Source organism: Gossypium raimondii, chromosome 9 (assembly GCF_025698545.1).
Source record: "Gossypium raimondii isolate GPD5lz chromosome 9, ASM2569854v1, whole genome shotgun sequence".
NCBI lineage: Eukaryota > Viridiplantae > Streptophyta > Magnoliopsida > Malvales > Malvaceae > Gossypium > Gossypium raimondii.
The window spans coordinates 45,816,047-45,888,135 of record NC_068573.1 but is presented as its reverse complement, the minus strand read 5'-3'; the positions used below and the strand labels follow the sequence as shown (position 1 = coordinate 45,888,135).

Here is a 72,089-nt window from a genome sequence, read left to right as displayed (position 1 = left end):
TTTTATATGATGGTTTTGATTTAAGACTTAAAAAAGGTTTCATTTCTGAATTAACCATTTAAATCTAGTCATTTACAAGCTTAGTCTGTTACATTTAAAAAGATTAGAATTAAAAATAGATCACATGGTTTATGTGTAGAGCTAATTATGAGTCGAGTCGAAGTAAAATTTTAGGTCCGTTTTTTAGATCTGGGTTTGGTTCAACCCGAAGAATGGACTTAAAATTTTGTCCAAGCTCGGTTCGACTCGCCCGTATTAAATTTTTTAATATTATTTTTATATAAAAACAAATTTTAAAAAATATAATGCACCAAATATACTAAAAACATTAAAATAAATGTTTCCCACTAAATTGAAAATAAAATTAAAAAGTTTTTTTTACTTAAATAACACTAAATTATATGCAACTTAGTACGCAAATGTCTCTAAAATAGTAGTAGAATTAACAATAAAACAAGAGTTATATAATATCTAAACAATAACAACAAAATAGTAGCCATAAAATAACGAAATGGTAGCAAAAGAGTGGCAAAACAACAACATTTGTTTTTTGCAAATTCGTGTCGAGAGCTCACAGTAAAAGAACTTGCTCAAGGCCTGACCCATTTTCTAAACGTTCTTTATTTTTTTTTATCCAAGCCCATTTCGGACATATATTTTACTCAAATCCTCTCACTTTTTAGACAATCCTTCAAGTCGGACTAAATGTATTTACATGCATGAACGGAGTTATGTGACCAAAAGGTTAATACATTGCTTGCCCTTTTGTAGATACACAAACACAAGTGGTGATTATTGAGTTTGAACTTTAAAGATTAAGATATTGAAAGGTCTGTCAATCACAATGTACACTTAGGTTGTTGCTAAGTATTTATTAAAAGAATATTATGCATTTAACAATGATAATAATCCACTTGATATTAAATATAAAAATAGAAAGAACATAATATAAGTAAGTAGGATACAGGGAATGAAGTTTTGCTTTCTTCTATACGAAGTTTTGATGTATTGGTATGTTTTTATAGTAGAAGGTAGAAAGTAGGTGCAAAGTTTCAATAACTTAATCATGTAAACCAACAAGAGAAAATGAATCTACTTTTCATTATTTCTTCTTCTTTTTTCTTATAATTAATGGAATAAAATTTAGTTATAATATAAATATTAAAAATTTCGACATTGAGTAAATTGGTTGTTGTTTAAAAAAGTAATTTAATCTCATTAATTTCAAAAGTGAGCATATAAAGACAATTATCTAAAACCGAACTTTGTGATATTTATAATAATAAAGCATTGTTCCCGAATAAGCTAATATTTGCTTTTATTTTGTTTTGTGTGCACAAATTGTTGAGAACATTACGCAAAAGATATTAATTAGTGTGATGGAATTTTATTCAATCAATTTATTCGAAAAATCACAAATAAATTTGACAATATCACTACATTAAGAACACTAAATCCCAATAAAAAGACCTCTCCAGTCCCTTTCAATTTTGAAATTGAGCAAATCAATCATTCTTGAAAAAATCAAAGTAATTTAATCCTTGGCAAATTTAAAAGTGAGCTATGAGGATAATTATCACAGCATTAATGTCTTTCGCCAATTGTACATAATTTTAATCGATAAAATAACAAAATTAGCCCTTAATGTTTATATGTTTTATTAATTTGGTCTTAATTCTAAAAAAAGTTACAAGTTTTTTTTTTTAAAAATTCTCATTGTAAAATCTATAAATTCCATTAAAATAATACACATATGAGAAAAGGAAAAGAAGATAGAAAGTTGTGTTGAGTCCTGAATTTCACAAGTTTGGCAAATTTGCTTATACATTGTATTCACATCATTCTCAAAAAGCAAAGCAAGTACAGACGGCGTTAATAGCTGAACATGACTTTCGCTACGTGGACGGTTCATATCTAATTCCTTAATGCTTTCACCCAAACGTGGCGACATTCTATTTGATCCTCCACTTTAAGCTCTTGGAGAGAATAATAAATAAATAAAATACACACCACTTGGTGCTTGCTTATGTCCCCATTAATTTATTTTTTTTATGGGAATTAATAGATATTTCTTTTTATGGATGTACAAAAATAGTATTAATTAAAAATTATGTTATAAAAGAAAAAATAGAAAAAGAATAGATATGATCAAAACCTATAATATGATTGTTAAAAAATGTATATTATATAGCCAATTGAGTCTTAGCTCGACTGGCATCAACATTGTTGCCAGTGCAGGAAGATGTAGGTTCAAGTGCACTAAAATACATTATTATCCTATTTAAGGACTGAGTAGTTTTAGGCATTCAGATAGGATAAGAACCTATAATCAATGAAATATGTTTAAAGATATTCAATATAATATTTTTATTAAATAAAAATAAGTGTAAATTTCGTTGCAACTTCTCATAAAAGGAAGAGATTCATTTATATTGACTTAAAACTTAATTGATTTTACATTCTTTCGTAATATTTTATCGATTAATATTTTAATAATCTAACCATTGTATTTGTCATGCATATTAATTTTTGAATTAGTCCAATATCTCTATCATAACAAACTAGAATATTATCTATATTAATATATAGTTAATGGGTGAAAGTTTTTACATAAAACAATTAGTTAGAAATTTTAATCTAGGTCAAACTTGACATGCATAACTTACATGAGCGGAGCATCAAATATGACGATTAGGTTATTAAAAATTACGAAAAGATGTAAAACCTCTTACATCGGTGTAAGTGGAACCTTCCTTTCATAAATATTACTTTAACTAGTAATAACTAGAGATGTTTATGGACAAAATTTAAGTTAATACTTAGACTAATATATGGTATGAATACCATACATAATTACCTAAGCCAAGCTTGACTTAAAATATGGATTCTAAATCGGCATAATGATTTTTTGGCCCCAATTTTATAAAAGGATCATTTTAGTTTTCATTTAAATTTTAGTTTTTAGCTCTTAAACTATTGTTTTTTGTTAAAACACTTCAAAATGGATCAAAAGTTAATATTTTTGAACTTTCTTGATGTGGTATGCACGTGAAACCATTTAATTAATTTTAAATTTTAAAAATTCAAAAAATATTATTAAAATTAAAAATAATTGAAATTATTAAAATTATAAAAATAAATTATAAAAAAATTTAAATGCTGACATATCATCCACGTGGCAATCTACATGTATGTCACTTCAACAAAGTTAACAAATATTAACTTTGTCATCCATTTTAGGGTGATTTGACAAATAATGCAAGTTCAATGGTTAAAAGAGGTGAAAAATTAAATAGAGGGCTAAAATATTTTTTTTATAAAGTTTGAGGGCTAAAAAAGTCATTATACCTTTTAAATTTTATCTAAACTTGCTCATATTTGTAAACACGTTTGTTTAAGCTTGCTTGTATTGGTTTTTTAATAATCATATATAATTTCTTTTATTATCATTAAATGTTTTTTATTTTGAAAGTGTATTACAAATAGAACACAAATATAAATATTTGTCTGAACAATTACATTGTAGAAAGAATTAGACAAAACTTATTAAGTAACATATGCATATGTTATTAGTAAAACCCATACATCGTAATTACAAATGATGAGATTCAAGTGAAGATACTCAAGAACCTAGGATATTTGACCTACCCATCAAATCAAAAGTCTCATTAGCCTCTTTTATTAAACTTTTAAATATAAAAACTTAAATATTTTCAGTATAATATAATATATTTAATTTTAATGTGATATAAGATATAAAATATATTTAAAAAAACAACATATTAAATGCTTATAATTGGGTTCAATCGAGATCAAACTTTAAATATTAAAATTGAACCTATATTTTTTATCGTCGAATTTCATTTTTCATGCTTATATTTTTATTTAAATTGTCTAAACTTTCTAAAATTTAGACCATCAATCTGATTTTTGATATTTAACAATTTAAATGATATGATATTAAGAATATAAATGAGTGAAAAATGGGAGCAGGAGATATTAATTCCCAATGATGAAATAATGAAGATGGCAAATTCCAAAAGGCCGGCGCCTATCAACTCCAAAGATTGCACCGTAATGTAGGGGCCACCTTTGGTTTTTATTTATTTATATATGAAATAATCCACTACAACACCCCATCTCTGATGTCATCCCCCACAATATCTCTGCCCAAACGTTAACCGCTAATTCATTAGCGTGGGTCACCACTCACCGCCCTTAATTATAAGATAAATTCACATTCATATTATTATAAAATTATAAATTGTATGGGTTAAAGCTTTTAAATATTTGATGACATTTTGTTTTTAATGTTTGAATAAGCTTTTATATTTATAAAAATGTAAGAAAAATAGAACATAATTACACATTTAAAAGAACCATGTCAAATCATTTAAAAGTCTACATTTTGGGTATAATAAGGGTTGAATAAAGTGATAAAATTCAATTTTTTTTCTTTATATAATATTATTTTTATTTATAAATCATCCCATCCAATTTTAAAAAAGCAATAATAAGAGTAAAATAATATAAAAGGGAGTTATACTACTTTGTGGGAGCCCATTCTGAAAACTCGATGACAAGATTCAAGGGTCCATATTCAATCATAATCAAGAGGGGTCCACGGTGTCTGCCAAAAAGAAAGAGACCCACAATAAAACGGCAAAACCGAACCGCCCTTGCAGTGGTCGGCAAACGGCTGATAACTTTTTGACGATCCCAAGAAATTTCACACGTGGGGAACCGGACCACCCTAGACATTCAATTCCAAACCAACCCCGTACGTGCCAAACACCATAGATGGACCCCTCATGGAAAATCTTCAAATGTTAATCACCACCATTCAGAATCAGACCCTTCAAATGTGTAATTTGAAAAATTAAAATATTAATTTTAGATATTATTTACTTAAATTTATTAATATTATGAGATTCTAATTAAATATACAAATATATTTATTATAAATAAGAGATAAAAAAAACCCTTCCTTAAAATGGAAAGCTGCAATCAAATCATACAACAAACGAAGTTAAATCTTCTTCATTTTCATTCCATTTATAAACATTACAACACATGGCTTCTATTTCTTTATTTTTCACTACCTTTTTTCTCTAAAACCATAAGAAAAGAAGAAAAGAAAACCCTATTTACATTTTTCATCCCCCATTACTATTTGTTCAAAAAAAAACAAGGAAGAGAAACTTATATGTATAAACCCACCCTAAAAATGAAACCCTAAGCCCTAAACTAATAAAAAAGACCAAAACAAAAAAAAAAGTTTTATAATACCATTCAAGTCCTTGAGATTTGGAGCATATTATACCACTTGTTTATCCCCTTTTTGTTCACCATTGCTGCTTCTATATACAAGATAATTACCTTTGTATATGTGGGGCAATAATAGTTAAATAGTATGGCTTAATATTCTATGATTAGACCTGCCATTGGGGCTCTATGTGGAATCCCCTTTCTTCGTTTAGCAGTTCGGTAATTAACCGATGTTGGTGGGGGTGTTGATGGGCTAAAGCTTTGGACTTTGTTGTTGTTGTTGCTGTTCTTGAGATAATTTCGATGGCTGCTGCTGCTGCTGTATGAATCCTCTGAATCGGATGCCATTCCCATTTGCCTCTTCTTCTTCTGGAAATCCTTTGAAGTGCCAACTACCTGCAATGTTCAGATAACATTCAAAACTTGCGAATTGACCCAATAAACGCATTGCAAAAGTCAAACATAATGTACAAATTTGGGAGCTTCACTTGCCCCCAACAGTTTTCTCAGCTGCCAAACAGCACCATTGACTTGCCAAGAAATTTTAATTAGAAAGTGAAAGAGAGAAGAGTGGTGGGTTTTTTTTTTGTTACCTTGCAACCGAGAGAGCAAAATCTGAAGTTGTCGACAAGGCTACGCTCACAGACTTCACAGGTGTTGATGACACCCTTTCCAGGCCTTGGCTGTGGCCTTTCATTGATGAAAACAACCTTAGCACTGTTGATAACATATGTTTGAACTCCAGATATGTCTAGGTATTTTTGAATCTCAGACACCCTTATCACATCATGGTATGAAGACCTTCTTATCTGTCAAAACACACACATTAACAAATCCAAATTAATGCCCGATTTCTGTAATGAATGAGTAAATAACAGACAAATCCTATGGGATTGGTTAACAGTATCAATTTTTTTTTGACAGAATAATGAAAAAGAAGGATTTAATACCTGAATATAGCGATGGTCCTTGTGACAAGCTAAGCAAAAAGAGCAGAGAGCGCCATTCATACAATCTAAGCAGTACATATTGCATTCACTCTTGTGAGAATCAACATGAAGCTTGCATTGAACAAAGAAATGTTCCCTTAACAAAGGTTTTAACCATGGCGGCCACCTGTTGTCTTCTTCATCAGGCCCACCAGCACCCTGTCCAAAATACATTTAAGCAAAACATTCGATCAAAACACACATTTTAACCAAAACCCAAATCGATAAACCAAGTAAAAAATGTGAAGAAACAAAAAACAGAGTTAAAAACTTGAACAAAGTTAAAAAAAAAAAAAGACAGAACAAGTGAGGGTTTGGTTTGAAGAATGAAGATGGTACCATGATTCTTCTGTTCTTGGGCTTGATTTCACGGACAATGGATTCTCGATTTTCGATCGCCAGCTTGAACTCTTAATTGAAAGAAAAAACTATATGCTCTGTTTTTGTTGGTCAGTTTGGGATTTTTTATTTAGAGAAAGGGAAGCAAAGGCGGCGTAGCAGAGAGAGAGAGAAAATAAAAAAAAAATTGAAAAATGGCGAAGGGGAAGAGGTCGTTCTTATCTACCAGTCAAAAAGTCCACAACCGAACCTAAATCCGAAGCTAAGCTTCCCGGACCTAATAACCCGAGCTTGATGGGAGATGCGTTAGGTGTAAGGAACAAACCTTTTTCTTTCTCTCTTTGGTTTTATTATTTTCTTTTTAATTTATATTTAGAATTTGTTTAACTTTTATTGTGAAATAATTTATGCATGAATCCGTTTCTTCTACATTACTAGTAAATTTTATTTGGATAAATAAATTTCCACCTACAAATTTTAAAAAAATTAATGGAAAAATGCAAGTAAACTCATTTTAACGACAGTCAACACAGGGTGTAGTTAAAATATTATATATATACTATCTTATTAAATCTTATTGAGAATTGATTCTACATTTTTATTTGAAGAATGTGCTACTTTTCAAATTGTGTGTAGTATCTATTATTTTTTACACAACAAATAATTTTTGTTATAATTTCACTTAATTTATGCACTTCTTCTTACATTAATAGCAACACCTACTAAAACTCAGTCAATATTATTAGAAGCTGTTTAAATGCGTAGCTTTGTTTTGTGGTGGCGGACAAAAACCTGAACCCATGGTGAAATGAGGAAAAAGAAAATAACTTTTGCCCATAGAAAAAGTTGATTAAAAAATAGCATTAAAATATTTTATATAGAAAAAGGCATGGCACATTAATCACATGTAAATCAGAGCAAAATAAGAGAGATAACAAGAGGGTCGAAATATATTAATGGAGGTCAAATTCTAGATCAATATATAATAATAATAATAATAAAGTAGTAATGGGTGAGCATGACCTTTGTCTGCCCTAGAATTGCCTATGTTGTGAAATGTGGCTTAATTTGTATAATGTGAAGATATTAGGTACAAGAATAATCAATGGAACCCATCCATCCTTGTTGGGTATATAGTAGAGGAATCTTATTCAAGCTTACCAAAAGAGTTGATAGAAGACCCTTTACTCATCCCAACTTCAACCTCCCAATTCACAATTTCTAATCAAGTACATTCAGCTTTTTACAACTTGTACAATCATGTAATTTTGGAATTTTGTGTTTCATTCCTCCTACTTATTTAAAATTACTTTCACAGTTTATTTCACTTTATAAATATTTTTAAAATATATTTATATTTTGGATTAAAAAATAGAATAAAGTAATATTTTATTAATATTCGGCACTACAGATCGCTTTTTAATTCTTGCTTTCGAATTTTTTAAACCTTTCTTGATAGTGTATCAAATATTGTTTCAAAAATTAGGTTTTTAAGGGCGATTATTTTTAGTGTTAATTCTATTTTTTCTACTTAAATAAATAATAATTTTTATTTTTATGATGTACTTAATTGTGTAATAATAAACATCGATAATGACGGTAAAACGGTCGTAAAGCAATAAAAAAAGAAAAAATACAGATTTTAGGTGGAAATTCTTCCGGGAAAAAACCAAAGCAAAGGACGAGAAATTCACTAATATTGAAAAACGAATGATACAGGAGGAATTTCGACTACATCCATTTAAGAGTTGAAAAACATTGTTCTAATCAAAGTCAAATAGAAGAAGATTAGTTCTATATGATCCTCGGCTTTTTACCCCCATACATCTCTTTATTTTGTCATTGTATTTATTTCTTCAACAAGTGACGAGATTCGGGTCACACAATCTCTAACAAACTAGGTTGATATTTTTAACTCAAGACACAAAATTTAAATTATTCTCATTATGTATACCATAGATGATACGATATTGAGTTTGTGTGAAAATGTAGAAATTAGAAATCATCTCCAAATTTTCTTCCTTTTCGATTAAAAGAAAAAGGTTTGAATCAATAATTCATAATTTATTTTAAAAATATTAAAACTATATTTAATTTTTGAGATTATAAAATTATATAAAATTATTAAGAAAATACATCCAGATTGAATCAGGACAAATACGTGTCCAAGTTCATTATATATAGGATGAACGTGAACTTGTCTAGACCATTTTAAGTGAATTTTATATTTTCTATAATTTCAAAATATAATTTCAATTTTAAAATTTTATTAAAATATTAATGGAATAAACCTCAACATCTTTGTGTCCAAGTTTATTTTAAAATACATTTTTAATTTGTACGTTTCAAAGATGTTTATTGAAAATTCTCAAGATTTTAGGTTAGCTTTAGAAAAAATAAAAAGAAAATCAAGGAATTTGGACATCTTTATTCGTGGCAACATACGAAAATTATAGACGGAGTCACGAGGTAGACAGAAGGAAAGGACAAAGGCAAAAATTGAGGCCCAAAAGAAAATGATGCATGGTGTGTTTGGACACCATTTAGTCATTGAATAAAATATGTATTTATTGAGATGATAATTACACACTTTTTTAATTATAAGAAATTTTAATTCTCAATATAAAGTATAATTACATCTTATCTCATGACATAATTATATAATTTTAAATTATAAAAAAATATTAATTATTATAATAAATTATCAATAATACTCCGGAAAAAAATCTAAACAAGTAACAAAATTTAAAATAAAATCATTATATGTGCTATGTTAGCCCAAAAACATCCGTAATACGATTATGAATAAAATTAAGAAGAAACGTTAATAAAATTTTTAGACTATTTAAGCGAGATTAATAAAATAACATATAATTAAATTTTTAAAAATTGCCTTAAAATTAAAGGTAAATTTGGAATCTTAGGTGTAATTACCTTTTCACCCTTCTCTTAGATTTAGAGAATGTAATTAGAGTGCTTTAATGACACTTTCGAATTAATGAGATTTATTAATTCAAAAGTTATCAAAATATGTTAAACATGTATAATTATAACTAAATCTAATTGTTTATTTTTCAAACACAATTATATCATATACAAATTGTTGTATAATTGTATGTATAAAAATAAGATTTTTAATAGGAGAAGAAAAAGTAAAATGAGAATGGAGCCAAAAGGCGAATCCAGGAGCTGGCAGGGCCCCGGCCCTTTTAAAATAAAAAATTATTATTTTGACCCTTTAGAAAATTATAAAATTTTAAATTAGTAAAGGTAAAATTACACTTTGCCCCCCTAAAATTATGAAAATTTAATTTAATCATTTAAAAATTATAAAGATATAGACTATTAAAAATTTAAAATTAAAATTTCATTTCGACCCTCCCAAAAAGAATTTCTGACTTCGTCCTTGAATGAAGCATATTTCATTATCTCGTTTATCTTTTTAAACAACACTTACAATGAAGGGATTCATCGTTATTATTGACAATAGACACTTTAATTTCGAAAAAAAATTCTGAAATAATATGTTATATTAGATAATATGGATTTAAATAAATATCTAAATTTCGTTTCTTAAGATAAGAAGAAGTATGGGGTCCATCTAGAAACATACTGCCCATAGGCCACTATAGGCGTCGAGATTATCAAAAGGAGACAACGAATGGACAAATTCAACTTCATCTTAAATGCCACAAAAGAAGATTATTATGTAAATGAGATTTTTTTTTAAAATTTGACTTGTCACAAGAAATATGATATTTTCTAATCACATAATCATATTTGTTTTAACTAGGTTACTTTAATGTCAAGATTAAGTAATATGGTGATAATTTTAACATCATTACTTAATTATACAGCGTCACTTAATTGAAATTATTCGGAGTAGGGGTGGTAAAATTCGAATCGTCTGACGAATTTTGAACTTATTCTTCTTTAAATGGAGTGGGTTTCTTTTTTCCTTGAAAAAATGGATGCAGAACGGGGTGAGGTACGGCAAGGCCCTTTTTTTTTGGACAGTAAGTATAGAGCGATTATGGTAATTGTTTACCTCATTTAGATTATTTACTTGCCTTTAAAAAATAAACATATTAGAAATAACTAGCAAAAATTAAATTGAAGTGAGGCGATGTGGAAAGAAGATGGATGCATCCAACATTCATAGAGGTGGTAGTAGTTTTCAGATGATGGGACAAACCATGCCCCATCCCGCTTCATTGCATCCTTAACTCGGAATGTAATATATGAGGTAAATAGTAATGATGAGTCTGAATTTTTTTTTATTTTTTATTATTTTTAAGATGCTATTACATTTTGTCAACTAAAGGTATTTTGAATTTATTGTAATTAGATGAGATTGTAATCACTACCCTAATAATTGCACTTACAATTTCTTTGTATCCAAATACACTAGTAAAAGGTGTTGGTAATGTTATATTTTGTCAACTAAATAATAAAATCTTACATTCTAACCACATGAACCAAATAAGATGCTGTAAACATACCTAATAACGTGCTAAATGGGTGCTTTGTTCCCAGAATGTTTGATTACCTCTAGTAATAAGATTACCAGAATGTAAAATTACTTAACGCATTACATTATCCTATTTGGTCCATTTGGTTAGGATGTAATATTTTATTATTTAGTTGTTAGAATATAAAATCATCTAAAATATGTTTTACTAGATTGTCCTTATAAAATTTGTATTGTTAACATGTATAAGAAAAGAAATTGAGACAATTTTAGAGTTCTCCATATTTAATTTTTGGTTTGCTCTTATTAAATAAAAAAAAGGAAAACTTGAATATTAAAAAAACTTGAAATTAGAACCCCGTGTGTTGACGTGATGGTTAGGGTGTTCACTGCCCAAGTGCGGCTTGGGTTTGAGTCGCGTTAATCATGTTGCTATTAAGGCTTTGCCGTCCTCTTGTAATTCACCAAGAAAAATACTAAAAAATATTTTATAAAACAAATTTATCTGACAACAATTAATGGTGTTGATTAAATCAACAATCTTTTAGTCCAGGAATAAATGCATTATATTGTAGATATTCTCATCCTTTAATTATCAAAAAACATATGAATTTGAAAGGCACTCCATGTATTCTCTATAATCTCATATATATACCAAATTCACTCGATTGAGTCTTAATTCGATTGGTATTGGTATTGTTGTTACTGTAGGAAGACGTGGGTTCAGTGGGCTGAAACACATTATCTTCGTATTTAAGGGTTAGGAGGGGTTATGAGTAAATCTAGATATTATATAAAAAAATAAAATTAATAAACGTATATGATTGCACCAATAATAATTGGGATTATGGGGGGAGGAGAAACTATCACTTATTATGAACATGAATATGATATTTTCAGATAATGACATGAAAAGAAATTGACGAAAGTGTACATAACTTTAGCTATAAGCCAGCAAGAAATTTCTTCTTCTTTCTTTCTGTTTTTAGTGGAAGACGAGATAAAAGGTTAATGCTTCTATTTCACATAGATTGTAAGTTTTACAACAAATTCGAAACAGAGCAAAAGGATATATTTAAAATAATTGTGTATAAAGTCAATAGTACATTTTCAATATAATATTTGGCATCTGAGTTTATCACTTTTTTCTAATGTGATACTTTTATTTGATAAAAGTTACACATTTTAGTATTTGAAGGTAAAAATGTCAACTTTTTAGTGTTTAATTCGGGTTTTAAGTCTGAATAGATGAAAGTTAATTCAATAGGATGAATGTGATTTAATTGAGTTCGGGGTAAATTTGATAAAAGTTAATTACTAAGATTATTAGCTAATTATGAATTTTAATCAAATCAACTCTAAAATCCAATTAAATGTTAAAAGTTAACAATGTTACCTTCAACTCCTAAAATGTGTAATTTTATCAAATGTAGGTACCACGTTAGACTGACATTTAAAAAAGTATCAAATTCATGCGCCAAATTATGCATTAAGTCTATCACAAACCTATATTTAGATACAAGGACAAAACCAAAAATTTGCTAAGATTTTAGGATACCAAAGCTAAAACAATTTTGTAAAAGGGCTTAAATTAAATTCTTGATGTTTAAGAGGGATAGAAAATATAATTTTTTATTAATCAAATGGTTAAATTTAAAAGTGACCTAAATTAAATAATTAATTACTATTAGGAGCTAAATTAGAATTACTACTTGCCCCACCAAGTTTCGTATTATTATGGCCAAATATAATGACAAACCAAACATCAATTATTGACATTTAATCAATTACCATAAACAACAAATGTCTCTATAGTTATCATCTATCTCTTTTCTTTATCTTTCAAAAAATAAATATATTTCTTGCCAAAATAAAAATTCTATATTTTATGGTGGACACTTGTGATGTGTGAATTATATATCAATGGTTTTAAATTTAGAGATATTTTGATTATTAATCTGTGTTTTATAATACATAATTCTTATTATAATTATTCGAATATGTATTACTTTTATTTATAAGGGTAAATTATAAAATTAGTCGCTTTCGTTCGCCTCAGATTACGTTTTAGTCACTTATGTTATTATTTTGTTATGAAGTGGCCACTCTACCATTAAGCTCCGTTACCTAACGACGGTCCTACGTGGCAGTCCAAATGGGTTTTAAATGTCAACTTAGATGTCTTACGTGGCAATCCAAATTAATTTTATTTAATTAAAAACCTATTTTCATCCTAGCAACCGGATATCCAAGTTGACATTTAAAATCTATTTGGACTACCTTTGGGGAGGTAACGGAGTTTAACGGTAGAGTGACCACTTTGTAACAAAACGATAACGTAAGTGACTAAAACGTAACATTTAACTAAAATGTAATTTGAGGCAAACAAAAGTGACCGTTTTTATAGTTTACCCTATTTATAATTACAATTATACTAATAAACAAATCCATATTTTAATCCAATGAAATTAGGATTAGGGTTGAAATTGAGTCCTACCCATGTTCTACTCAAAAGTCAAAACCACAAGGTTTTTACCCACCACCCAAATCAGTTTTTTGCTTGAGCTTGATGCTACGTCGTTTTCCGCAACTGTCTTGGTAGTTATGTGGCAAGGCAAGGCCACACTATCAGCGGGTCCATTGCATTTAAATTTCGTAGGTTTGGTTGTAACCAATCAGATGGCGCCATGTCTTAACGTGTATAGTTTACCTTCGACTGGTCAGATACATATTTATAGCCTAGCTTTGACCTTATCCGTTCCATTACAATGAAGTTGCCCTTTTAAACAAATTCTTTTTTTTTTTAATTAACATACACGGACAAAAATATATATATATATATGTTTTCAATTGATGTGGAAAATTATCGACGTGCAACGTGGCACATTCAATTTATCGACATGAGTTATTTATTTTAGTAATATAATTTAATTAACATACAATTAACTCGTGCAGATGAAAAACTAATATATTAGATATTGAAAAAGATTTCACATTTAATACTTCTATACATGTAAGACAATAAATAATATTTAAATTGTTTTTATTTAAAATCTCATGTATACATTTATTCCATAAAATTTGAAGAATTAAGTTACATATATTATATTATATTTTTATGTTTAAAACCTATTTAATATATAAAAGCATTTTAAAATTGAAATCTGTATGTATATTTGGTAAAATAAAATTTTCTTCACTAATTTAAACATTAAAATTCATACACGTTACATTGTTCGGTTATTTTGATCATTTCATTAAAATCACAAATGTATAATAATAAATTAGTCATAATTTTAAAATATTAACCTTCAAATTTTACAAATGATGATCATAATCCTAAAACATTCAAACAAATATATTTCAAAACAAATTTCACAAGTCCACACACACAAAAAAGCAAACAAAAGTTGGTCGATTTTAATGTAATATTTTTAAACTTAGTAATAAAACATATTTATTATCGATTTTATATTTCTTTTCAAAGATAATTATATTGACTTTAATTCAAATTAGTATATAGAACACACCATGCAAAATCCAAACATAATGTTATTAAATTTAATTGTTTAATTTAAATGTGATATATATCACATCGGTTTATAACATTATAACTATTATCAATTATTAATTTAATATTACATTAAAATTAAAAAAATATTTGTAATAATTTTATTTAGTATTATTCATCTCAATTGAATAGTTTCAATAAATAAAGACTCCTATTATTATATAAAAACATTAATTTTATATTATCACATTAGTTGATATAATTTTAGGTATTCTTAAATTAATTAATAATATAATTGAATTCAAAACTCTATTATATTAATAAATATTTTTTATGTTAATTCTATATATAATATAAGGAATAATAAAGGGAACCGTGTTTAATTTTAATTAGTTTTAAATAATGTGTTTTTATTTATTGGTACCTATAATTCATATTGATAATTTCTCTTGGATTTTAAATAAATAAAAAATTAGAACTATATAAGAAAGTAAAGTATAATATTAATTTGAAAAAAAAATAAAGTTAGGTAAAACAACGTACAATAATTATAATAATAGTTCATGATAAATATAGAAATATATTTGCACTAAATTAATAACCACATTTAATAATAATGGATGAATAAAAATGGTTTTGAGAGCATATAGTATAAACAACCTTACCTCATCATCAATTAAAATAAGTTTCAATTATCTTCATTGTTATTATTGTTTGAATATAATTCAATAATACCTCTTGAAAAATTATTTCTTTAATGCTTCCTTTTTTTATCTAACTTATTGAAACTAATAATCTCTATTTTTATCGATAATTTTTTAAATGCTTTTGATTAAATATGCCTAATACGGGATGTTATTTGTAAAAAAAAACCTTAAATTTTAATGGATATATAATTTTAATATTAATTAAGTGGTAATCAACACCCTTGGAGTTTTATTTAAATAATAATTATATTTTACATTAATAAATTAGTACAATTAAAAAATTGACACAATCTTTTTATCATTAAATTTATAAATATGATTATTTTAAAAAATAAAAATATTTTATTTTGTATAAAATAAAATCTGGAAAATGATGTTGATAAATAAATAGAAAGCTGATGAAGCTCGTTTGGTTTCCATAATTAGAAAAAAAACCTTTGTTAGCTGTTTTAAAAAAATGCTGATGCTGATGGGGAATTCTACTATCATAATGAAATAAATAGAAGATGATGAGTGCTAATTGTTTGGAAAGATTTATAGCTGTGTTTCATTTCTTATTGTTAGAACATTGATTTCCATCAGAAACCGTTTCAAGCTTCCGCCAGGTCCAACGGCGTTACCGGTCATCGGCCACCTCCATCTCCTCTGCCCCTTCATGCATCAAACTTTTCAGAAGCTCTCCTCCATCCATGGCCCCTTGATGTATCTCCGCCTAGGGTCCGTCGACTGCGTTGTGGCCCCTAACCCTGAGCTTGCCAAAGAGCTTCTCAAGCATCACGAGCTCACATTCTCCACCCGCCATCACACCGCTGCTATTGAACACCTTACTTACAACTCTTCCTTTGCTTTCGCACCCTACGGACCTTATTGGAAATTCATCAAAAAGCTCACCACTTTTGAGTTGCTGGGGAACCGAACCCTTGGCCAGACCCTTCCTGTTCGAACCAAGGAATTACATCATTTCATCGGCATTCTTTTGGGCAAGTCTAAATCAGGTGAAACCGTGAACCTAACCCAAGAGCTGTTGAAATTAACCAACAACGTCATATCTCAGATGATGCTGAGCATTAGGTGCTCAGGAACAGTAGACCAAGCTGATGGGTTCCGAACCCTAGTGCGAGAAGTGAATGAGATCTTCGGGGAATTCAATGTCTCTGATATCACATGGTTCTTCAAGAACATAGATGTGCAGGGTTTTCGAAAGAGGTTTTTGGATATCCATAACAGGTATGATTCATTGTTGGAAAAGATTATGAGAGATCGAGAGGAACTAAGGAAAAACAAGAAACCAAATGATGATGATGTGAAGGACTTTCTGGACATAATGCTTGATATCTTTGAAGATGAGCACTCCGAGGTTTAGTTAACTAGAAACCTTATTAAGGCCTTGATCTTGGTTAGTTTAATATTTCTGCTTTTTAACTTTTTCTTCTTTATAATATTTCTTGGTTGTTGCAATGGCGATTAGTTTATAATATAATATTTGGGTTAGTTAAGTATATTGCATTGCACTGGGGACAAAGTGATGTCAACTACATTTGTGGGGGGTTATGTAGGACTTTTTGACAGCCGCTACAGACACAACAGCATTAATAGCGGTAGAATGGGCATTGGCAGAGCTGATCAACAACCCAGAGGTGCTAAGAAAAGCACAGCAAGAGCTGGATCAAGTTGTGGGGAAAAGCAGGTTGGTACAAGAATCTGACACTCCTTGTCTCCCCTACCTTCAAGCCATAATTAAGGAATCATTTCGACTTCACCCTCCAATCCCAATGCTCAGCAGAAAAGCGGTTGAGGACTGCAAAACCAATGGATACACAATCCCACCTTAGTCTTTGTTGTTTGTAAACATTTGGGGTATAGGCAGGGATCCGAAGGTATGGGAGGATCCACTCAAGTTTCAGCCTTAGAGGTTCATGATCTCCAACCGAGCTGTTGATACTGATATTAATAATTCAGGGGTTCTAGATGTTAAAGGCTTGCATTATCAGCTGTTGCCTTTCGGTACAGGGAGGAGGGGCTGCCCCGGTATTTCTTTAGCGATGCAGGAACTGGCCGTCACTTTGGCAGCCTTGGTTCAGTGCTTTGACTGGAATGCCGGCGGTGGTGTTGACATGAGTGAGCGGCGGCCTGGACTTACGGCACCCAGAGCCTATGAACTCAACTGTGTTCCACTTGCACGCTCCACTCCCACTCTCTTTGCAACTTAAGCAGCCGACTGCCTTACACTACACCTCATGACATTTATAATATCCTAGGATGCTATGATATATCTATATAATTAATAATTTTAAAATTATGTTTTTCATATAAATATATATATGGATGTAAATGAAATATATTTACATATATATATAATAAACATGAAAATATTTTAAAAAAGATCAAAACTCAAAACCATATACACAAACATTTCAATATTAATATATATGTAACAATTTCAAAATAATTAAGACGATAAATATTTTGGTGCAGTATTCACTACCTCAGTTTCAGTTCCATAAAAAAACATGACAATTATGCAAGATAAACTCTTCATTAGTATTAGATTTTTGGGGGTTGAAATTAGGGTGTCCATCGATAGTAATGATCAATCCTCTTGCGAGCTGTTCTCTAGATAAGTAAATCACTAGCCATGAAAGGATCTATACTTGGTTGATTATTTGATTTGAATTTCTGGAGTTCTTGTAGTGCACGAATGGTCTAAAGCACAATTATTCTATTATAGAAAATAATAATAATGTTTTAATTTGTAGTACATATTTTTGGTGTAATAAAGAAACCTGGAATTATATGAGAAGCAAAGAAAGGGCAACATATATAAAGATTAAAGAATATTTGCCATCGGCCGTACTGTTATTTTGCACAAAAGAATTTGATGCGCCTTGAAATTATAGCTCATGGCATCGCACTATCTTGGTGGCTGCTGCATTACTCAATTAAACAAAATGGAAACGTTATGTGCCCTCAAAGCTATATCCCCGTTTGATATAATAATAATATTAGAGGTGAGTTGTGAATGGGAATGCCAAGTAGAGGAAGCTAGCCCCATGTGAAAGAAGAAAGGTGTGGGGTGTGGTCTTCCAATATTTCAACATGTGCATGTGTGTGTGAATGAAACTAGGATACTATTTCGCACATTAGGGTTTGCATGCATACTTTTCTAAGTACATCATAACAAAACATTATAATCTACAAACAATTAGATATAAAGTTTGGAAAACCACACCTCAAAGTCTCAAAGCTTATAATTGGGCTACATGTATCAGAATTAGTAGTAATGATTATTAGGTAATAGGTGGGTTCAGGGCTAGTCTCAAAAAACCACCCCCCGTTTGTCATCCCTAAATAGAAATTTGATGGCTTGTTTTAACAAGATCATGGGCCTCATACAAAAATGGTGAGGGGGAATGAGTTCACTCGTTTTCTAAAAGTACTGAACCTCAAGCACACACCACGGCCCATGAAGAGATACTGAAAGCTGTTATCTTAGCCCACACCATGGCTCAACCTCAAGCACAACTTTATTTTCTTCGCATTAATTTTTCCAATAAGGTTTCAAATTGTGGGGTGGGTCAAATGTTCAAAGGGTTCAAAGGAATTGGTTGTTAGCAGCTGGACCGACATGTGATTGATGAATGATGGGGATGGGGACACATTAAGGACGGTGGTTTGCGTTGCATTGCTGGCCAAGAGCTGCCGCTAGTCTTTGGTGGTTGAACATGAACCATCCAGAAATAGGCAGTGAGTTGGCTGGGTCGTCTAACATGGTCACGTTTAGAGGAGCTGACATGATGGCTTACCGCTTCAAACTTCAAACACTTGTTTTATTCGTAAACTATTAAGATAGTTATTTTTATTTGTCTCAAGTTACATTTTAGTCATTTGCATTAACGTTTTATTATGAAATTGTCACTCTATCGTTAAAATTTGTTACCTCCCAAACAACAGTCCGACGTGACAGTTAAAATGAGTTTTAAATGCCAAAGTAGATATTCAGCTAGGATGAGAAAGTTTTTTTTTTATTTATTAAAATAGATTACAAAATTTTGCCTTAAAACTCAATTTTATCCAATTTAAAAATAAGCAACAGCTTTTTTTTTTTGTTACTATCAGAAAAGAGAAGAGTAGAATGACAGAGAAGAAGAAGAAGAAATGGACGCACCAACCTCTATACTTTCTTGCTATTGTGGTTGCCCACAATAAACAAATAAACAAAGATGAAACATGTCATTTTTGTCGGTCACATATATAGAAAAATATGAAAAGATGGACCACCATTTGGCAAAAAAAATCATAATATCTGAAACCAAAACCCAGGTAAAGAACAAAAAGCCTATTGATTACTGTAATCCATGCCTGGACCCTCCATCAAATCGATCATTTGTTCTTCCATCTTTAATAAAAAATCAAACTAATTGATGGAACACTCAATTTGATTTCTATAATTGTTTCGATTCAACAAAGATGACTATGAAAATGGATTATTTTTTCAGTCGAAATGAAAACGAAAAACTAAAAGAAAAATGAGACTGAAGGGTTTTTTTTTTTTCCAGTTTCAGGATTAATCTAATGCGTTGATTTTGATTATTTCGGGAAACCAAATTAATATTTTTCTTTAATTAATTTATAAATTTCAATTAATTAAATTTATTTAATTAAAAATCAATTAATTTACTTGGCTGGACATTCATGTTGAGATTTAAAACCTATTTTAACTGTCACGTCGAACTGCCGTTTGGGAGGTAACAGATCTTAACGGTAAAATGATCATTTCGTAATAAAACGATAACGTAAATAACTAAAATATAATCTGAGTCAAACAAAAATAACTATTGCAATAATTTACCCTTGTTTTATTACATTGTTCTCGATTATTAATAATTATATACACAATATTATAATTTTATATTAAGGAATGAATTTGGCACAACACTTTATACAAAGTATGAACAAGAAGTAGAACACTTGAATGTATCATTATGTATTAGATTGATATGGATATTGCTTAGTTTATTTGAAAGGAATTACACCCATAACATGATGTTCAATTAGCACATGTTAATTTCCCTCCATATCTGTCTTCTTTTTTAATATTTAAATGATTATTTCCCTCTCTTTTTTTCTTTTCTAATTTGATATTTTATCACAATTTTCTTATTTGATTTAGTTAATCTATAATTTTCAGTTTTGGAGACACATCATCAAGTAATAGTTCATGTTATTGACCGTCAAGAAATTCAAGTAGGATTGTTGATTAAGTTTTAGCTCGATTGGCATGAACATTGATATGAGTTCAAGTACGTTGAAGCGCATTATCCTCCTATTTATGAATTGAGGAGGAATCATGAATAGTTTTAGGTATTGTATCAAAAAAAAAAGATGTATACTCCGTTTGATTTTTACGTTTAAATAAATTTAAATCATAACCAATTAATTAATTAAGTTTAGAGTTAAATTTATTGTTTTCAATATTTTTAATTTTTCAAAACATTTTTTCAGTAAAAACAATAAGATCTTTTTTTGTTATTAATTCTTATTTTTGACACGCTTTTCATTTTTTATTTTTCATAATTTTACACCAAAATTTTCTATTTTTCAAAAAATGAGAAACCGAAATGTCTTTATCTTCTGAAATCAACTGAGCCATGTACTTTTTTATAGTGAATACCCCATGCTTTCTACGTGTGAACAAATCACATATTTATAATGTCATTCTCGTAATAACTACCCAATTCACTGCCTACTCTCAAAACTCGTTATCAGAACGCAACGTTCTGTCTACCAATCCACGCCCAATAACACCCGGACGTACTATCAAGTACTTACTAACAATTAAAAAAAATGTTAAATCCTCATTTCGGTCCCTCTATTATTATTATTATCAAATTTAGGATTTAATCTCCATACTTTAATTTAGTCCATTTATTTAGATACTTCCAAATATTTATTTAGATTATTTCAATTAAAATATTTATTTAGATTATTTTTTTAAAATTAGATACTTCAAATCATTATGATGACATATATATATTTTTGGTGTTAGAAGGCGTGGTTTAGTAGTATAAAATAGAGGATAAATATCAAAATTGTACATGGATTTTAATTCAATGTAATGTGCAATTATACACATAAACTTTGATTTTGTACAATTATATGCATAAAATTTCGATTGTGGTTCGAATGCATACATAAAGCTTTTGATTTTGATTCAATTGTATACATTTAAAAAAATAAACACATCAATTTATTTTTACATCATATAAGTATAAGCATTATTTGTGTGTACAGTAGGTAAATGTAAAATGTTGCTATATTGCTAATAGTGTTGGTGGTTTGTGAAAATTGAATCAAATCAAAATTTCATATACAACATTCACATTGGGTGAAAGTTTATGCGTAGTTTTGAGATTTATCCCTAAAATAGAGGAATTAAAGCACAAGGACTAAATCTCGAATTTAATAAAAGTAGAAGGACCAAATCAGAATTTGACCAAACAAAGTTCGAAGCTAACTACGGTTAAAAATCTGACTCTTATGGAAGTAACCATGGTTAACTGATCTGCCCCTATCAAAGCTTCCCTTTTATAAACCACACCCCTAACGAACAGCTCAAAGAACCTGCGTACTGCAAAAATGGCTTTTTACGTGGACGAAGAAAATGTCTGGAAATGTGCAAAGCATCCTTCGAAGCGACGTCATAGCGGGATCTGTCCGGTTTGCCTCCAAGACAAACTAGCATCTCTTTGCCCCGACTGCGCCTACACGCTTCCTTGCGCTTGTACCGCAACCTCTTCTTCTTCCTCATACTCCCCCTTCTCTTGCTTTTCAACCGCCGCAGATGTCTCAGGTGTCGGCGCCGTCGGTCGAGTTTCCAATCTCGTCGAAAGCGAGCCTTCGTTCCGACGATCCAGATCCCTATCGATTCCTTTTCTCCATTTGAAACCGGAGAGTTTAAACGAAAAGAAGGATTTATCGGCGAGCAATAAGAGCAGGACGCCGTCGTTTTGGACGATGTTTAGTAGGGCTAGTAACAAGAGCAAGCGGTTCGACAGCGAAGATCATGGAAGAGAAGTAGAGAAAGAGAGCGCAGCGGCGGTGGAGGACGAAAGGAAGAGGAGGACGATGATGAGGAAGTCGAGGTCAGTGGCAATGACGTCAAATTCCGGCATCGGAGATTTGAAATCTTCGACGTCTACGAAAGGAAAGGGGTGGCATTTCACGAGTCCGATGAAGGCATGGAGGCAAACTAGGGTTTCCAAATTGGTTTTCCAACAACGTTCTCCTTTGTATAGAGGTTGATTAATTACTGTAAGTCTTTTTTTTTTTTTTTTTGCTCTTTATATTTGTATAGTACATAAGTAAAAATGCCAAAAAAGAAAAAACAATCGGAGCGAACGGAAAAAATAACTGAGTGAAATCGAGTCACTAGTGACAATGATTTTCATTCTGGCTTTTTGGTGTTCAATATATATATTACTGCAGTTGGTTAAATTTCAATGTGGTTTATTATTTTCCGTAAATTTTATAGACACGAATCCCGAAAGAAGATAGGGGGGATTAAGAAACATAAAGAATGTGAAAGTTGTAGAATGGGAAAGGGACAATATGGGTGCACTGCATGCATACATCCACATTTGCATTTGCTTTTGCAGGTGCATATGGAAGAGTTGGTTTTTTGCTTTGTTGTATATTGTTGTTATATTTTGGGAATAAAAAGATACTGAAAGAAGCCGACCAACTGCTTAAATCTTTCTGCCTACCCACATTAAAGCTTCCCCTTCTGATTTTTCTTCTTTATATAAATTTAATACAAGATTTAATGGCTATATTGTGGTAGTGGTCCTTTCATTTCCACTGTTTCCTCATGGTTGGACTTTTTGAAGTTGGTCTCAATGCCTTTTGCCAATTTCATGTTCTGTACCTTTTTTCCTTTTCGGTTTCAATGATTTGAGACCTCTCTCTCCTCTCTCTCTCTCTCTGCAGATAATTATCACATAAATGTATGCATATGAAAATGCTTTAATGAACAATATCCGCGTATAAAAGTACATGAATGAAATTTGGTGGGTGCTTTCTCATCTTATGATTGATTTGGAGAAAATTTACTTTGATAAACATCTATTTCAATTATTTGAAACCCTCTCTCTTTATTTGCAGATAACATGTATGCATATGAAAATGCTTTAATGAACCATATATATACATGCATATGAAAATACAAATACATTAATGAATTTAGGAAGTTGCTTTCTCGTGTTATGATTTTAATAGAATGTGATTGTTGGGAATATAATTTCCGAAAATATTATTCTACAATGTTTGGTACTAAATATAATTTATATTACCCTTATTAAATAAAATATAATATTCATGTATTTAATTTTATAATAAACTTTATTCTTAATAAATATTTGGATTAAATTTTAATTGATAAATTTTAAATTATTTTAAAATTATAATTTTAATTGAAAGTAAAATTATTTCAATTTGTCTTCCACATTTTCTAAAGAGAATAATGGATGTATAAATTTAAAAACACTTGAAACCAAGTTTATTTTAGCTAAAGGCTGACCCATAATAATATGAAAAAGATAGTTGATTTCAGGTATTACTTTGAGCAAAACTATAACTAATTAAATTGGAGTCATATGTCCTACACAACTTAAACGGATATTCTCGAAAAAATAAGAAATACAAGTGCTACATTAATTTTGTAGCTAGGAAAAAATAAAATCAGGTAATAAAATAAACTTGCAAAAATCTGTTGAAGTAATAGATAAAACCAAGTAGTAGGAGGAGGAAAGAGAAAATAGCTACTTGTATTTTTAAGTAGATTAATACCCTAAACTAATATAAAATAGGGTTGATTTTATCTTACTATTTATTTAAATTTCCTTGAAAAGTAATTTTTCTATTTTTATCATTGGCTTAAAATAATAAAATTTTAAAGAAAATAAATAAAATTTAATATTAGAAAGAACAATATCATTTAATTTCTTTCTTCCTCTCATATTTGAAGGTTTTTTCCATAAGAATTTTGGGTATCTAATAATTATGCTAAGTTAGGATTAATTGTGAAACTCAAATTAAATCACATTCGAAATTCTTTCTTACTTGATTTTTTCTTCTTAACATTTAAGAGTTGAAGGCAAGTCATGTGAGGAAATGACCCACATGGAACGTGGAAGCGGGGTTTAGGTATTTGGCGGCACATAGAAATTTATTTTTAAATATAAGGTTCTCCTATTTCTAGTAGCGACACATATACGCACACGAACGCCATTCTTCTTTCTTCCTTCACTTCGCCAATTGGCAGGAGTTGTGGGATCCAATGAAAGCCGAAAGCTATTGTTTTAAATCGAGATAAATATAAAAAAAATTGATTCTCTGAAATTATATATAATTTTAATTTGATTTGTTTTTTAATTATTAAACATTTTATTAAATAAAAATATTTAATACATTTTCAGTGTAATTTTTAAATTTCACAAGCAAAATCAAGAATTAAAAAATTTTGTCATGTGTTTTTCTTTAATATTTTACCATATATTAAGATTATTTATGGAATAAAAAAATTATCAATGTACTAAATACTCTCACCCTTTATTAAATGCAATACTATTTTACATTTACTTTTTGTATATACAAATAATTGTATCAAACAATACAAATATTAATTTCAGATATACAATTGAATCAAAATCAATTTCATAATGAACCCCAAATCAAAATTTCATATACACAAGTACACCAAGTCAAACTTAGAGACTATTTCAATTTGTTCATTGGCATCGTTATTATTGTAACAATATATAAAACCTAGATTTAAGTGTGCTTAAATGCATAATATCTTTACTTTAAAAATAAAATAAAATTGATAGTTTTGAATTTGCGTTAAATTATTTTTAAACTTAGCTTAGCAGCAACTCCTACATTGCAATCTGAATTTTTTATTCAAATTAGTCCATGAATTTAGCAATTATTCCTATTAAAGCCTCAACTAAGCAATTCTTCTCACATTAGAGTTTTAATTTTTTAATGTTAGTCCCTAAATTCAACAATTATTCCCATATTAAAGCCTAAACTTAAAATTATTCTCATATTAAACCCCAAATTTTAGGATTTTCAAAAAAATATCAGGGACTAACTTAGGCAAACCAAGTTTAAAAGTTAACTTGGACTAAAAAATTTCAAGACTTAGTTTCTGAACTTGGCAACTTAAGTATCATATGGAAAAACAATTCTTAGTTATACAAAACTCCATGAAACCTTGTTACGTTTTCACGTCTTTGTGATGACAATTTACACTAAATGCCCAACACACAAACAATGCTACCATATCAAGTCCCAAAACAGCACCTGTACGCTAAAAAAAAAGAAAGTAAAAAGCCCGCTTGCCAATAAACCTGGATTTTCTCCTTGACGATATTCACTATGAAACACATTGGCTGGTAATGGTAATGTAACAATCAACTCATTTATATATGCTTTAAAACTCCACAAACAATATAATATCAGAGGATTCTGTCTTGGAAATCTGTAATAAGAGTGGATGCCAACGAACTTATTTTCTTTCCCGTCTCTCCAGCAATGTTCTTGAGGTTTGAGATATCCTGCTGTGCCTGAAAGTGTGACATTTTCATCAAATGAAAACGAAACAAATCAACTTAACAAGATAAGAGAAAAGTATATGATAATTTCCCAAATATCGTATGCACTCGTAAAATTTCATGTGAAGCATAAATGACTAGATTTAAAAAAGCATACCTGGAAAGAGAGTCGATCGATGAGGTCACTAGCGGTGAGGTCAAGAGATTTATCTATACCATGACCAAATAGATCAGCGCTGGATATGGCTGTCGAACCCTGCCAAAACACAAAACATGCTATTGATCTCACAAAACATAGTCTTTTGAGGCTTAAAAATGAAGATAGCTTTCAACAAAGGGACACATACTGAGAATTTCTGCAATGTAACTTGAGCATCACCATCTGCTGCTCTGGTCTGATCGCCAAAATATTGGGCCGAGGAAATAGATTTTGCATTTGAGAACTTTTTCCTAGCTTCATCGGTTTCCTGAATCTGAGAATAAGATGAAGGAATACGAAACAAAATCATAAAGGCAGATGAGGGCACAAGCATAAATTAATAACGAAGACTAATCACTTTCAGGGGACCAATATAAAAGTTGAAAGATAAATCATTCGAAACTTCCCTCACATCAAATTGTCATACATTATACTACATCAACATTTCCAATAAGGGAGTATTTTCCATTTTTAAACATATCAATTTGGAAGGCAAAACCATACAAGTGAAGCATTCAAGTAGATTCCAGAATAAAGTAGATTCAATCTCTAGCTATACAGGTTCGAAATTAATAACAAGTCATAAAAAGGAGCAAGATATTCTGAAACCAAAATGAGAATATTCCATCAATGATCAAATTAATCAATCATTAATGAACAAAATGTGCAAGTTCTAGGTCATTAAGAGAGGCCATACAACTTCTTGCACTTTCGAGGAATTTGAGCTTGATTTCTTCTGAAAACCATTGTCCATTTCAAATTCAGCAAAGAAGCTTGATGACTTCGGTAGAGCAACATGGCCGAGCACTTGTGGACCATCAGAATTCAACTTAGTAGATTGTGCATTTTCCACATACTCAAAACGAGATGGAAAAGGTGAGGTAATAGGTGCAGTGTTAATACTAGAGGAAGCAACAGGGACAACTGGTTCTTCAGGCTTCTGGTCATAGAGATTTTCACTGTGCTGCATTCAAGGCAAATTATGTTGTCAAGAAGAAAAGCATGTAAAATAACTCCCAAAACAAGCAATTATTGTAATAAAGAAATCCTTATGATCATTCCGCTACAATTGCATTACTCAAAAAGGATTGTTACTAATACCTTATTAGTAAGCTTTCGGGCACCAAGACCCCCAGTTTTCTTTGCTCCAAGAGGCTTCTTGATGGTGCTGGTAAGAACTCTTTGAGAAGTTTTTGGCGCAACAGAAATTTCTGGTTTCTCTACCCTGTCTAAGGAACTTTCTTTAGGAGCCTCCGCAGACTTGCTATCAAGAGGCCCATTAGATGCTAGTGATGACTGAGAAGCAACCGGGGATGAAGGCAAACCTGCCTCTTCTGCCATACTTTTACCAACTTCTTTAGATAGCATTTGCCTATATAAATCAGCAGCTCTTGAAGTATATTTGGCCTCAATTTTGCCTCCATCAGTCCATCCATGCTGCTTAAAGAAAACCTGTGCACGGTTGTTCCCTCCATATATCATCATTCTCAATTGTTCAGGAGACCAGGAGTCTAAATTTGTAGACCTACATAAAATTATATATATTCCTTTTCAGAACAGAAAGAGAAAACTGCAAAGACTCAAAGACATAAGCAGCAGCTCGGAAATTGCATGATGGTATCGACATCACATGATTCTCAAATCCCACTAATAAGCATGTTTCATAATAAACATAAAATGTCCAAAAGATCCTTGCTTTTTTCTACCAGTAAGGACTCTTGAATATGAGCACCAACACAACAAACCCTAATAACCAGAAAATAAAGCATATGGAAACAATATACATACAACATCGTTTACTACAATGGTTTCTTGTATCAGAAAAGGAAAATAACCTTTCTAAGTTTTTTTTTTTTTTTTTTAAGTTAAATGGAGGGAAAAATATAAACTAAGATGGGAGCAGCCAATCTCATCCGGATAGTAAAATCAGACAATGAATTTATCCTCATTCATAACAAAATCTAAACCTCTTTGAAAGAAAATAGAAAATTCATAATTCAGGCACTCGTAAAAAGAATAAAAGGAATCAAATTTTCTCATTATCATTAATTTCTTCAAGAATTTGAGAAGATTGCAGACCATAGAACATAATGCACTCCAAGCAAAACTTTCTCATATAACCACACTAGATTTTTTCAGTTTTATCTATAAAACTTCCTGATGAGAGAGATGAACCGGAAGTGCAATTAAATCTTTTTTATTCTACTGTATATAACATAACGAAATATTCAACAGTTTCACACATAATTGAGAAGTGAGATAAACAAAATTAAAAACGCATCGAGCAATATAAAAATTAAATTACAAAATGGAAATGGAATAAAAAAAAAAGTAAGGATACCTGACAAAACTGATATGGACACCGAGACTCCGATGAACGGCTGAGCAATCGATGCAGAGAAAGATCCCATACGTAACAGACGCCCACGTCGGATTCTTGGCATTGCAATCGAAACACATCTACGAAATTTCAAATTCAAAAAAAAAAAAATCAAAATCGAAGATCCGTTAACCGAAATTCCAGATCTAAAACAAAAGTTTAAAAAATATATTGAAATTTAGAATAAAAAAATACAGACCTTGTTATCTGATTTTGCTTTCAGCTTTCTGAAAACAACGTTCTTATCGGTCAGGCTATCGGACAACGACGACGACGACGACGACGCCATGATGTCTTTCTTTTCCTTGTTTTTGTTGAAATTTAGAACGAAAAATTGTAGTTATTAAATTAAAATAAAGAAAAAGTAGTGTTCTGAAGAGGTGTGGAATGGAAATCGAACACCTCCTCAGCCCCTATGGGATGGGAATTCAAGGCTTTCTTATTATATATCAAGAATTTCAAAATTTTGAATTAAAAGAAAACAAAATGGTAATCAATGCATATAATTGTTAACTAAAAAGATCAATAATAAATACTAATTTATATAATCTTCAAACAGGGTTGATGATCTCTAAGCCCATATTTTAAAGATCAAAACCCAAGGGGTAGTTCTTGAAGTTCAAGTTTTGGGCTCATGTAAGGATCTTCCAACAAAAACCTATGGGCTCAATCTCAAAGAAGTCCTGATCAACAATTTCAGTTTTGAATGGAATCAATTATGTAGTATATACCGGGTTTTTTACAAAATTATTATAAAAAAATAAAAAATAATCAAGATATTATAATTTTTTTATTTACCAAAATATTATAAATTTTTTTTATTTACCAAAATATACAAAAAAAACAAAAAAAAAACCTGACACAGCCTGATCAGGTCAATCACATTGGAGGCACCAAAGGTGCCAATGAGATTGGCGCACCAATGGTGCCAAAGAGGTTGGAAGCACCAATGGTGCGAAAGGACTAAAATGTAACTTTTTGCAGTTTTAAGGACCTGACATGCAAATTTACCATTTTGAATTTTGAAAGTAAATTGCTGCTTGCGCACTAAAATTGAAATGTAGCTAATTGCCTTCTAAGCCCTCCTTATTTATTATTTTAATTAAGTAATAACTCTATTTTAATTTAATAAACTATTCTCATTTAATAACTCTATTTTAATTTAATAAACTATTCTCATTTAATAACTCTATTTTAATTTAAAAAAATTAAGTAAACTATTTTAATTTAATTTTTAAAAATTAAAATAGAGTTATTAAATGAAGAATTCTAATTAAGTAATAACTCTATTTTAATTTAATAAACTATTCTCATTTAATAACTCTATTTTAATTTAATAAACTATTCTCATTTAATAACTCTATTTTAATTTTTAAAATTAAAATAGAGTTATTAAATGAAATAGTTTATTAAATTAAAATAGAGTTATTACTAATTAGAATTCTAAGTATCTTAATTATCACTTAACTAATATTAGATTTAATTAAAAATTAATAGAATACTAGGCATGCCTTATTGAAAAACCGAAGCAATAATAAAACTAATCACCCATAAATATAACCCAAATAGAAAAAATAAATTATAATTATAAACTATTCTCATCAAATTTAGTAAATTTTTAAATAAACTATTCTCATCAAATTACCAAAATAATACATAAAATATGAATTAGTTTATACTTTTTAAATAGTTTTACTTTAGGAAAATATATTTACTTTAATAATAAAATAAAGGCTTTTATGAGTAAAAATCATAGATTAAGAGCTTATTTAACTACAAAAATAGGTTGAGGGCTTGTTTATTAAATAAAAAAGTGAGTTGAAGGGGAATAAAAAGAAAATAATAAATAAGGAGGGCTTAGAAGGCAATTAGCCACATTTCAATTTTAGTGCGACAGCAGCAGCAATTTACTTTCAAAATTCAAAATAGTAAATTTGCATGTCAGGTCCTTAAAACTGCAGAAAGTTACATTTTAGTCCTTTGGCACCATTGGTGCCGCCAATCTCTTTGGCACCATTGGTACTGCCAATCTCATTGGCACCTTTGGCACCTCCAATGTGATTGGCCTGATCAGGCTGTGTCAGGTTTTTTTTTCTTCTATTTTTTGTTTTTTTTTGTATATTTTGGTAAATAAAAAAATTTATAATATTTTGGTAAATAAAAAAAAGTTATAATATTTTGGTTATTTTTTATTTTTTTATAATAATTTTGTAAAAAACCCAGTATATACCATTAATCGAATTATCTGAAATATTGAACTCTTAATCACCACTCGAATCAAAATATTTTTGAAATTTATTAACCAAACCAAAGGAGACCCTGAACACAAATGAAATTCAAATCTTCAAGTATGTCACTTGTAACTTTTAAGTTGGTGGTTCGATTCTCTCGTATATGTGTGATTTGCACAATTAATATTACGAACTATAGATCATACCTCCACTAATTGAGGTGCTTCTCTTTCGTGAAGGCTTTAAGATTCTCGGTGGAAGCAAGAGTCAAAATCCTAACATAGAGATAATGCTAACTATTGTTGGGATTTGACCGATTGCACAACAACCAACACATTAAAAGTTCACTCGATACAAATGAAATTCAAACTCAAATATTTAATTTTACCTTCACTGTATATTTAAACTTTGGATACAATATTGTTAAGAATGACAACCACAAACTTCAAACATGAACTATAAAACAAATATGAAAAATTCCAAAATAAACAAATAAACAAATCTAGATAATATACATACGAAAAGCGTAGAATTATACATCTAATCTAATAGGTTTGGTTCTAAATATTCAAACCTTACATCAATCTTATCCGCCCATGCATATGATTTTAATTAAAAATAATAATGGCAAATTTGTGAGTGTGAAAACACAGATGTAATAGTTAGGCTCAATTTGGCGGTAATGAAAGTAAGCCAACTGGCAACTTCAACATTAAGGGTTTGGGTTTGTTTGATTGAAGGAATTAATTTTCCGGAAAATCATTTCCAACTTTCCAGCGTTTGATTGGCGGAAAACATTTTCTATTTGGAAAATAAACTCCAAAATAAGGGAAAATGGGTTACATTTTAGGGAAAATGTCTTACCCTTTCAATTTCCGTAAGACATTTTCCGTGCTCTCCTCTCTATCGCCTCCTTCATTCCTTCCTTCATTTCGGTGAAAATTGCTTCATTTATCGATTTTCCAAGAACTTGTTTTTTAATTATTCAATACTTGTTTTTTAACACAATTACAAATAATTTGTTTGATATTAATTTTTTCAATTTATAACGATTAATATTGTAGCTTAATAATTGAGTATTATTATAAATAAATCATTGCAATATATGTAAAAATAATTTAAAATATAAAATTTATTAATACATATCAATATATGTAAAAACAATTTTTCGAAAATATTTCAGAAATCATAAACAGTAGAAAATATTTTACATGATTCAATCAAACACCGAAAATATTTTCCAAGAAATCATTTTACGAGAAAAGTAAAACATTTTCCTGAAATCATTTTACGGAAAATATTTTCTTGGCAATCAAACAGACCCTAAATAACTGATTGTTAAATTTTAAAATATTTTAATTATACCTCAAATTATTAATATTATATTAATCATGTCTTTTGTTTTTAAAACAGTTAAATAACACATAAAATATTTTATAATTAAATTTAAAATAAAATTTTACATTTATAAAAATTTCGAAAATCTTAAAAATATTTCACAACAAATTTGTATACCTGTATATATAGGTGGCAAAGGTGAAGGAAACATAATGATCACAATGTGTATGGTTTTTCAGATATATAATTTATTTGACAGCAATATTATTGAATTGGATTAATAGAATGTTTAAATGGTAGGTGTGGGTACATTGGATGCAAAGCTAAAACACAAAAAGGGGTTACTATATCATTAAATTTGAATTATGCGGGTGATTTGGAATTCGACCCGATTAAAAAAGGATAATATCTCCTTACTAATTAGCCATCTCTATTAGGTCTCCATTATTAGTAGGGATAATACGTGTCAAGTTTAAGAGGATAACCTGTCGTTATGCATTACATTTAATTATCACCTAATATGTTATATCAGAGAATCATGTCTTATAAATATAAAAAAAAACTTATAAAAAATAACAGAAAAAGCCTCAACAACAACATTTTCAAAAATAAATATATAAAGAAAAAACAAAGGTTAGATTCAACAATTATCTTTTATATTAAACCCATAATTTGAGTAGTGGAATTTTTATTTTTATTAAAAAAAAAACCTAGAGGATGGGCCTTAAAAACCCACTTTTTTTTTGTGAGGAAAGTAGCCTTGAGAAATGGCCAAGATGGCTAAATTTTTGTTTTGTTTGTGGACCTTGACTGCCTGAATGTGGACATATCAATATAATCAAATGGGGCCAATTAAGACAACAAATATAGGGTTAGAAATTAATTGTTAAAAGCAGCGGGCGGCACGTTTTTAAAATGCAACACCGCATTTGATCAGTCATTTTCTGCGATAGGATTCTTCTTAAATTATAAAAATAAAATAAAATTTAAATAAACTACCGTCAAGATGACTAAACTATTAATAAATTTATGTTTTGATCATTCAACTTTAGAAGGTTATAAAATGACTTCTGAACTATTCGAAAATTTTCATTTAAGTCTTTGAGTTGTTAAAATTGGTGTTGTATGATATTCTTTATTTACACCCTACCCTAATCGAAAGCTCTCATTTTCTTTTTCTTTGACATTTAAATCATTTTTCATGAAACAATAACGTTACATGAACTAAAATTTAAATAACTTTCTTCTCCGAATTTTTTTAATAGATTTTTTTAATTATTGGTGTTGATTTTTTTGGGTTCATATATGAAACAAAAATATCCACGTGCTATTTATGGCATTAACTACGGTCACATTGAGTCCCGACCCGAGATTGATCTTGTCTCACCTCGACATCATCTTTGTGGTATATATTAAGTGTATTAATTAATGCCTTTTATAAGGTCAAAAAGTTATATTTTGCATTCAATTTCAATCATTCTTTACAGGTTTTTTTTTTTCACACAATCATAATCTTCATAGCTCAACCATAATAATTTCACAATATTTATTATACTATATAGTAGGAAAAGGTATCAGCTTTGCCAATAATTATGTAATATTATATTTTTCTTCTTAAAATTCAATTTAATTAACGTGTAAACTACACAACTTAAAGATGAAGAACAATGCCATGCATCTTTTCATGACCTAAACAATACTTTTTATATGCGCATTTTGTCAAGTTTTTAATTTTATTATATATAGAAAAGTTCATTTGAATTTGTCAAATTATTTATATATATAGCAAAGAAGTAGAAAATAATATATTAAAAAAAGCATTTTAATTATGCTCCGTGGTTGAAGTTATCATGTCATTGTTTTTTTTCTTACATTATAATGAGAATGTGTTGGTCTTCATACAATGAACATTAATAGCATATAGCTAGGCAATAATTTATAATTTTTTTCCAACTAGGGTTGGTGTTAGGCTTTTACCATGTTGTCAAAACAAAATTGAAACAACTATATAAAATTATAGTAAATTATAAGCTTTATGGTTAGTTGGATGAGAGTCAGGAGTAAATCTCAAAGCATAATGGGCAAACAAAGAACATCATTTCTTAACTTTTTGTTGCAAAAAAATGTAATTTTCGATCGGCATTTATTTTCAATACAGTATGCTTAGCTTTATTTTTTTTATTATGCTACAGTATCATTATAATATTTAATTTTACTGTCACTATTTTTTTACACTGATTACAAGTAAATACACCACCGCCCAAGGCTCTAAAATTTCAAATCTTCTCCATTTGCTAGATATCCAGAAATTTTCCTTGCTCCACAACTTTTCATTTGCCTTTTTTTTTTATTCAGATAATTAATCATGAAATAAAATAAAAGTGTGGTAGGTTTTTAGTTAGATATGATGAGCCAGAATCCTCATCCAAAAAGAGTGGACCACCCCAGATATTATAAAAATAGTGACATTTTACACTTATTTAATAGGCAAGTTGGATAAAGATGTTCTAATCCCATGTTGGTGCAAAATGAAAATGACCACAATGATAATGGGCAGATCACTGCCCTAAAGTGGTAAATTTTCAATTTAAGCATTATATAATTTATAAAATTTAAAATTAGTAATATTAAGATTATATTTTTAACCCTTTCAAAAATAATAAAAATTTGATTTAATCTTTTAAAAATTATAAAGATACAAGTCATTAAAATAATAAAATTATATTTTTACGATATAAGTTAATTCTGCCACTCAAAAAATTTTCCGACCCCATCATTGATAACAGCTTGAATGGTACTTTTTGTCCAATGAATTAATTTTTGAAATAAAAAAAAGCCACTAAATTGTTTCGACTTATATTTTGGGAAATTTTCATTTGTACCAGAATTTCAAAACAAGATTATTTTAGGAAAAAAAAAGGTAATATTTTTAAAAATTATTTATACAAATAAAGCAAGTAATGGTTCTCCGGAAAGGATTTCCTTTAATCTCCCATATCTTTACTACTAGGCCTTTTATTATTATTACAAGATAATAGATTAATAGTTAAATTTCAAATTTAATTTATTTAACTTTTAGATTTAATTTTCAATTATACTTTTTTATAAAAAATTTAGATTTATTTTTACATAATTTAATACTTCAAAATTTATAATGTTGTTGATTAGCCTAAATATTTTATTCTAATTAAAATATTCACGTGAACTTCGAATATTGCTAACATCATTAAAATTCTTTGTTAAATCTAAACTCGTTACAATGTCAAATTTTAAAATATCACACTAGCAAGTTTAGTACAAGACTTTTAACAGTGTTAAACAATTGGATTTGAATTTTAAAATTTGAAAAGTAAAATGATTAAATTTCTCAAAATAAATAGTGTGATGATAAATTTAGCCCTCCTGTTTATATCTTTTGTCAAACTGGCTACTATATTTTTAGCTAAATTCAACCACTAACCTTCCAAAAAAAATCAAATAAATTTTTAATAGAAATTTTACTAAAACATTATTTTTTAACGATGTTAGCATACAAACCTGCATGGTAGTTTATATATACTTCATATTGATATTATACTGTTTATTTTATATGCCACACAATAAATCATTTAAAATTATAAAACATTCAAATTTTCAAATTTTAAAATTAAAAAATATATAAAACATTTATAAAAACAGTATAAAGTACAGGTAATTTTCATTCAGGCTGTCATGTTCAAAATTTTAATGTTTTAGTAAATGTTTATATTTAAAAATATTTATTAAATATGTTTTTAATTTTTAAAAATAAATAAAAATATTTTAAAAAAAACATTATAACAATCGAGACGGAGAAAAAAATGCCTCTATTGCCGTCTAATTCTCCGTTTGAGTTGTGAACATAGACCTGTCTGCAGTACTGCATAATATCTGATAGCCCCATTGCAATATTTATAATTATAAATTTACAATAAAGAAGTAATAAATATATACCTAGTCCTTTAATAGAATTGGCGTTGGAGCAAATAAGTTGAAAATAAGTTGGAAAATTATAGAAAAGGGCCTAATTCTTCCGGAGGTCCTCATCTAAATGCCACTTCTCACTATAATCCAACTTTCGAAGTTCCGATTGAAATGGAGTTAACTCTAAATTCAAATGTGCTTTATCTTACGAAGCATTCGACAATGATTTTTAGGGATCATATTGGGATTAATGATAATGATTCTTTGGAGGTTGATGACCCGACGAATTCTGAATCTAGTATTTCAATCTCAGAACTGCTTGGGACAATTGGGAAAGACACTGTTATTAGGAAAGATCGGGTTCTTAATAAAACCATTAAGGATCGTGGCGAGCGTTTTAAGACTATTAAAAACACCAAGGTCTCTCTTTCAGATTCAATGAACTCTATGGTGACTTTAATAAATTTCCAGATTGATACTGAGCCTAATAAAGTTGTGGGGGTTCCGAATAGCAAGCATCAGAGTACTGGAATTGCTTCTAGGGAGTAGAGTTGGAATGATAGCTTAGTTGTTTTTCTAAGTAGTGTTATTGTAATGTCTTTTTCATTCACCAAAAAAAAAACTTTTATTAACCCATGCCTTTGAAACTAACTTTAGTGGCAATGTAACATTTCCAAAGTTACACAATTGCCACTAAAGTTATTGAAATGTTACATTTTAGTCTCACATCCCTAAACTTTCGTTAAGGAGATGATGTGGTAAGGTTAATAACTAAAATTAGCCCCTGAACTATAACTAAATTATTAATTTGATACTTTTTCAATTTTTTCTTAATAATAATTCTATAATAATTAAAGGGTAAATTGCTCAGATAGTCACCCAAGTTTTAACGCATTCCTATTTTAGTCACAATTTTTTTGTTGTTGTTAATTTAGTTACTTCTGTTAGATTAATTGCCATTTTTAGCTACTCCACCGTAAAAATGCCTTGGTCACTAAATGAAATGTTGACATGGCAGTCTTTTGATTGATAGAATAACAAATTTAGTCCTTAAAACTTTACACATTTTTCAAATTGTTCCTAATTCTAAAAAATTTAATAAAATTAACCCTCAATATTTCCTTTTTTTCAATTTAGTCCAAATTCAAACAATTTATAATTTTAAAACTTGAAAATATATAAAATTTATTATAAGAAGACATAAAAATATATAGAATTACATAAAGGTTTAAATTTGAATTTGGTTGAGGAATTCAAATTAAAATTTCTTGAATCTTAAAAAAAAAGGATTCAACAAATTTTAACCCTTAATTTCTCTTGAATTTTTTGAATCAATATTTCATTCTTCTTTTTTTTCCTTTAAACCCAATTGAGCTCAACGAGTCCTTTGAATTAAATTTTTGAATCAATCACTACCAAATCCAACCAACACCGTGATCAAACAATTGGTTGAGGGATTCCAATTAGAAAGCCTTTGCTTATAGAAACATCTCTGGTTCCATCTTGGCCGCAAAGTGCAGGGCTTTGATGGATTCAAATGCTTAACGCTAAGCAGTGATTCACTGATCGATTTTTCCCCATGAAAAGAAAATGGAAAATTGAGCTTGGGTGTGTTTATATATATATATATATAACACAAACTTTGAGTGTGGGTTTAATGGTGAGTACTTGATGACGAAGTGATGATGGAATTTGGGTCTGGTGAAATTGGGTATGAATTTGGTATGGTATTTGAGGTTGTGTGGTTTGCGTGAGAGTACGAGAACAATGGGAAGCTTGAAGATGAATGAGGAAGGAGATGAAGAGATGAATGTTGTTTTACAAAATTTCTCTATTTTGTTTGGTTGACCAGAAAATTTGGTAACAATAAAGAAAATTTTGAACTTTTTTCCTTGTAAGTTTTTAATCACAATGCTATGTGGTTTCATATATCAAACATAGAAGCATTTTGTGGGTTTTTCATGATTTTGAATTTGGAATAAATTGACAAAATTTGTAAAAATTAAGGGTTAATTTTGTTGATTTTTTTAGAATTAGGACCAAAGGAAAGCCTTTTTGTAATATTATATTTTTATGTCTTTTATAATAAATTATATATATTCAAGTTTTTAAATTATAAATTTTTGAATTTGGACTAAATTGACAAAATGTACAAACATTAAGGGTTAAATTTATTCAATTGTTCTAAAACTAGGAACAACTTGACAGAATATTTAAAGTGTTAAGGGCTAAATTTGTTATTATACCAATCAAAACATTGCCACATCAACATTCCATTTAGTGACCTAGGCATTTTTAACGGTGGAGTGATAAAAATGACAATTAATCTAATAGAAGTGGCTAAGTTTAAAAAAAAAAAATTCAATGACCAAAATAGGAATGCATTATAACTTAGGTGGCTATCTGAGTAGTTTACCCTTTAAAATTTTTAGGATTATTATTAAGAAAATCAAATTGATATTTAGGTTATAGTTAAGTGTTTGTTATTAACGTTTTGAATTAACGTGCCATGTCATCCTCTTAATAGAAGTTAACGAATGAGTGATCAACATGTAATATTTCGATAACTTTAGTGACAATTATGAAACTTTTGAAAGTTAGACGTTTGAAATATAATTTTAATTAAAGTTTAGAGACAATTGGTATAGTTTACCCATGTAATAATTAAAACAATCTTAATACACTAAAATAATTATTAAAATATATAGGTTTAGTTATGCCTAAGTCCTTGTACTCTTCATAATTTCCAAATTTAGAACCTCTTCTTTTATTGTGAGGAATTCAGTCTATGTATTTGTTTCATTTGAAAATTAAAGTTGAAGTGATAGCGATGTCAAATATCTAATTAAAATTTAAAGTTAAATTGATAACACACATCCAAATTACTAGAAGTAAGTTAATAGCGTTATCAATTAAACTCTATTTTTAAAAAGTTTTCAACAATAAATTTTAAATCAGACAAATATAACGATGAAATTCTTTAAAATAAAATTAAAAAGACTAGATAATATGTTTTTATATAAAATTTAAATTACCCATAAAATTTTTATATGTTATTTAAACTATCTTTTAATTTTTTTCAAACCTCTTAATTGGAGGATATTTTAATTTATTACTTTTAAATTGTTGCAATAATAATGCCGTATATTCTATTAATTAAAAATTAAATTATATATTAAAAAGGTATTTAAAAATGTTAAAAAATCCAAAACCTACATGTGTACCAAAACGTACTAATATACACCTGGGGTCCAACTCCAAAGAGCACGTGAGAAAATTAATTTTGGATCGTATAGTTAATGGTAGGGCCGCAAACTCTATAACAGTAACAACAACAGAAACAACAGAGACGGCGGCCATCCACTAATACCATTTAGACACGTCACCCGCCAAGTGTGAACACGATGATGCTTTCCTTCCATTAATTTATAATTTATTTACATAATAATCATTAAAATATTTTAAAAAATTGTTAAAATTATTATTGTATGACATTTTTCTATTCGAACCACATGCACTAATTAAAAGCCCTTATTCCTCTTTTATTTTATAATTTTATTTTTTTATAAAACAATTTTGTACGTCAAGAATTTACGAACTAAAATTCAAGTAATTTTCTTCTCTGATCTTCGACATTGATTTGGACGTAACGTATGTTTTTTTACCCTTCGATGGGTCTTGGCCGTCGAATCGTCACTTGGAGCTCGCGAGCCGAACTTCAATAAAAATCTTAATAATCCAGTGACTTAAATTTAATATTAATCAAGATTTCAAATCAATAATTATTTTTATTTTATTTTTTATCATTTTTAAAAGGTTAAAATATGCTATAGGCCTCTATACTATTTACAGATTTATAATTTAATCTTTATACTTTTTTTTTTAGAAATTTAGTATTTATACTTTACAAATCTCAAAATTTAGACCAAGTTTTTAACATTGCTATTTTTGTTGTTAAAATTATTGGTGTGAAGATTTAAAATTAGAAGACTAAAACCCAAGGTTGTGAAGAGTGGTTTTCAATAGTTGAATAAATTTATTTTGGAAGTAAGAAGAGGGACTAATAATATTCTCGTAATAATATAGGGTGTAATGCTGATTACCAATAAACTCTATAACTAGCTTATACAAACAGATAGAAAATAATATTCAATTCCTCCATTGTTAAGCTAGTGAGAATACTTAAAAGTGATAGATTCGCCTTTAAGGTCTTCTCAAATGTGAAACATTGTTTGTTGTATGAGTTTCAACAGCTTTTTGATCCCCACAATCTTTTTCTTTTGCAATTTGGTGTTGCCGAAGCAGATAGCCATATGAGCTTAACTTCAATTTGTTGTTTATTATTTTAAAACAAGTAAAATTATGTTAAAATCAAATTTTACATGTAATTTGATTCTTTATAATTTTTAAAGTATTAAATATTTTTTTTATCATTTTTAGGGGACCAAAGTGTAAATTTACCTTTACTAATTTAAAATTTTAAAAATTTTAAAGAGTCTAAATGAAAAATTTTCTATTTTAGGGGAGGCCGAGCCTAGAGGTGTTCAAATTTGGATTAAAACAGAATTAACTAACCGAACCGATCTAATTTGGTTGGAGGTCAGTTAATAATTTTTTAGAAGTTCAGTTATCCGTTAATTTGGTTCGAAACCAAGTAATTAACCGAACTTAATAATTAATAATACAAATTATATGTAGTTTTAATTCGGTTAATTTGGTCAAATGGACATTATCAATTTATTTATTTTTATATGTTTTATACTTGTTTTAACAAAAACTGATCGAGATAACCGAAATAGTTCGGTTCAGTTAATTTTTTTTGAAAAAATTTCGATTCGGTTAACCGTTTGATCACCTTTAGCCGAGCTTATGTTTTCTTATAAAGAAACACCATGTAACATTTTCAACCCTTCCTTTTAAAAAGAATGATACAGTTTCTATGGTTGCAAAAATGGTCTTATTTGGGGCTCAGTCATGGGAGAAGAAGAAGAAGAACCTTCTGGATAACTTAGCGCAACGTCTATCAATTTCCTTTTCATGTAAGAAAGGTAGAAAGTAGATTTATGCTATGAGCATAGCAGGAAGGCATATAAGAGGGAGCCGCATCCATTACAGAAAAATATGGGGATCTGTTTGACAATTTCTTCATAATATGTACCCATTCCTGTTTTACTTCCATTATCATAGGCAACGAAGTCGCTGTTAATACAACTAACAACACCCACTCATGCACTTTCTTTTGCAATTCCCAATACTAAATAAATATTTTTTCTTTAGAAGAAAATGGGGATATTTATTTTGACAAATTTGATAATATCTATCCTTCAAAGGTCAAATTTATAAGAAAGGTCCCTGCATGTGATTTATATAATTACAAGGAGATTATAATAGAGAGGCTAAATCATCCAGAACCCAACAGTACAAGCTTAGCTTCTAATCCGGACAGTAAAGTGCAACAAAGAGAATGTAGACACGTTTCACGCACGTGCTCGAACGAAGCCTATCTATGAGACACAGCTACGCCGGAATTTATCACCCAGTACTCGGGCCTTGGTAGAAACCGCCTTTATTTTATTTATTATTGGGTTGTCCAGTCTCTAATTCCTCTATTTCCCCCAACCACCTTTAGAGAAAGTAAAAATAATCAGCCCAAATATTAAATAAAATCCCAAAGAAAAATCTAAATCTAAATCTAAATCCCCCCATTGCCATCCTCTCTTCCTCGTAACCAAATCTGCCCACTTTATATGGAATGAAGGACTATGGGTTAGCACCGACGATGAATCTATGGACGGACGATAACGCCCCGGTTATGGAAGCTTTTATGAGCTCCGATCTTTCGTCTTTGTGGCCGCCGCCGCTATCCTCTGCCTCCACTTCCACTCCAGCTGCTTCTGCTGCCGGTGGTGGTGGTGGGGGGCACGACCTCTCCGTGTCTTTCCTCGCCCAGCCTCAGCCTTCTGTTTCTCTCCTCAATCAAGAAACCCTTCAACAGCGTCTCCAGGCGCTCATCGAAGGAGCCCGCGATTGTTGGACTTACGCCATTTTTTGGCAGTCCTCGTACGATTACTCGGGCGCTACCGTGCTTGGCTGGGGCGACGGGTATTACAAAGGCGAAGAAGATAAAGGGAAAGGGGAGTCCAAAGCTTGTTCGTCTTCAGTTGCGGAACAAGAGCACCGTAAAAAAGTGCTCAGGGAACTTAATTCTTTGATTTCTGGCTCCACAGCCACCGCCGACGACGCTGTCGACGAAGAAGTCACCGACACCGAGTGGTTCTTTTTAGTATCCATGACGCAATCTTTCGTAACCGGCAGCGGGCTCCCGGGGCAGGCGCTTTTCAATTCCAGTCCGGTTTGGGTTGCCGGTTCGGACCGATTAGCCAGCTCGATGTGCGAGAGAGCCAGGCAAGGGCAGCTTTTCGGTTTGCAGACGATCGTTTGTATTCCGTCGGTGAATGGCGTTGTCGAATTGGGGTCAACGGAACTTATCACGCAAAGCTCAGATCTTATGAATAAGGTTCGGATTTTGTTTAATTTCAATAATGGGATTGAAGCTGGTTCTTGGTCTGTGAGTAATAACACAGCTGATCAAGGCGAAAATGATCCGTCTTCGCTTTGGATTAGTGAACCTAATAATGGAGTCGAACCCAAGGATAACAATAACAACGGCAATCACAATCCGCGGATTCAGGACCCAAGTACGAGTAGTTTAACTGAGAATCCAAGTTCTATTCATGGTGGAAATCAGCAGCAGCAGCCGCAGGGACAGAGTTTCCGCTTGAATTTCTCCGATTATGGCTTTGATGGGAATAGCAGTGTGAAGAATGTGAAATTTTCAGCTCATTTGTTGAAACCAGAATCCGGGGAGATATTGAACTTTGGTGAGAGTAAGAAAAGTGGGAATGGGAATTTGTTTTCAGCCAATTCTCAGTTAGTGGTGGAGGAGAATAAGAAGAAAAGGTCGCCTACTTCGAGAGGGAGTAATGAAGATGGAATGATTTCGTTCACTTCTGGCGCAGTTTTGCCTTGTTCGGGTGTGGCCAAACCCGGTGGCTGTGCTAGGGATTCGGACAACTCTGATATCGAAGCTTCCGTCGTGAAGGAAGCTGATAGTAGCAGAGTTGTGGAGCCTGAAAAGAGGCCTCGGAAACGAGGGAGAAAACCAGCGAACGGAAGAGAAGAGCCTCTGAACCACGTAGAAGCAGAGCGGCAAAGAAGAGAGAAGCTTAACCAGAAGTTTTATGCGCTGCGTGCCGTGGTTCCTAACGTATCAAAGATGGATAAAGCATCGCTCCTTGGTGATGCTATTTCGTATATTAATGAGCTTAGGACAAAGGTGCAGGATGCAGATTCAGAGAAAGAGGAGTTGCAGAAACAATTAGATGAGATGAAGAAACAATTGGCAAGTAAAGAGTCTTGTTGGACGGCACCACCACCGCCTGATGAAGACCGCAACATGTCGAACAAATTGATCGAATTAGATATCGATGTCAAGATCATCGGATTGGATGCAATGATTCGAATCCAATGCAGTAAAAAGAACCATCCAGCTGCAAGGCTGATGACTGCCTTGAAGGAGTTAGACCTCGACGTGCATCACGCTAGTGTGTCGGTAGTAAACGACTTGATGATCCAGCAAGCAAGCGTGAAGATGGGGAGCCGGTTTTACACACAGGAGCAGCTCAGAATAGCTCTAGCATCCAAAGTTGGAGATGCAAGATAAGAGAGTGATGAGCAGAGCTTGACCTGTGTAAGCAATTGGGATCATTAGAGCTTGAACAAAAATGATAAAATAGAACCAGAGTTTCATTGTTTAAACTGGCAGCAGGTCTCTGGGACATTTTATGGCTCCCGGTAGCACAAGCTCTGTAAAATATTGTTCCATTTTGCACCTATTATTAGTGTTTAGTGTAGGTATTAGTCTCTTAGCGGTGATCTGAATCAAGGTGGGTTGATTTCCCCCATTAATTCATCACTGAAAACAGCCTTTTTGGTGTTAAATCTTGTAGTTGTATGCCTTCACTCTTCAATGTATATTTGTTTCATTGGGACAAGTTTTACAGGACCTGAAGCATACATGTTTTTGTAACCTTTTGTTGCATGCTTCACATGTTTTGCCTTTTTAATGGGACAAACTGCTTCCCTGTTTTTGCTATATGTTGGGCCTTATATGGTTTCCATGCTAATGCTGCACAGACAATTTGCATTTATCTTTTGAAAGGATTGCATCTCAAAATCTGCCTTTCTGCATCATTTTTGGACTAAAACTGAGTTTAGATGTAGCAGGCACCAACATCTTCTTTGGGTAATTTTTAGAAGCTCAAAAGCTAATAACAATTAACAACAAAAAATAAAAATACGATGCTTCTTCCTTTATTCAAATACAAATTTGGGGGTTAAATAATGAAACAGTGATTTAATGAATAGAAACAAAAAAGAAATAAATGAACGATCAGATTACGTAGCCAAGCCATGCACTCTGTATTGTCTCCTTTTCATTGGTTTCATAAGTAAATCAAAATCAATGTACACTCATCTCTTTTCCCGTCTGTTGAACCTTTTGTCCCCTCAAATCCTCAAAGCTCCAATCCCTCCTCATGCCCGAGCTCCTCACCAACCTTGGCTGAGCGCCGACGTTAGCTTCAAACCCCATCGTGCCGTAAGTTGTAGCGATGGTATTAAACCGGATAGGACCCTTCTTTATCTTCTTGGAAGGAATCCCCGAGGTGCTGCCGTTGCTGCTTGGCTCCTTACCCATTTGTTCATAACCTTGAGGGCTCATATCCCCTGACCAACTTCTATTTAACCCTACACAACAAGACTTACTGATGCCCGTTTCTTTACCAAAATCAATATCATCGATTGAATTTGTTCTTTGCAGGACAGGGCAGGTCCAGCAATTTAGACTCATGGCTTTTGTTGTTTTTTTCTCACTTGTTTGATGGTCAAAAGAAGCACGTCAAAAGGGATTGAGGGGTTGAAAAGAGATGTTTTCCATTGCAGTTCTAAGGGTCTCTCTTTTTTTCTTTTTTTTGTGAGGAGGTGATTGGAAAAAACAAAAACAAAAGAAGCTTAACTTATAGTTTAAAAGGATATTGGTATTAATTTAGTATCATCCTTTTTTTCTTTCTGGTTTGGGGATTTATGTTTATGTTCGCCGCAAACACAGGTACACCAATTCTAAGTATGGTAATAACAAAAGTTGTGTGTAATCACTGATACGACCATTTCCTGTCATTTAGGTAAAGCTAGCATGATTAATTTAGCATTCAACCATCACTTGTTTATTTTGTGATGTTAACCACCAATCATAGTGCCATTCTAACTTCAATAATCCATCAAGTTTAGATTCTTTTTCATCACCCATCTGCCTTGTACAGCTTCCAAGCTTGAATCTTTCTTTATTTACTTTTGACAAAAGTCAAAGCTTGGATCTTGTTTCAATGGATAATATTAATATACTGCACGTGTAACAAATCAAGGATGAGTGTGGCATCAACACTTTGTCTGAACAACTAAGTTTTGAAGTAACATCACAGTAAACCCATCTAAAGGCAGTTAACAAAAATTAATCCTACGAATCAAAACAAACCGTAAAAAAGAATATAAAATTTTCAATGTTGCTCAGGGATGTCTGAGAATCTAAAAGTACTAATTTCAGGGTCTTAATGAAAGGATTATCCTTTAAGCTAGAAATTTCAAGGAAACGAGCTTTATTCTTACAGCATTCATAATCAAAATGCAGATTTCATAGCTTTTCTCTGAAAAGAACAATATCAGCTTAAGAAAAAGGGTTAGTAGAAAGGGGTGGTGGCGCAGTTGGCTAGCGCGTAGGTCTCATAGCTACGTTGAGTGATCCTGAGGTCGAGAGTTCGAGCCTCTCTCACCCCATTTCATTTTGAACTTTTTAACTTGGATTGTTAAATTCATTATATTTTATTTTGGTCATTTTTAATCTTTATATTTTTTTAACATTAAAATTCCACTCATCATCACTTGATAACTAGTAATTTCATTAAGTTAAAGTTCCGCTATTTTAAAATTTGATGTGGTAAACATATTTTTATACGTGTAATGTCAATTCAAATTGTTATTCCACATATTATTTTCTAAAAATTCAGTTAATAGATTAACGACTATCATTTGTGTTAAGACAAAGTTTATAAGTATAGGAAATTAGAATGATCCAATAGGAGAACACATACTAAGTCTACATTGTATGTGTAACACATGACTAGCAACTAAATTTAATTGAACAAATTTAACTATTACTATTTGGGTTAAGACTAAAATTGACCAATTCGAAAAGTGCAATTTTTAAAATATCAAAATTCAAAAAGTATAAGGACTAAAATTGACCAATTCAAAAGTATAAGGACTAAAATTCATCAAATTAAAGTAAAAAGATTAAATCTACAACTTTCGCAAAGTATAAGGGCTAATACTATAACTTACCCTACTTAAAGCTTGTTCCCATATAATATTTCCTCCGATATCGACAATGTAAGGTGGATGTTTTGGGCCCTTTGTGTTTGAATTCACAAGAAGATATTCAACACCTACTCAAGGATTGTTAGATCTTTTAGAATGTCTAGTGTTCTATTTATTACTTATACAAAGATTTCCCCTTTTCGGTGGGGATTGGGAGGATCGACTCCTAAGCAATCTCTCCTCTAAGGCTTGGTCTCTAAAACTAAAAATCCCTTGGATTGTCTTATTCTCTTTTACATTATGGGAGATATGGCTTACTCGTAATGCTCTGGTCTTTGGAGCAGATCATCCTAAAGAACAACTCCTTGATAGAGTTATCACCGCAGCAGTTGAGTTCTTTGTCTTTTCTCCAACAACAAATAAGAACGACTTACCATGTTTTGTTCCACTGTCATGGAAACCACCCTCAGTGGATTGGTTCAAACTTAATACGGATGGATCATACATAAAAAACCTTGAAAGAGCTGGTGTTGGAGCTCCCATTAGAAACCCTTCTAGTGATTGGCCTATTGGAGCATATTGTTATATCCTAAAAGCCACCGATGTTTAAACTAAACTCTGGGTCTTTAAGGGTGGACTCACTATGGCTAAGAATCTAAATATTTCCCAGCTAGAAATAAAAGTGGATGCTACTACTATTTTTCAAATTAAGTCTTTTGATAAAGTTTCTAACATGTACTTATCCTCTTTGATTGATGAGTGTATAATGCTCCTCCATAGTTTGCCTTTTAGGTCACTTAAGCATGTTTTTTTTTGGAAAGGAAACCAATGTGTTGTTGCCTTAGCTTAACTTGGAAGTAACTTCCAACCTGATCTCTCTTTAATGGTTGATGCTTGAATTCAAAATTGACTTTGCTTATATAGAATTCCTCCTAGTTATTTGATTTCTCTGTTAGCTAAGGATATACTGGGTTGAGATGTATATCAAACAATATATTAATTTTGGTTTAATATTAACTAGTTCCCTTATTCACCAAAAAAAAAAAATTACGGTTAAAAAATGAAGGGAAAAATGGTTAAAGGAAGAGCTTTTAACAATGAAAACAACTTGTATCCCAGAGGCAGGAACGGGGTGGTGGCGCAGTTGGCTAGCGCGTAGGTCTCATAGCTTCATTGAGTTATCCTGAGGTCGAGAGTTCGAGCCTCTCTCACCCCATTTAGTACTATTTTGATTTAAGGGCTCGGTCCAGCAAGCCCATTACCTCAACCCATAAGTTTCATTTCCTAAAAGTAACTCTCCCTTTTGTTATTTTTTACATGGACTGGTACATATATTCCTAAATCATAGGGTCAAAGAATAAAGGAGAAAGCTTCCAAATGGTGAGGACTTTATAATTGCATGCTGAACTGATATAAAATTAAAAAAGGCGAGAGAGCATAAGATGGATTAACAAAACTCCACATTTGCAGTCCATAAATTAGTTCCAATTAATCATGAATACTCATTATTGAAAATCAACGTATTTATTATCATTTAATTAATCATTTCAATAATAATTTATAGGCACCCTCAACACCGTCGCTAATTCCATTTACTTTGACAGTCTTTATTAACTCTTCCTCGTCGCTAGTTACTATTCTTCTATTTGCTATTTTATACGCATCGTTTTACCGTCACTAATTTATGCACGATTCGAAGAGTGGGTATATTGATCGTCTAGGTGTGAACAAGATTGGGAAGAACATACGGAAGAGTCCACTGCATCGACCTAATTTTGCTAATACTGCAACTAAGCGGCAGCCGCCTCAGCCTCAGGTTTACAATATAACCAAGAATGACTTCAGGAATGCTGTTCAGCAGCTCACCGGTTCGCCTTCTCAAGATCTTTTGCCTAGACCAGCACTGAATTCTCCTAAACCCCACTGTATGAGGATGCAGAAAATTAGGCCTCCTCCATTGACGCCTGCTGTTCCGGTCCCTACCCCTGCTTATCCACTAGCAACAGTTCCCCCTCCGGCGCCTTACAACAACAACTTTGTTAAACCTGGCAAATATGAGCAACCATTACCTACAATGTTGCAATCTACGATATATGGAGATGTTGTTTGGGCAAACGTGACTCAATCTCCTATCTCGACTTATATGCGATACCTTCAGACAGATCTTTTAGACCCAAGTCCGGTTGCAAACCAAGGTCAACCTCAGGCTCCACCACCATCTTCTAGTTTACTTCCTAATCCACCAACATCAGCTCCCCCTTCCCTCAGAGGAGTAAATGGATCCTTAGCACCGATCCCAACTCTCTCTTTTCCACCAACGAACGGTCCTGCCCTTTTACCCTCACCTACTGATTTCATGAACTTGTTGTCGCGCTGCTCCCCATACCCCGCACCTTCCTCTGGTCTTGTTTTCCCATTGTCACCTTCTGGTTTTTCTCCCTTTCCAAATCCAAGATGGAGAGATCAATAGTCCATTGCTGTTCACATGAGTTCCATGCTTGTCGAGGAACCCCAACCAGGACCTTCTTCATTCAAGGATCCTCTCTTCCTCATGGAGGTTCAATTGTGAAAATATAATGTACATACAGTACAGTGCTGTAACTTGTAAGGAGATAGGATCACAGGTATAAAAAAAAGTTATATACTAGGCAAACTAAGTTGAAGAAATCTTGTGTAGTTTTGGATTCAAAATGAAAGATTGAAGCAATTCTGTAAACCTTGTAATCCATGAATTTAGTTACATTGCCTTGGCAAATCTGGAAAAGCAAAATTGTACATTTATAGTAAAACTACAAATGATTGTAGAAACCTTGATTTGTGTCACAACTCACTGAATCCTACAAAACAATCCATTAAAATAGTGTGGACCATGGACCAACACAAACAACAAGCCGATACTCGCATACATTAATGAAAACAAACATTAGTTATATTTTTATCTTATTTTGTTTCTCCTACTTTAACTTTGTTTATCTAATTATTAAATTTAATTTTAATGGCTAAAATAATAATTTAATTAGGTTAATTTATACATATATCTTTAAACTTCAAAATGTTTTAATTAAACCTCCAAAACATCAATTAAGTCCGCGCTTCCATCGGATCGACGTTCCAGTGAGTGTAACTTTTGCCGCACTGGAACATTAATTTTTCATTGAAGTATTTTGCTTCAATTGAAAAGCAAACCTCTATTTAAATTCCGTCCCCCTAAAAAGAAACAGTATAAAAGGATTACATCAATTTGTTAACATTAATCAAGCAACCACATATTTTGATCAACAAGTAATAGATCTTATACCGAAATCGAAAGTTCTTCAAACAACTGTAAAAATTTTCCCACTTTAACCCATGTTTTGGTTTATTTTACAAAGAAATAAAAGTAAATATCTTAGATAATATATATAATTAATAATTATAGAAAGTAAATAGATTATAAATTTTATTATAAAAATATAATAAAAATATAATTCTTATTTAACATAAAAGAATTTCAATATATTTTATTATATAATATGAGCATATTTTGAAACAATTTGAAATTTATTATAAATAAAATTTTAATCATTTTAATTATGTTTTAACAAAAAATAATTTAATTTATATTTTCAATATAAATAACTTTTTATTTATTTATCTTAATCTCACCTAAAACACTTCTTACATCATTGATTTTTATCTCACCGCTACCGTGACTAATTTTACTGCTAAAATAATTAATCTCACCAGCGGTGGGCTCCATTTAGATGAGTGGTGAGTTTAGCTCCTATGAGATTAAAAAAAAAAGCAGTGGTGGTAAGATTAATTATTGAAGCGCTGAGATAGTAGTGAGATTAAAATTATTGGTAGAATACGTGTTTAGATTCAACAATGAGATGAATAATAGTGAAGAAAGAAAATGACCATTAAGGATATTAGACTAAAATATGTATACAGACAACGAAAATTTTAATTTGATTTATTTTATAAACTTAATAAATAATAAAAATATTAAAATTATAATGATTTTATCAATAATTAAAAATAATTAATATTTACTTTTATTCATTAAAATGTTTATTTTTAATTTATTAATATAACTAATAATGTCAAGCCTTCCAAGTGAGGAGAGGGTGGGCATTTTTACTATTACTATTTTTAGCTTCAGATTCTAAAAGCAGAAGAAACATGAAAAAGGGAATTCTATTAAAGCAAATGGCTGTAGTTGGGAGGTTTAGTATGTTCGATTACTATAGAAACAAGAGCATGGGAAGTTTCCATCCTTCATTGGATGCCATTGTGGAAGGGCTTGACTATGCATAACCCACTGCGAGAAGTGCTTGGGTTTGAATGGCAATTCATGAGATAATTTATTTATGATGTTTGACACCATTGCCTTTGCGCCCAGACTTCCCGAGAAGCATCATCTGAATTCTGATGACAGCTTTCTTTTGGTACAAAATTTGATGAAATATCAGAGATAGTGCACATAATTTTCAATCTGTGGCAGTAATTCACTCCCTTTTATCCTATGCTCTAATGTCATTGGATGATGATATTATTATTATATATGCATTTGGATTTGCACAAGAAATGAGTCAACATCATAATTGGTTGCCTGACATATATACAAAGTTAACAGACATGGCAGCATCAGCTTTCCATTCAATATAGAGAATCCTTTTGTCGGAGCTGTTTTTGTGGTTCTGTTTCATGCTATTCCAGGCCGTAATCTCATTCTAAATAATATATATTCTTATACTTACCTGGCTGATCTCACGCCCTACCAATTTCGCCGCACAACACTTTTGACTAAAATGTTATTTGGGGAATTAAGGGCAACTGTGAGGCCAAAACCTTACGAGCCCTCAACTTCATTCGTTCATTCATTACATTCATCAGTTGTCTTAATATGCTAATTTATACCTACATGAAAAAGACATCAGTATGTTGATTAAGCTCTAAATAGTATAAAACTACTATGGAAATGACACATGAAGTCTTAAAAAGGACCTACAACACAAGTGTAAGGAATGAGAATCTCTCTCTCTCCCCCTCACTCTCTCCCTCTTCTCCCTCTATACCCTTACTTTGAACTATCTTCTTTCCTCTCACGTGCTCCTATCTTTGAAGGGTCTTGTACCCCAATCATCCATAATCACCTAGACACTCATGGTTCTCCGCCCACAGGGTGAATCATAGCGAATCACTATAAGGGTTTTTGACATGGGGAACTACTTTGAAACCCAATGTATATTTTTATAAAAGGTAGTGGCTTATATGTCCACACAACAATAGAAGGAGTGTTTGTGGTGGCTTAGGCCTAGCCACTCAATCATTTAGCAAACCCAAAGTTTAGTATTTGTATCAACTCAACCCAGGACGCCGTTACCACAAAGGTCCACGAAAGAGTATGGTTGTGTGTGCAGTGTGGATAAAAGAAGTGTCACTATATAGTAGCAGAGATGGGGGAAAGAAGAGCCAGCGGCTTCCCATCCCATCCCATCCCATGCATGCATGCATGCAGCTGAAGATAAAGAGAAAAAGGCAATGATTACTGACTTTTGTTGGAGGGGATGACTTAGGAATACGAGCCACTCAGTCCCATGCATTGACCATGACTAGTCCTTAATACCCCCATCTTCACACGCACCCTTTTTTCTCCCATTCGTGGTTTGATGGAGTTTTCTGTTTGGTGGTTCATGGTTGATGGAGTTCATCATGATGTATGATCCAATGGGGGACCATGCAAATAGGGTGATTTAATTAGTACCTAGGCTAGTTGTTTAAAGTCATCTCATCAGCTCTATAAATGCAATTGTCTCAGCTTAGCTGGCTACGGAATTTGGTGGGGTCGAAGAAACAGATTCAGTATCTGTTGTGATGGTACTCTTGCCACTGCCACCCCATTACTTATGGATTCATACATTTCTAAGCATATATGTACAAAAACAGTAAAAAACCAATTCTAGTACAAATCATTAAATTCCGTAAAAAATAATTTAATTGGCATGTAAATTTTATATGAAATTACTTAGAAATATATACATTTTTATAAATTTCCTTGTTATATAATTTTTTACATGTATAAGTAAAAAAAAAAAAGTTAAAAACAATTTTACATCACTAACATGCAAATCCAACTTTATTTATCCATGGTATAATGATTTTTTTAGCCCTCCAACTTTACAAAAAAAATTATTTTATCTCTCCATTTAATTTTTTGTCTCTTTTAGCTTTTCAATTTGTATTTTTTGTCAAATTATCCCGAAATGGATGGAAAAGTTAACGTTTATTAACTTTGTTGACATGGCATACATGTGTATTGCCACACGTGGATGACATGTAAGCATTTAATTATTTTTTAATTTTAAAAATATTTTTATACTTTTTAAATTTTAATGATCTTTAATTTTAAAAATAAATTTTATATATTTTTATAATTTTTTAAAATTTAAAAAATTAATTAAATGTTGATGTGTCATCCCTGTGTAAGCCACGTCAAAAAATTTAAAAAGTGTTAACTTTTTCATCTATTCTGGGTGATTTGAAAAAAAAAACACACACAAGTTTAAGTGCTAAAAAAGGTGAAAAAAATAAATGAAGAGCTAAAATAAAATTTTTATAAAGTTGGAAGGCCAAAAGTCATTATGCCATTTATTATTATCCGTTCAAAAAAATAATATTACATTTTATCTATTACATTCTATCCAAATATTATAAAATTTAAATATTTTTATCATTTTGATCAAATTTAATTACTTTCAAAATCATAACCAATAACATTAGTAATAACTTACTATTTCCTGCCAGTTTGATAAATAAAAAAAGCCCTAGTTGTAGATTATTCTGAATTTCAGTTTATTTATTTAAGAAAAGTAAAATTAATTTATTAGACAAATGTATTTTTTTAGTAAAACAAAATATGTTGTGTAGTAAAAAAGACAAATTTGTAAAATATACTTTATATGGATCAAAAGGAAATAATGTAATATGCTAAATAAAGTCATTTTTACATTTCGTGTGTGAGACGTGGGACATCAATGCAAGTGAAAGTGATCCAACACCACTGTCTCTGCTCAAATATTTCAGTATCCAGCATCATGTGTACTAATTTTTTCCTTTTTTTCTTTTACATAAATGTCTGTCTATAATTCAGAAAATATCAATCATTTTGTAGCATTTCCAACTTTAAAGAAAAAAAATTTACACCCAAAGAATATTAAAACATAAAAAATTATATGATTCAATTAATGGTTTTGTAGCATGGGACGTGGATTATTGGTTTCTCAATGAATACCGATCGTTATTGAACTTTGGGAATTCTCAACTCGTTTAAAATTTTGGGCTGAAAAGAATAATTCTCGAGTTTGATAACACTGAAATTATTCAAGCGATTCAAAGAAAATGTAGTTGATCAGCATTACTCAGTTATGACACTTGCTATTAAGAATATGTTACAATTTCTATGAATTGATAAAGTTACTCATACCTTCATAGAGGGTAATAAGGTAGTTGATGGGTTAGCATTAATGGCGTTCTCAAGTTCGGTGGGCAAGTACTTTTTCATGCATGTAACAGCTCGATTTTGGGTCTAGACGGAACAGTGGTTTTTGGACCACAAATCCGACGAGGAAAAAAAATGCAATGGCCTGAATTTTCAGAGGTGTCGGAACGGTGATTCGATATCACTAAATTCGAAAAATGAGTAGAAAATATTATTAATTTAGTGAGTATAAGTTAAATGTGAAGTTAGGAAAATTTTTGAAATAGTGAATAGTACACTAGAAATAAATATTAAAATAATTAGAATAAAAAACGGGGTATCGAGACCTCAGAGATTTTAAATCGAGCCATAAATATTTTTATAAATATTTATGGAGTGTTAAAAAGTTAGAATTAAAGTTCCGTTAAGAAATTTTAAAGTTCCGATAATTAATTGAACAAAAAGGACTAAATTGTAACAAATGCAAAATTATGGGAAATGATTAAATAACTTAAATGATAAAAGGAAGAGGGCTTAAAAGGCAAATAGACCCAAGGTCTATTTGGGCTGGACGGCAAAGGCATGAAATCAGCAACAAAGTAAGGAGAACTAAGGGCAAAATTGGAATATTGCAAAATTTACTTAATAAATTTAGGACCAAAGTGGAATTATCTAGATTTCTCTTTATTTTTCTGCATTCTCGTCAGCAAAAACACCATAGAAGGGTTTCCTTAAGCTGGTTTTTCCTATTTTTACTGCAGGTAAGTTCAATTCTTGATTATTTCTTGAAATTTTGGCGTTTTTGTGACTTTTACAACTAGGCCCACTTGTTGTATTCATTAGTTTTTGATTCTATGAAAGAAGTTGAAAGTTGCTATGAATACATGTTGGAAATATATGATGATTTAGCATGGAATTAGAGCTTTAAATTGTTCATATGCTGATTTTATTGAAAGAATTGAATAGAAAGTGAATGTTTGGGACCTAATAGTAAAAGAGTTTGAAGATAGAGTTATATGTGGAAATTCTGAATTTCAATAGTTGTGAAACAACTTATAATGTCTAGGAAAAGTATTAATTGAGAAAATTAGATTAATTGAGGGGTTAATTGAGAAAGGACCGAATTGTATAAACTGTGAAATTTGGGGCAAAATGGAAATCAACATTTTGCACTAAAGCAGTTTTGGACAGCAGCAGTAGTATAATTTTGAAAAATCACCAAAAACTGTGGGAATTTAATTAGAGGGTGAATAAAATATGAAATTAAAGCTTATTGAGTCTAGTTTCTTATAGAAGAAACAGTGTAAGCAATGGAATTGTAAATCATAAGATATAATAAATTTTGTGAGATAATGTCAGAATGATTTCGGGTTCCCCTATTCTGACTTTGGAAAATCATCAAAAATTGAATAAAAATAATTATGAGTTATAATTTATATGCTTAGAATCCTTAATGGGTCTATTTTCAAAGGAAATAAACAGAAACATCATCCAAATTTTGTACAATTAGATAATTCATTTTTAGTGAAGAGTGGTCGGAACTGTCAGACAGCGAAACAGGAGAAATTTTAAAGAATAAATTGTACTATTTGGCTGAACCAAAAATTCTGAAAAATTTTATGGTAAGAAGGTATGTGAGTCTAGTTTCAGGAAAAATTAACAGATCTTAATTTGGAGCTCTGTAGCTCCGGGTAAAAATAATTTAGTGACTCTGACTCGGATAAACAGCTTTGAATATACATGTGAGTGAATAGTGAAATTATAGCTAATGATGTTTAAGTGTGTTATACACATTAAGGATGTGGAATGGGGAGGAGGAGGAGGAAAATTGGGAAATATATGAATGATTTGTGTATAATTGGTCATATGCTTGATTATAATTGATAAACGATGAAATAGAAATGATGCTTATATTTGTGCATTATTGGTCATGGTTTAAGCTCATGTGTGAAAATAAAGTTTCATAGTATGTGTGTATGGTATATTCGGTATATGATTTGGCATGAAATAATGTCATGAATGGTTTATGAATTAACACATGTTGGTAAGCCTGATACATGAATAAATGTTGTGCTCATCCATGCTTATAATGCTTATGCTATATGCGTATTTGGCTAACATATTTGGTGTATATGCTTAGGCTTTGGCCAAGTAGTGGCTAGATTATGCCACGTTAAATTTATAAGTTATGCATTGAAATGGTTTATCGTGTGGTTAGTTCCCAAAAGAGTTATGTTTAAATACACTAGCTTGCAACTATGGTTGAATGATATGCTTATATCTTGTGTGATGTGCATAGAAACAAGTGTGGAAAGATAATGAAATAATAAGTTCATATGGCTGAAATTTGATGATTAAATGTTAATTTCACGAATAATATAATGTGTGATGAAATATATTTATTGTTGAAATGAGAATAAAACAAAAATGCGAAAAACTGAATAAATGATCAAATTGAGCGGAATGCCGGATTTGAGTACTTCTGATCAGTGGCAAAGTGATAAGTGTTAGCTTTAGCTACACTTATCTGATCAAGTGAAAAAGTGATAAGTGTTAGCTTTAGCTACACTTATCTGATCAAGTGACAAAGTGATAAGTGGTAGCTTTAGCTACACTTATCTGATCAAGTGACAAAGTGATAAGTGGTAGCCTTAGCTACACTTATTTGATCAGGGACAAGTGATAAGTGATCATATGTAAGACCATAGTTATACTATGGCAAAGTCAAAGTGAAGTACTCAATTTTCCGTAACCGTTCCCTAATTTGATTAAGGATGGTAAGTGACAAATGGGCCCAAAAGAATTAAAGTAAATGGATAAGTGGTAGTGTATTTATACCAGGATGATGTTGTTATTTAAGCTAAAGTGATATTTTCATTGCAAAATTGAGAATTTCATAAATGTGTTATTGAATGGTATAATCGATAAACGTTGAGTTAAATGGTAAATACGTATTAGTGTTGAACTTAATGTTATTGAATTGTACGTGAATTAAATGGAAATTGGTAGTGAATTGATTTAAATTGTGAGCATGAGAAGTTGCGAATTGAATGAAATGGAAATGAAACATTGAATTGGATGAGTATGTATCGGGTCTCGTAGGCCCTAATTATTATGATTATAATGTTTTGAGGATATATTGTGAAAAATTATAGAAGCATGTTAATTATTTTGAAAGTTTTAATTTAGATGGAATTTTATAACTCGGTTAAATACGTTTACAAGTGTATGTGTTTTGGTAATGCCTCGTACCCTATTCCGGTGTTGGATACGGGTAAGGGGTGGTACAATGCAACCGTCGGATGAAGTCCTATTATCACTACATGATGATTATTCCGAAGTGGCTTAGCCCCAAATAGTTTAAGTTATAGTTTAATCTCTCTTTCTACCAAAAAATAAAAATAGCTATCTTATTTATACAGCTTCTTGAAAATTAAGTCCCCTTAATTGAATCATAACCTTTATTGACTTGCCACGCTCACAAGAAAAATAAATTGAATTTGTGTTATTATATTATTAAAAATTATCATTTAGTTTTTAATTTGATAATTTTTCAATTTTATTTTTATTTTTATTTAAATTCATTTTATTAACAATTTAAGTAATTTTATTATATCATTAAAAGGTGATAACCTGACTCATTAAGATTGTTGATTTTTTTTTTTGTGTGTGGGAACATCATTACCTTATTTTGTATATAAATTCAAAGAGAAATTAAATTCACTCGACTGAGTAAAATTCTATGTTGGGCGATATGATATGATGTTTAGGAGCAAATTAAGGATCTAATCTTTGGGTCTTCTTTAAAATTTCAAGTAGCTAAAAGTAGGAGTAAAATTGTATGAAATTAGGGGAGCAAAACTCGATTCGATCCGAAAAAGGTTAGAAAAAGTTTTAAATTTTGAGTTAGTCGAATCAAATTATTCAAGTCAATTAGAATAAGTTGTTGGAGTTTCGAGTTCGAATCGAATTGAATTTTTAAATAACTCAAATAATTCTAATAATTCAAATAACAAATTGGTGTAAATACTCCTTTGGTCCCTATCAATTTCAAAAATAAGCAAATTGATCTTTCTCTCAACAAAAAATCCAAAATATTTTTAAAAATTCAAAATACTTATAAAATTTTTAAAAAATTCTAAAAATATATAAAGAAAGTTAAAATTTTAATCTAAAATAATAATGTTGGGACCTAAATAAGTTAATTAATGATTCAAGTTTATCATACTAAAGTATCTTATTTTTTATTATTTTGTTTTGAAAACTTTTTCAAATATATATGGTTTCAAATTTATTAACTCTAACATGAACTTAGTTATACTGAAACAATATTTTAATTTGAAATGTTTAATTTTTTAATTTAACTCGAATAATTTCACTCGATTTGACTCGAATTCCATTTCATTCGATTCAATTCGAAAAAATTTTAAATCGAATTAAGATGATAAAATAAAACTCATTATCTCAAAATTTTTTCATTCGATTCAACTGGATTCGATCTAACGCTAAACCTTGCTTTGAATTCTACATTTGCAAGCACCAAAAAAAAAATGGTGTGCTTCTTCTTTAAGCCTTCTCATGGCTAGCGTAGGACAATTATCAATTTCAGGCCATGGGTTTTTGTCTGTCCAATAGAATGGACCACACGCACGTGTATCAACATATATTTGATTTAATTGCAGAAAATTAAACAAGAAAATGGACCACAAAGTTAGGATTTACAGTATAAAAAATATTTTGAAAAATATTATTTTTAATTGGAGTTCAATTTTAAATAAAGATTTTATTTATAAAAACATTTAATTTTATTAAATAATAATCCAATATAATAATATAGGGACTAAATTAATATATTTGATGGTAGGGAGACTAAACATTTGGATACATTCACCAAATTAAACGTGGTGAAGGTGGTGCAGCTTTGTGAAGTAGGGGCAGCAGCATTGCAGGCCTAAAATAGGGTCCAGTGGAAACGACATAAGCCGACAAAAAGAAAAGAGCAGATAAAACTCACCACTAGGTCACTACTGCAAGCCATAAATAATAATATCCCGATTAGTCCCTCTACTTGTATGAATTTAATCTTTTGAACTTTTATTTAGTTATTTTTTTAAAATACCAAATTTCAATCCTCATTATTAAATTCATTAAATAAAATTTTGTTATTTCCAAAACCTATTATCATGTCAATTGGAAAAACGGACTAAATCTACAACTATATGAATGTTGCAAGATCAGTAGTTCCAACACTAATAAAGGTTAGACTATCCTTCTAAGCAGCCATGCTTCTCCCTATGCCTAGTGCATTTTCTAAAAATAAATTTTGAATTTGAATTTGCAATTTAATATTTTTGTGGTTACCTATCTATAAAATATAACCTCAAGATTTTCTGTGTTAGATGGATTTCTCAACTACACATATCTCATGTGGCCATATCATGGTTATGGACATATAAAAGTGATATATTAGGTGGATTTAATGGGCATAATTATAAATTAAATCGGTTTTGGACCAAATTGAATAATTAAGGAGGAGGTTTATTATTTATTTTTACAAGCCTTTCAACGGTGCATATTTGAGTAAAGGCATATGGTTCATAGTCAACTATCTTGATTTGTAAAATTTAAAAATTCATTGCAGCATTTATTTTATTTTATTTTATTTTTAGTAATTAATCTTGTGATCCACAAGAAAAATTAAAAAACCATGATGTACCAGATAATAAAAATTCCCCAATACCATATAATTATATATACATACTACATGATATTAATGGTGAAGGATTTTTAAATCCATCTCACAATATTCATAAATCCCTATGATTTAGGTTTCAGGGCTTTGAAAATTAAAACAAGCAACTGCTCTCATTTTCTTGAAGAATAACAATTTAACACCGAGGCGAATTAGGGAAGCCTGGAAGCCTTCTTATAAAGTAATATTTTTCTGAATTAATCACGGGTTTGATCTCGTCATTATTTATCTCATTTCTTAATCATGTAGTTGAGGGTTTGATGTCTATTCATAAGAATGGAGCACATTGCATGATCAACACCCATACGAGAGAATTAATTACTGTTATCACTAGTGAAGACGCTAATTATACTTAAAAAAAAATTAAAAGATATGGATATGATGTCATGATAAAGGATTCTTCGAGTGAAAATGAATAAAATATATGTATATAACTAATAACTTGATCTGTATTTCCTGGGGGTTATCCATAAATGTGTGGTAAAAGTAGCTAGTTTCCATTTCTAAGTAACTAAAATGTTGCAGAAGACATACGGGGTTTTGTTAGAGTTGAATCTTCTAGCCTTAATTGAAATAGTCCCCACGGAAATACATGCCCACATCATAAACTCACCTTCTCACTTTCTCTGCAAAACCTGTACCCCAGACAATGACAATGACACTGCACTGCTCTCTTTACCACTCTATCACTCTAAGGGTGAGTTTGGATAGGCGGTGCGTTTACTTGCAGTTAGTGTAAAAACAGCGGTGGCGGTGAGATTAGATACTGTAGCGATACTGTAGTGTGAGACAAAAAGTAAACTAAACGCACCGCACCGCACCCAATTGCCCATCCAAACCCACCTAAGTCTAACCCAAATATTTTTCCTTTCTAATTATTTTTGTGAGTAGTCTCTGGTTAAATTCGAAGTTGACTTAAACCAATTCTAAGTTTACTTAGACCAAATACTTAATTGAAGGTAAAATTTTTCCACATCATTTTATTTCCATTCAAAACTTTTGAAAATGTAGAATTTTTTATGGTTTACTCGAACCCAAACCCTAATCTTCATTTCATTTCTTCTTCTTAGATGACAACAATAAACTCTTCTTTCTCTTTAAATTTACAGCCTGCTTTCCTCTTTATTTTCTTTTAAATTCACACATTTATGAAATCAAAAGTTATCAAGCATTAAAAAAAAAAAATCATACACCCAGTTAAAAATCAAAACTAGACACTTAATTTCTTATTCATTCCATTCCATTGGCAGTCTTTTAGATATAAAGAAAATTGCACACTCAGTGATCTCTTTGGTTTTCAAGATGTTGTTGGACGTTTATGCCCTAGTCGAAGCTCAAGATCAAGCTCTTCAAGGGGTATTTCCTTGTTGCTGATATTCAATCCCTGGTTGAGATTATTATTATCACCCCGCGTCCTTGAATGTACTGCTTTGGTTGAGTAACAAAAAGAAGAAGAAGAAGAAGAAGAAGAAGAAGAAGAACTATTTAACATCGGAGGAGTTGCCGGAAAATTTATGGGTGACTGCGTTGCTGCCGTCACCGCCATCAAGTTGTAAGAGGGATAGGGTGAAACGGAGAGAAGGGTAGAAGATGAATCGATGGGCCATGCATCCATGGGTGGAGAAGAAGTGAGAACCCCATCACTAGGGTTGTGTAATTGGTAGAGAAGGCACAAACCACCATTTGTGACGAATTCTTGTGTGGGTATTAAGAGAGTGGATGAGGAAGTTGTGGATGGAGAAGATGGTGAGGTTGGGTTGTTTAATGCACCATTACCAGCAGCAGCAGGGTGTGCTTGGTGAAGTCGAGCCCTGTCACGGCGGTGCACATTCATATGACCCCCGAGGGCTTGAGCTGAACGGAATTCCCTTCTACAAAAGCTGCAAGAATAAGACCTCGGTGGCCAAGTTGTGCCCATTACATTACCTGTGTCCTCGGCAAAGGCCCTAACCTCCCATGAATCATCGTCTACTTCATGAGACTGCCCCTTTGGGTACCACATCAAGGAACCAACGGTGGCTAAGTTAGTATCGAGCTGATGATGGTTGTGGTTTTGTTGAGATTGGGCTAACTTTTGAAGTTGGGTCAATGAGAGAAGGTCAAGCTCAGCAGCCATGGTGGTTTGTTGAAATATATATAAAGATATGAGATGGAGAGTAGATAATGGAACATGGGGTTAAATATAGGGGGAAGCAAATGGGGATGGGGTTTGAGAAGGTAGGGACAAATTAGAACCCTAACACCGAGCATATCACCCAAGCATTTGGATTTTTGCAACATCAAACCTTAATAATGACTTAGCCCACTCAACTATGTTTCTTGTTCCCCTTTGTGTGCACGGACAATTTATGTCCTACTTCGCCTGCAACTCCATGTTTGAAAAAGAACACGTCTATTACTATAACCACATATTTTTATTTGTTGAACTTGTTTTACCTACTACATATTCTTACCCACGGATTATCTCTTTGCTAAAATCTTTTAAATTTTTGTTATTTGATTTGTTTTGATTGCAAGGTAACAAGAGATTGGATAATGCTAACGAAGCTTGGTTTTTTCTTTTTACTTTGTAATGTGAACAGAGGTGTAGCTGTAGTATATATGCCCAAATAGCTAAAGTGTGAAGAAGCATAGGATTTCATGTATAATCAAACATCCATTTTTCTCCTTTTGCTTGTCGTCTTCCATATGGCCTCATTTATTTGCCAATGGTGAACCCAAACCTTAGAATGATGAATTTAGTCCCCACACCCTCACATTTTATTCCAATATATATGTATTTTACACCATGCTTATAGCCCCTCCCCAATCTATAAATAAGAAGATAATACTCTTCAACGCGTTCAAATCCACACCCTCCTGCACTGACAATAATGTCCATACCAATCAAACTAATACTCAATTAACTAGAAATAAATAAATTTAAATGCAGAGGTTTTACGATTAAATTCCCATATTTGCTGACCACAAAAAATTAAATATGAGTTCCACTTCCTTCGTACGGAATTTAAAATTAGAAATGATTAGACGAAAGCATTTTCCAACCTCTCTCAACTTGGATGTGGACTGTCATTACATACATATTGATAATTTGGTACCTAAATTCTTCATACTCTTTTCTTCTTCTTGCATTAGCATCAACTAAACCCTTTTTACTAGGAAAATGTCTTCATATCTTACCAAATTTATCTGTAAGTAGTTGAAAAAAATTGGAAGGGAAATTTTTCCTAAATATTTGGACTAAACTCGAATATTAGAATAGACAATGTTGGCGGGACTTTACTTGAATATAAGGGTGAATTTAGACATTTTTTTTAACGGGGACTAGAACTAAATTATAAATTTTTAAGAGTTCAAAATATATTTTTATCATTTATTAATTTCTAATTTCATCATTTTTGAGGGACTAAACAATTTGTTTTTTGAGAGATCAAAGTATCTCGTTTCCCATACCAACTACCTTACTAGATGAATCATTTCCCATACGCACAACCCCACCTTCAACCGAACTGTATGTAGAGAACCATTTTCTATTGGGACACATGTGGAAAGAACATCCCGAATCTAGGATCCACTTGGACGTGAGCTTGGAGTTATCGCTCGTTGACACTAAGAAGAAATCATCACCGCTTTCATCGGCCAAATTAGCACCAGCTACATCTTCCTCGTTACTCTCAGCAGCTCTTTTATTTCGCAGTTTATAACAATCTGCTTTGACGTGACCTAACTTTTTACATTAATAGCGACACCTTTTGTCTCGTTTCTTTGATGCTATTAAAACGGAAGCTTGCCTATCTGCCTTGCTATCCAAATGAAGCTCATTGTCGAGTTTGTCTCTACTCAACAAATGACCCTTCACATCTTCGAATGAGATTTTGTCTCTGCCATAAATCAGGGTCTCCCTGAAAGACTTGTATGAAGGGGGTAAAGAGCACAATAATAGCATAGCTGGATCTTCATCATCAATATGAACCTCAATGTTCTTTAAACAGTTTAAAAGAGTAATGAATTAACTGATGTGATCTCTAAGAAGCTCACATTCATTCATGCGAAACGTAAATAGACGTTGTTTCAACACTAAACGGTTAGCCAAAGACTTAGTCGCATAAAGAGTTTCTAACCTTTTCCACAAGGCGGATGAGATCTTCTCCATCAATACCTCCTGCAATACCGTATTCGCGAGGCACAACTGGATTGCAAATAAGGCCTTTTCATCAAGCTCTTCCCATTCTGTTTTATTTAGATTCTCCGGCTTTTTCCCGGTAAGAACCTTTTCAAACAGGATTGAACTATAATTGTCATCATCCGAACTTGCCACAGATTGAAATTTGTCTCACCATCGAACTTCTCAATTTCAAACATTGTTGTTGCCATATATGAATGGACTGATCTATAAAAATTGAACTAGCTCTGATACCACTTGTTAGGAATCGACCCGATTAAGCAACAAGCAACAAAAATAATGGAATAAATTGAGAAATTGAACACACAAATTTAACGTGAAAAAACCTCTCCAAAGAGGATAAAAACCACGGGCAAAGATAATTTTACTATAATGGCAAAAGAACGAAGAGTACAAAAGATGGTGATAAAACTAAACCCCAAAAACCCGAAAACAAAGAACTCTCAAAACGTAAACACAAAATTCTCTAAATGTGTTATGAGTTCTAATATCTAATGGGTGTTTGTACTAAGGTTGTAAAAGAGCCTATTTATAGGCTAAATTCATATGTCAAATAATAATAAAATAATATAACTAATCAGTATTTGACTGAAACAAATAAACAGAGTTTAAACAAAAATTATTTCTCAAATTTGACTGAAAATAGAAATCATACTTAACAACTTTAAAGTTATAAATTAAAATAATGTTCAAAATTTATAATTCAGTACTTTTGGCTCAGCAGAAAATATTTTGATTTCACCTATTTTAGTTTTAACCAATTATAAAAATATGATTATACAATTACTTTTCAAAAAGGAGTAAATAATAAAACATGAATTTTTTAATTTAATGGGTCTGAACAATTTCTTTTTAAAGAAAAAGCAAATTTATTTTCAGTTTTTCTTTTTGTTCTTAATATCAACATGTCGGGAAGCTGTTTCGAAACAATTGGTAAATATAAATAAAAGAGACAAATGGTGTCCTCGTGAGTCAATTCCGACTTAAACTACAAACATTCATATCTTACATTTCTTTAGGGCAGAAAAATCCCTCAATTAAGGGTAAATTATATCACTAATTATTAAATTATCAGTAAATTTTGTTTTGATAATTTGGTCATTAAATTTTTGAAATTATTTTTGGTCACTTGGCTGCTAATGTAACTTTTTAATTGATATAATAACAATTTTAATCTCAAATTTTGTATTTTGTCAATTTGATCTTGATTCCATATAAAAATGATAAAAAAAGCTCAATTATTTAAAAAGATAGAGAAATCTTGTATAAGAATTCTAGAAAAATAAAATCTTGAAAATTGACATCAAATTTGATTTCACAAGCCTCTATAATTTAGCTTCACAAGCATATTGAATGATACTTTTCTTTATTTCCCATACATATTCTTTTTGGTACAAAAATAAGGAAACGAGGAAACTAAATTTGAATTACCCCCTCTCCACAAGAGTCGCTATGGAGTAAGGGTTTAAGTCTCGCCGAAACCAAACCTCTCTCGATGTTTTGAGCTAAATTCGCCAAGTGATTTGCGCAACTATTTCCTTCATGATGAATGTGTCTAACCCCGGCCACCCATCATTCATTTATCAAGTTAAGCAATCTATAATCAAAGTACCTAGAGGATATATTCTCAAAAGGTCGTCGAAGGAACTATACCACCAGTAGCGCATCTAACTCCACCACGAGCCGACGAATCCCCAAGGATTTTGTGAGTCAAAGACCGGCTGAAACCCCCCATAACTCTGCCTGTAGGCTGTACATCAACTCGATATTCACCATAAATCCTCCAATCCAATGAATCTCGCTATCTCGGATAAGACCCTCGGTTGAAGGTAAGCATGAGTGAGATTTTACAGCCCCATCTGTGTTGAGCGTTTTGTCCATTTAATCCAGCGTGGTCCTCGAACTAACCTTAGCTTAACAACACTCATGGCAACAAAGATGTCCGTAGCAAACTTCAGCATATTGCCACCCTCACAAACCTATTGGATTTTTCCCTTGGAAAACAAAATTATTTCTACTTTTCTATAGTCCCATATAATGGAAATAAATAGAACATCTCAAGGTAAATTAAACTTTACTTGGCACTAAACTAAAGACTAAAATTGTTATTATACTAATTAAGAAGTGTCACTTAATAGGTGGGGATAAAAAATAATTTTAAAAAATTCAGTGATCAAATTGTATTTTTTTTAATTAAGTGATAATTTATTAATTAATGGTGTAATTTACCATTTAATTAATTTACAAGGAAAATTAAGCAAACAAAGCTTACCCCTTTTTAAAAAAAATTATTTTCAGCAGTTAAATTGATTTAAACTCCCCAACCGGGCGATCACATGACATTTGATGAACAGATTAATGTTGTCGGTATCGATTTGGAAACATATTCTTACACAATGATCATCGATTCCACTAAGACGATGCCAATTACAAAATGATGAAAAGTTGAAGAAATTATGTCAACAAGCTGTATATTGATCCAGGAATATCACTACAATATTTATTGCTTGGAGAAATTTTTAATTTATATTATTAGATTATACATTACTAATTATTACAATATCAATTAACCATTTATTCATTTAATATATAGGATAAATTAAAATTAATAAATGACTTTCGTTTTCAAGGGTTTATAAAAACAACAGTATTAGCCGAGTGAAGACAAAGGTTCTACCCCTTTAAAATGAAAAACTTCTACTTTTATTCTTATAAAAGGTAAAATTATAGTTCAGCCTAGACCTGTTTATGGATCGAGCTACCCGCCCAGGTTTGAAGGCTCTCCCGAAATTTAGGAGGTTTAGGCAAAAATATTAGGTTTGAAAATAAACTTGGGCAAAAAAATTAGGACTATTAAAATATGGGTCAGACTCAGGCATTGAACATTCAAGGCTCGAGATCGAGCCGACCCAACATGTTTTGAAGTTTATAATGTTGTATATTATGTAATTTGTAACACCTTAAAAAAATAAACATATATTAAATATATAATACTACTCTAATGTAAACATTAAAATAATGTTAAGATGAATATATAAAAAAATTCAATAAAAAATAGAATTATTAATACTAAAAATAATATGATATAAATATTTTTAAGAAAATATTTAAAATATGATATGAACGGGTCTAAAAAGGGTTTAGATTTATTTTTTGCAAACATAGACAAGTTTAAATAAAATTTTAGGCTCATATTTTAGGTCAGGCTTGGGCAAGTATAAAGTATGTTAATCATGTTTAGGCCCGGCCCGACCATGAGCACCTCTAGTTTAACTTCAAAAATAATAAAATTTTGATTTAGTCCTTATAAAAACTATAAAGATATATGTTAATACAATGATCAAATTATATTTTAACTCCCAAAAAAATATAAAACTCGCTCTTGTCCCTTCCTCCAAAAAAACAATTTGAATTCCACCTTAAACCACATCTAAAAGTCGTTGCAAATGTTCTAATTTTACACTACAATATTTAATGCCCTTCTTGTATGATACAAAGACACAAAATGTGATTGCAAAATTTAATTGTTAAAAGTACATTTTGTTAAAAATACATTTAATGCCCTTAATGTATGTTGCATATTTCTTTTGTTCCATAATTATTCGTTTAAATTTAAAATATGATAATGGAGATGAAAAATGGTTGACACGAGGTATAGCAAGGGAGGAAAGTAAGGAGGAGTAGGTTGTGATTCTTGGAAGTCGATTCACTTAAAAAGGTTAAGAGTCAGAAAATAACAAGAGGACAAGTTAATTACTGGAAGAGAGAACGATTATCCGAGGTAACTTTAAGGTGCTAAAAAATGGATCTATTTTTCATCGTTGGGAAGATATAGAATAGGTTCTCTTGTCCACCTAGCATGATGTGATGGAATAAACACTCAGCCTCACCAAATGCATAAAAGATATTCACAAACGTGATGGATATACAGAATGGGACCCAGTTTGTTATGTATTCGATCAATACAAAGTGGACCTCTCATCACCTTGAAAGTATATTCACACCTAGGAAGTGTTTACACCTCAAAGTCGGATACCTAAAAAACAAATGTTTATGGTGTTATTGAAGAGTGAGAGAATTTGTGAAGAACGAAAGGATGCCATTCCTCTAATTAGAACAGAAGATCAATCGGTGGATATTTCACATTACATTTTCAAACTAGTAAGATTGATATTAAACCCAATTACAGAAAGGCCCAACATTATACCTCTTATGATATGCCTAAATATATGAATCAAGCCCATTATTGTAACTTGTGGCTCCATCTATTATTAAATACACAATTTGAATCATGTAAACAACCTCAAATAATGTGAATTAATCTCTAATTAAGTTTGATGTTGTACATTAATTCATTGATAGATTATGCTTGACTGACAAATTATAGTATGTTTTGTTATTCTACTCTTTAGAGGCATGTTTATTGAAATCACTTCTCAATTATTTAATATTGTGATAAAATCAAACTAACAATATCCAGTGAAGATTTAGTGTCTGCTGATATTGAATTGCTGCTATTTATAATTAACCGTATTTTTCTTTCTAAATTAGATCAAAAAGCAAGTTGGTCATTCTATTAAAATTTTGTCTATTTTTACTGTTAAAAACTGGTCTTTATACGTCAGTATGAGGTGCATGTCACATGTCACTATATGGTTATTCCGACAAAGGGATTAAATTTTTAAAAAAATGACCAATTTGCTTTTTTTACCGATAATTATATATTATATATTACTTTTCTTCAAAATTAGTATATAGTATATAAAACCAGATGCGGGTGTTCCTTGAATGATGGAATCTATATTTGTTTCATATTGATAGTATTTATAATGTTATATATAAATTTTTGCATTGTAGAAAGGTCGGTGGAAGTTGAGTTAAATTCTTTGAGTGTAACAATGTGTTAATGATGCCATAAAAAGGGTTTCTCTAACTTCTAACTAATCATTCCATTGTTTTGGAGGTTAAAAATTGTGCATATATTTAAGCCAATATTTGGTATTACCTTTTCATAGGATTTTATGTACATACATATAGTAATTTGGTGGAGCCTCGGATTTAAGCATAGGTTAGGTATGTTGAAAATTACTTTGTTTCATGTCCGGTCTATATTGATGGTTTCATTGAGATTACCGATTATTATTTTATATATCATGTATAGGAACAAATGCATGAACTTGGCCTCCATGGGAGCACCTACTTGGAAGTTTCATATGATGGCTAGTGGCGAAATTGGAGGAAAATAAACTATAATTAATGAATATAGTGACATTTAAATTCCTTTTGCTTTATATGGGAGGAGATTGGATTGTATATCATTCCTTTAAATTAATCCAAATTTGTTTTGTCAACTAGTGATGTAGGTTGACCTATTAGTTAGATGCAACCAAGGCATTAATTAGAAATTATTTTTTAATAATCTCGATCACATCAGGTTTAAAATTATATATAGTCTCTCCCAACTCATAAATAGGAAGATGATACATTTCAGGACATTTGAACTAACGTCCTCCTACATTGACAATAATATCCATATCAATTAAGGTACGACTCAATCAACCATTAGAAAATTCCCTTGTACTGAAACCAAACAACAAACCCTTGTCCTGTAAAGAAAAACGTTCCAATCCAACAATTGACCAAATTTTTGGATTCAAGCTCCGACTAAAATGCATTCGATAATATATGGCACATCATTTAACCATTTATTGGACAACTAAAAATTCAACCAAACCATAAGTTAATAGCTCCAAGTTGCTCAATTCATATCCATATTATCAAATTCAAAATAATTTAAAAATCTTAAAAAAAACTCCTGAATCTAAGGGTTTTGACTTTGGATTTAAACTTAAAAATCTTATTAAACTCCATAAATCTCACTGTTTATTATTATTATTATTATTATTATAAAAGTGAGTACTTTTGAATTGGGTTGTACTTAGTTGACAATATGGGTTTCCAATGAAATGACATTACTAAACACAAGTTAAAAAGAGTTGATAAGAAAGACTAGTAACAAAACTCCAATGTAAGTCACTCTGACATGTTGCTATAATCTTTGTGCCAACTGCCAAGTGCCCAACCCCCAACTAATTCCCAACTATTACCTTTGAATGTATTTGGGTCAATCTTGGTGTTCTGAGATTAGGTTTAAAACATATTCTTCCACCAATCAAAAACATTTAACTTTTGCTATCAAAATTGCGTGAAAAGCAGTAAAAGTTGATATTTAGGTGTTTTTAGTTTTTAAGTTGTGTTTGATTCAAATTTTTAAAAGATAAATGTATTTAAGCACACTCAAATTTATATTTTTTTATTCTAACAATAACATCGATGTTAAATCTTCTATTTTACGTTTCAACTGTTAAAAATTATCTTATTTAAAAATGCTTTTATCGCTTTTTATGTAATAAATTATATTTTTTGCCCAAGCTTTAGAAATAAATTTCTTTTAATAACACTTTTCAATACGCTATTAATAAAGGCTAGATGATAGTGTGTCTAGAGGTTAGGTGGATGCAAGAAATGGAATTGACATTAGTGATTCCTGTCTTAAAAATCCTCTTTATTGGTCCTTTTAAAGTACGAAGGGACAAGTATGAGCATCAACAAAGTCCTTCACAACCTCTTTACTCTCCACTACTTAGAAAGTGCTCCGAACGCGCCTTCTTCATTAATTTTGTCTCCTGCGGAAAAACTCTTTTCATGCTGATTTTTTTCTTCAAATTCTCTTAAACTGTATCATCTTTCCCAACTAAATGATAGCTATTAAATTAATTTAGTTAGTTTTTGTTATTTTTTAGATTTGATATGTCAAACACATGATCGCATGTACAATGGTATATCTGTTTTGTTATTTTCACATATTACTTACTAAAAAATTTAATGAATAGATTTAATCGTTTATATTAAGACTGAAATTTTAAGTTCAAAAATATAGTCACTAAAATGATCCAATTAGTGAACGTAGACTAAATATATAACTTCACGTATAATATAAGACTAATGACATAATTTAACCAAATAGATTTAATTAGTACCATTATGTTAGGACTAAAATTTCAAATTTCAAAAGTACAATGTCTAATAGCAAATGTTGACCTTTAGCTTTTATTTTTAGGTAAACTACATTAGTAGTCACCCAACTATTCGATTTTCTTTTCTTTTTAGTCACTATTTGTTAAATTACTAATAAAAAATAACTTGATAACTTTTAAAATTAGTATAATAGCAGCTTTAACTCTCAACATTACACAATGTATAATTTGATCATTTTTACAGTTTTACTTTTATTTGTGACACAATGTATGAATGTTGAGACTTAAAATTGCTATTATGCCAATTTTAAAAATTGTCGCATCATCTTTCCATCAACTAGTTAACTTCCGGTGAATAAAAAAAATCGAATAGTTAAGCGACAAAAAAATAAAAAGACTTACCAATAGTTGGGTCCTTTACTTTTTAGAACCAAGGTTTATCATTTATAATGATTATTTTTATGATCATCTCTTCCAATAACATTATTTTTAATTTTTTAACAAATTATTTCTAAGATTTGTATTTGAGTTTTTCTTTTTAAAATGTAATACAACTTATTACAGTAAATTTTAAATGATTTAATAGGGTTTGGCTGACTAGGTTTATATTTAGAGCAACTAGTCTTTTGTGATTTTATGAGAAGTATTTAGGAGGTTTTTGTATTATAGGGACTATGTTAAATTAGTTCTTTTATTAATAAATGGATCAATTTAGTTAATTATTGAAAAATCAAATAAGTCCAAATTAGAATAGAGTTAACACTTGGTGTATAAAAAAATATCTTGAAAATTATTTTTTAACTGCAATTCAATTCCAAATAAAAGATTTTATTTATAAAACTATAAAAACTTTAAAAACATTAACTATATTTGTAACACCCTAAACCCAACCAATACGGCCAGTCCAAGTTTAGAGAGTTACATCATGGATACTCAATTGCCACACAAATAACACAATAATACTAAACCATGCTTTGCATAATATTTATCACAAACATTAGTTAAGTGTATAATCTTCCAAAGTCATACTATCATAGTTTACCGAAACTCCTAACGTAATACTTTAAAAGAAAGGTAAAAGCTTGATCGAGCTCTCGTGGCGCCGACCCGTTCAAGACGGAGAACCACCTGAAATCCAATCAATAACCAAAATGAGTTGTGAACTTAGTGCGTAAAAGAAATTTGTTCAACTAATGCTCACTTATAAAATAATTCTGAATTCAAAAATTCAGTTCG

At 30.8% G+C, this 72,089-nt stretch overlaps 7 protein-coding genes, 2 non-coding genes and 1 pseudogene across 9 annotated transcripts; 6 read left to right on the top strand and 4 right to left on the bottom strand.

Annotated features, from left to right (window-relative positions):
- Nucleotides 1–5,015: 5,015 nt before the first annotated feature.
- On the bottom strand, nucleotides 5,016–6,772 carry LOC105800314 (protein RGF1 INDUCIBLE TRANSCRIPTION FACTOR 1). The gene is made up of 4 exons (XM_012631353.2): nucleotides 6,597–6,772; nucleotides 6,219–6,416; nucleotides 5,862–6,077; nucleotides 5,016–5,664 (listed from the first exon to the last, which is right to left on the bottom strand). Exons 1-4 carry the CDS (start codon nucleotides 6,597–6,599, stop codon nucleotides 5,419–5,421), a joined length of 663 nt encoding a protein of 220 aa, XP_012486807.1. The 5' UTR covers nucleotides 6,600–6,772; the 3' UTR covers nucleotides 5,016–5,418.
- A 9,036-nt stretch (nucleotides 6,773–15,808) lies between these two features.
- LOC105797746 (cytochrome P450 93B2-like) lies at nucleotides 15,809–17,571 on the top strand (annotated as a pseudogene).
- Nucleotides 17,572–21,912: 4,341 nt separating this feature from the next.
- On the top strand, nucleotides 21,913–22,785 carry LOC105800313 (uncharacterized). The gene has a single exon (XM_012631352.2). The coding sequence runs from the start codon at nucleotides 21,922–21,924 to the stop codon at nucleotides 22,585–22,587; it is 666 nt and encodes a 221-aa protein (XP_012486806.1). The 5' UTR covers nucleotides 21,913–21,921; the 3' UTR covers nucleotides 22,588–22,785.
- Nucleotides 22,786–25,489: 2,704 nt separating this feature from the next.
- Nucleotides 25,490–28,980, bottom strand: LOC105800312 (probable ADP-ribosylation factor GTPase-activating protein AGD9). The gene is made up of 7 exons (XM_012631350.2): nucleotides 28,677–28,980; nucleotides 28,439–28,557; nucleotides 27,199–27,622; nucleotides 26,795–27,061; nucleotides 26,246–26,371; nucleotides 26,056–26,154; nucleotides 25,490–25,910 (listed from the first exon to the last, which is right to left on the bottom strand). The coding sequence occupies exons 1-7, from the start codon at nucleotides 28,764–28,766 to the stop codon at nucleotides 25,803–25,805; spliced, it is 1,233 nt and encodes a 410-aa protein (XP_012486804.1). The 5' UTR covers nucleotides 28,767–28,980; the 3' UTR covers nucleotides 25,490–25,802.
- Nucleotides 28,981–41,397: 12,417 nt separating this feature from the next.
- On the top strand, nucleotides 41,398–44,042 carry LOC105800310 (transcription factor MYC2). The gene has a single exon (XM_012631347.2). The coding sequence runs from the start codon at nucleotides 41,741–41,743 to the stop codon at nucleotides 43,709–43,711; it is 1,971 nt and encodes a 656-aa protein (XP_012486801.1). The 5' UTR covers nucleotides 41,398–41,740; the 3' UTR covers nucleotides 43,712–44,042.
- A 323-nt stretch (nucleotides 44,043–44,365) lies between these two features.
- LOC105800311 (uncharacterized) lies at nucleotides 44,366–45,142 on the bottom strand. The gene has a single exon (XM_012631349.2). The coding sequence runs from the start codon at nucleotides 44,897–44,899 to the stop codon at nucleotides 44,510–44,512; it is 390 nt and encodes a 129-aa protein (XP_012486803.1). The 5' UTR covers nucleotides 44,900–45,142; the 3' UTR covers nucleotides 44,366–44,509.
- A 650-nt stretch (nucleotides 45,143–45,792) lies between these two features.
- TRNAM-CAU (transfer RNA methionine (anticodon CAU)) lies at nucleotides 45,793–45,879 on the top strand. The gene is given in 2 exon segments: nucleotides 45,793–45,830; nucleotides 45,844–45,879. It is a non-coding gene; the product is annotated as a tRNA-Met (tRNA).
- Nucleotides 45,880–47,548: 1,669 nt separating this feature from the next.
- On the top strand, nucleotides 47,549–47,635 carry TRNAM-CAU (transfer RNA methionine (anticodon CAU)). The gene is given in 2 exon segments: nucleotides 47,549–47,586; nucleotides 47,600–47,635. It is a non-coding gene; the product is annotated as a tRNA-Met (tRNA).
- A 308-nt stretch (nucleotides 47,636–47,943) lies between these two features.
- LOC105800309 (protein HAIKU1) lies at nucleotides 47,944–49,128 on the top strand. Its single transcript, XM_012631346.2, has one exon. It carries the CDS (start codon nucleotides 48,104–48,106, stop codon nucleotides 48,887–48,889), a length of 786 nt encoding a protein of 261 aa, XP_012486800.1. The 5' UTR covers nucleotides 47,944–48,103; the 3' UTR covers nucleotides 48,890–49,128.
- Nucleotides 49,129–60,090: 10,962 nt separating this feature from the next.
- LOC105800308 (transcriptional regulator SUPERMAN) lies at nucleotides 60,091–61,942 on the bottom strand. The gene has a single exon (XM_012631345.2). The coding sequence runs from the start codon at nucleotides 61,747–61,749 to the stop codon at nucleotides 60,931–60,933; it is 819 nt and encodes a 272-aa protein (XP_012486799.1). The 5' UTR covers nucleotides 61,750–61,942; the 3' UTR covers nucleotides 60,091–60,930.
- Nucleotides 61,943–72,089: the final 10,147 nt, after the last annotated feature.

Bases quoted from the DNA above. Each gene is read 5' to 3' on its own strand.
- LOC105800311 (XM_012631349.2), bottom strand. From the start codon at position 44,899: ATGAGTCTAAATTGCTGGACCTGCCCTGTCCTGCAAAGAACAAATTCA.
- LOC105800313 (XM_012631352.2), top strand. From the start codon at position 21,922: ATGGCTTTTTACGTGGACGAAGAAAATGTCTGGAAATGTGCAAAGCAT.
- LOC105800310 (XM_012631347.2), top strand. From the start codon at position 41,741: ATGAAGGACTATGGGTTAGCACCGACGATGAATCTATGGACGGACGAT.
- LOC105800314 (XM_012631353.2), bottom strand. The intron at 6,078-6,218 runs GTATTAAATCCT...GTGTTTTGACAG, and splicing joins AGGACCATCGCTATATTCAG to ATAAGAAGGTCTTCATACCA. The intron at 5,665-5,861 runs GTAACAAAAAAA...TGAACATTGCAG, and splicing joins TTTGCTCTCTCGGTTGCAAG to GTAGTTGGCACTTCAAAGGA.
- LOC105800308 (XM_012631345.2), bottom strand. From the start codon at position 61,749: ATGGCTGCTGAGCTTGACCTTCTCTCATTGACCCAACTTCAAAAGTTA.
- LOC105800309 (XM_012631346.2), top strand. From the start codon at position 48,104: ATGCACGATTCGAAGAGTGGGTATATTGATCGTCTAGGTGTGAACAAG.
- LOC105800312 (XM_012631350.2), bottom strand. From the start codon at position 28,766: ATGGCGTCGTCGTCGTCGTCGTCGTTGTCCGATAGCCTGACCGATAAG. The intron at 27,062-27,198 runs GTATTAGTAACA...CCTTGAATGCAG, and splicing joins CCCGAAAGCTTACTAATAAG to CACAGTGAAAATCTCTATGA. The intron at 25,911-26,055 runs GTATGCTTTTTT...TCACACTTTCAG, and splicing joins TCGATCGACTCTCTTTCCAG to GCACAGCAGGATATCTCAAA.